At 42.5% G+C, this 70,442-nt stretch overlaps 4 protein-coding genes and 1 long non-coding RNA gene across 5 annotated transcripts in view; 3 read left to right on the top strand and 2 right to left on the bottom strand.

The window, feature by feature from the left end:
* Positions 1-576, bottom strand: part of ADI1 (acireductone dioxygenase 1) — a 4,148-nt gene extending 3,572 nt beyond the window's left edge. Inside the window, exon 1 of the mRNA XM_088530556.1 lies at positions 453-576. Within this exon, the coding sequence (XP_088386682.1) occupies positions 453-572 (120 nt within the window). The 5' untranslated portion in view covers positions 573-576. The remainder of the gene's footprint in view (positions 1-452) is intronic.
* Positions 577-2,517: 1,941 nt separating this feature from the next.
* RNASEH1 (ribonuclease H1) lies at positions 2,518-10,753 on the bottom strand. Its single transcript, XM_088530601.1, has 8 exons — positions 10,617-10,753; positions 10,420-10,541; positions 9,715-9,909; positions 9,036-9,135; positions 8,544-8,598; positions 7,324-7,408; positions 4,854-4,978; positions 2,518-2,928 (listed from the first exon to the last, which is right to left on the bottom strand). The coding sequence occupies exons 1-8, from the start codon at positions 10,724-10,726 to the stop codon at positions 2,842-2,844; spliced, it is 879 nt and encodes a 292-aa protein (XP_088386727.1). The 5' UTR covers positions 10,727-10,753; the 3' UTR covers positions 2,518-2,841.
* A 5,377-nt stretch (positions 10,754-16,130) lies between these two features.
* Positions 16,131-22,802, top strand: RPS7 (ribosomal protein S7). The gene is made up of 7 exons (XM_088530555.1): positions 16,131-16,204; positions 16,485-16,566; positions 16,842-16,913; positions 18,519-18,662; positions 20,228-20,292; positions 21,952-22,102; positions 22,685-22,802. Exons 2-7 carry the CDS (start codon positions 16,492-16,494, stop codon positions 22,760-22,762), a joined length of 585 nt encoding a protein of 194 aa, XP_088386681.1. The 5' UTR covers positions 16,131-16,204; positions 16,485-16,491; the 3' UTR covers positions 22,763-22,802.
* Positions 22,803-28,256: 5,454 nt separating this feature from the next.
* Positions 28,257-60,194, top strand: COLEC11 (collectin subfamily member 11). Its single transcript, XM_010220494.2, has 7 exons — positions 28,257-28,533; positions 42,751-42,906; positions 47,666-47,737; positions 56,801-56,872; positions 57,458-57,511; positions 58,688-58,783; positions 58,959-60,194. Exons 2-7 carry the CDS (start codon positions 42,777-42,779, stop codon positions 59,348-59,350), a joined length of 816 nt encoding a protein of 271 aa, XP_010218796.1. The 5' UTR covers positions 28,257-28,533; positions 42,751-42,776; the 3' UTR covers positions 59,351-60,194.
* Positions 60,195-60,310: 116 nt separating this feature from the next.
* Positions 60,311-65,250, top strand: LOC148593544 (uncharacterized). The gene is made up of 2 exons (XR_015913697.1): positions 60,311-61,455; positions 65,103-65,250. It is a non-coding gene; the product is annotated as an uncharacterized LOC148593544 (long non-coding RNA).
* The last annotated feature ends 5,192 nt before the right edge of the window (positions 65,251-70,442 follow it).

Here is a 70,442-nt window from a genome sequence, read left to right as displayed (position 1 = left end):
TGCGCTCAGGATTCCTACGTTGGGGGATGCCAGCAGAAACGCAGCAGTTTGCACCAGTCGCTCCACGACTTTTTCATCTGGCACGACAGGCGTCCAAGAACACACATTTATCGGGGGTGGGCACAGCAGCAGCAGCATGGCAGCAATAAACACGGTTAAATTAAGAGGTGACAGCTCTGAGGTCTTCAGCGGTTATTGCAGAACTTTCTTAAGTTGTTTTGGATGCAAGTTTTTTTGGTTGTTGTTCAAAAAAAGTACTCACGGTGCCGCGCTCCTGGAAGTGCTGCTAATAACAGGGACACACCTGAGGCTGCCATCTACCCCGCACAGCAGCTCCGTGCTCGCTGGCCGCGGCCCGCGCCCGGCTCCTCCGCGGCCCGCGCGCCTCCCCGTCGGCCGCCCCGCGCCGGGCCCAGGCCCCGCGGCCTCCCGGCGGCCTCCCCGGGCCGTACCTGGCGGTAGCGCACGCCGAGCTGGCGCAGCTGCTCCAGGCCCACGGCGCGGTGCGGGCGCAGGCGGTGCGGCGCGCGCTGGTCGCCGGGGCCCTCGTCCATGTACCAGGCCTGCACCATGGCGCCCGCGCCCGGCCCGCCCCGCGGAGAGGGGCGGAGAGGGGCCCGCGGCCCCGGGCAGCGGCGGGAGCGGCCCGCCCAGGGGCGGCCTTCCCTTCTGCCGCTCTCCCTTCAGTCTTCAGCAGGTTTGTCCCTCAGCTCTGCCCCACAGGCCCTGTTCAGCCTGCTTCGAGCTTAGTTTTACGGTCTTTGGGCCAGAAACTGTGTTTGAGCAACAGTGTTGGTGTTTAACGGTAAGGGCTCTAGAGGTTCCTTCTAACCTCAACCATTCTGTGGTTCTGGGGGCAGGGGAATGAGGAGGCAGAGTGCGAAAGAGAAAGAGAGCCGTCTAATCTTACCCCTTTCCTGGAGTCTCAGAAATATTACCAGATTACCCTAACGTATCATCTACAATGTATATGTAACACTGGTTATCAACTCCAAATAAAGCTGTGCCCCCACAGCACTACACAGCAGCTATTCTAGTGTTGGCACAGTTCACATTTGGCTTTAGAATCGCCCAAACCCAGCTCCCAGCCAGACCAGGTCCAGAGCTTTTGTTCCCTCTGAAGGAGGGCTGACAAGCCCTGAGGTTCTCAAGTTCAGTCCTGCTGAGAAACACCCTTCGCTTTCCATTCTCTAACCACTCCAAATTCAAAAACTCTCCTCTGACCTTTCTTCTACTCCAAATATCCAGAATGAAGACGGTGCATGCTTATATTAAACTAACATGAGACTGTTTCTTATTAGAGATTCCCAGTTTCCACATTAAGGAGTTCTGCAGGCAGCTGAGTTCCTTAATGAGGGATAATCATAACGTCAGTTATCCACCACATTTTTCAAAGCTGCTGCTTTCCTGAATACAGGCCCACACAGATGCCACCTTCCCACTACGCTGCTTATCACACTTTCACGCTTTAACTAGACAGGTGATGAGAGAAGACAGGATATTCTCCTTCAAATCAGAATTCTTAAAGAGTAAAGTAGATGAAAGAGCAACAAAATATAATTACCATGCTACCTCATTCCTAGATTAGTTTTATAGCGCAGTTTTGTATGGGAGAAGACAACAAAAAAAAAAAAAACAATCGCTCACCTATTAACTAGCAGCTACCCAGCTTCCTACGTCTATCAATTCGTATGGCTCAGAACACACGAGACAGCATGTACTCCCGCTTAAGTAAGAAAGCAAGAGGAATGCAAAGACAGACAACTACTAATAAATTAAGCTTCGGCTCTCCTATTAAAATAATAACAATAAATGACTTCTAGCTTTAATACCACTAAAAAATAGTATTAAATGCCTTACAAAAAGGGTAGACAAAGGTAACATACCAGACTTGTTAAAAATGTCTAAACGTATATAAAAACAAAGCTGTCAGTAGTTCAAGCTGTCTGTACTTGTTAACTATTCCATTAATCCCATTACGTAACCATTCCATTAATCCCATTACGGACAGGAAAAACTGTATCAAGGCCAGCATGAGATCTGCAGAAGCTGATGGTCTCCTGGTTCCATTTCAGGTAAAAGACAATAGGACAACAGGGAAGGACAATTCAGTAAGGCTAACAAGAACCAAGATACAGGAAACAAACAAGTTATGGGAAAGAGGAAGCAAGAAAGAGCTTGGAAATTCAAGCAGCCTTAAGAAGAGTGGTAAAAAAGGGTTTGTTTAGTTTTTTGTGACCACGCTTTTGAATTTGTTCCTGCTAGCAGCATGATCAAATCACAGATGCTAGAACTGATGATACCGTGAACCTCATGTAAATGTAACAAATCTACTTCTGAAGATACTACAGCTACTGCCACAGTGCCAAAACACATTAACAGTTATTGGGTCACTGATTTCTCCCTCGCCCATCCCATACATCCAGCCTCCCCCCATCCACACTTTTTTTGCGCTATTAATGATACCTCAGTACAAAAACTTAATTTATTTCACAAAAAGGGAAATACAGAACACAAATCAGGATAACACTTTAATATTACCTCATCAGAGGTCTCATTTATAGCGAATTCAAGTCTATATGAGACAGTTAAAAAACACAGACATCAGTAAGATGGGGAAAAAGCAAAACTCTGTATACCATTAACTAAATATTGACTTGATGGTAAAACAAACACTACAGAAAAAACCACGTTTTTCCTCATGAGTTGGTGTACGTTTAAAGTCTCAGGCTATGTAGAAATACAGTTCGAAGTTCAACTCTGAAACAGTTACAGCAGGTCAACCTGTCGTTGCGATGCTAGTTCTTTCCTCCGACTGCAACAGCCTCTAGTCCCAGTATGTCACAATTTTTGTTTACTCGCTCCTTCTCTTGCCAGTCTATCAGCTTCTTCGTTTCCTCGGAAACCAGCATGACCAGGAATATGCATCTGTTAAAACAAGAGTCTAAGAGCATCACACATGCAAGAAATCGAGACAAACAGGAAAAAAATATCCACTTCATCGTATAGTGGATAAGTGCTTCTTATTCATTCCCATTCACTCCTTAGGTGTCCTTCCCAGTAAGCCTACCTATAACTAACAAAGGAGTCTTGCCAAATTGTGAAGAACTTCACAAGGAGCGTGAACAGGGCAAGGAACCACCCAGCCCAGCCTGTAACAGAAGAGCTGTAAGACTCAGACCCTCTGGGTCAAAAGCAGATTCCCACTTTCAGAGGGTGAGAGAAAAACCCTCTGCCTTCCGTGACCCAAGAGCCAGACACCTCTGGGCCACTAAGACCAATAGCCACTCGGGATGCTACGGTTTATATATAATAATTTTTGAAACTACAGCTTAGAGATGCCAAGATGCAAACTGGAAGAAAATATACCTCACATCAAGGAAACTGCTACAGCACCCCCAAACTTATTTTTTATTAATTTTTTAATAGAAAAGAAAGCCCACCCATGTCATATGCTATAACCCAACACTATATCTATATGCTAAAACCCAACATTATATCTAACAGTACCATTTCTGGCAATTTTCACCAAACCCCCAAATAGATGCTGACCATCTGGCCCTCAGACACTGCACACACAGTTCAGGCTAATGTCTTGCTGCATGTAAGTGTTTTCTTTAATGGACAGCGTTCCATCTGCTGATCCCCCTCTGCCCATACAGCTTCCTAGAGCACAGAGAAGAACCACAGGCAGCACATAACCAAACAGAAGTGTCCAAGTGTGCTGCTCCGCCAATTCAGTTGGAATGAGTATTTAATTTTCTTTTACATGAAATATACTAAGAGCCCCTGAACTTTGGCTTTAGATTTAGATATTTACAGTTTTACTTTACAGATAATAGGAATAGCTGCATAAAATTAAGTCAGTCTTTAAGATATGGTGGCCAACTCCAAAACACAGAGCAACATACACAAAAATATTTGCAATAAATTTCTGCTGGGAAAAGTACAAGTTAAGAGGGTGGAAGGAAATAAAAAAAAAAAAAAAGAAAAGAAAGAAAGAAAAAAAGACCCATCCACTTTCCATCCACTAAAGCAGAAACCAAATAAATGTGACGTTATTAACAGTTAAGTCAGTGGTACAGAGATCTGCTTCTAGATTCAATACTTTGGCTATATTCAAATTGGGGGATGGAAGGGGAAGACATCCACCTACAATGTTTAGCAGTGAAATTAGAGGTTACAAAAACATGTTTCATCAGGAATACCAACACAGAAGTTGTTCTAGCTCTTTACCGAAGAGCTAAACAATTGAAAACTAAAACACTGGTATTTTAAAATACCTTTTATGCCCAGCTTTTTGGGGGGAGGTGGGGGGGGGGGGAGGGGGGGGAACAGCAGAGGAGTAGGTAGGAGGAGGAAAGAGGAAGGGGGAGCAAAATTACAATAGAGGAAACTGAAATTAGCTTCTTTGGGGGTTATACTCTCCAGTCATCTCCAGTTTGAAGAATTAATTTGATGAAGTTGCACTGAGGAACCAACATATAAAGAATTCTGAAATGTAAATCCAGAATTTGAGCCACAACTCAGATTATATGCTTAAAATGGAGATTTTCAGGAACAGTAATTTCTTCTATTAGCAGCTCAAGCAAACTGAAAATAATTATTACATCCATTTTCCAAGAAGTAACAAAGGACAGCAAACAAATATAAACGATTGCTTTTAATAATGCAATATTGGTTGCAAGAGACTTGCTTATATTTAACTAATAAACTTACTTGCATTGCACAAAACAGGCAACCTCATATTTAATGATGTACAACAACATTATGCTCTATAAAATTCTAAAATCTTAGAACTATGGCCATAGCAAAAAAAGAGAGTTCAAGGAGTCATTAAGGGAGGTGCTTACCCACTGGATCTCAATGTCTTTTGATAGACTATCAAGTCTTTCAAAGTCTTCTTTATTTATCACACTTCCTCCTGAGCTTGTTCTCCAGCCATTTGTTTTCCAGTTGTCAACCCAACTTGTGATACCTGCACAAAGGGAGTTTTACCATAATGATACTACCAAAGAAGCCAGCAAGAATCAAGCCTTGCAGAGTGAACAACCTTGCCGAGCAATCTTATTCAATGAAGACAATAAATGTGTACAAAATTGCAGACAAACACAAAAGAGGATTTTCTTATATGGTTTTCTACTGCAGGATTGTATTCTTCCATCATTACTTGAATATATGGCAATATTTTCCTGTACAGACATTTTAAATACCAAATTTAGGTAGACACTGCACAAAATCATCACACAAACCTCACTGAACTGAAATGAATAGTTTGCCTGATGGCATCGTTACTTAAAAGTAGAGCTATGCAGCTCCGTTTTAAGAGGCCAGAGACACATGCAAACAAACAGTAAGAGCAGATGTCCTATGGCTTCTGCATATTCAACAGGATATTTCAGAAAAGGGTTATATAAGCCTGTATCTGCAGATCAAGATTTTAACATGAAAGAGGCAGACAAATATCCACTGCTGGTCAAGAAAAATTTACTTTAAGACTCCTTAAATGAGGAAGTTTTCTAAACACACCTTTGCTGGCCTGGACAGTGTAAGACACCCTTGCTTCTTCTGCATAAAACAAACCATGAATTCACCCACCTGTATACAAAACTGACTTGCATACAAAAAAGATCATTCAGATTCTTATCTTCCTCACTTATACCAAAGGGTAATTGGAATTTTTATCCAATATAACAAGTTTTCCTCCTTTGTAACACCAGTTTCACAGAACAATAGATACAAGAGACTTTTCTCCCACAAAATAAGCAACGGCAAAGATGCTTATTGCCTTCATACTGCTTTGGACAACTTGTATTTTGGCACAAATTAAGCAAGTGGATTCCACTGATCAGCATGTGACATCCAGCCCTGAGCATGAGGTCCCCTTGAATAGGGCTTCTTCCATTGACTCCTCCCTTCTCGTACTTGCTAGAAACATTAAAACATTAAACATTCTGAAAAAACACATATCCTGCTCCTGCACGAAACGCTATACTGAAATCTTCTGGGGAAAATAAGTTACTCTTCTGGAAGATTTACGAGACAGTTTCTGAAACTCTTTCTTAACATCTACTGTCCCCTCCTCTACTATGCTCTGGCCTCCTGCTTCTAGCTTATAAATCCCTGATACTTTCCACTTAGCAGCCTTACACACACACACACACACACACACACGAGGAATTTGAAATGAGATAGCTCCAGCAAGTCTTTCTTTGGCCAGAAATTGCTTTTCCCTGTATAACAACATGGTGTCTTTTCCAAAGTGTAACTGACATCAGATTGCTTCAAAATATGTTTTGCTTTCCTACTACGCATAAGGCACCTGAATGGAGGAAAAAAATCCATTATTTCTTCCTATCCTCTATTTTCACAAATCGGGGAGTTTTTAAAAGAGCAGAATAACTTTTTGTTTGGAGAACAATAGAAGATGTACAAATTTTTAACAAAGTCATTCACTGATTTTGTAAGCAACATTCATGATTACACTCTATGTTAGCACTTGTAAGTGTAGGAACTTAATCCTAAGATTAAGGTGCTCACATTCCACAACTGAAGCAGGAAAAAAAAAATTAGTTTTAGAACAAGAGTTTCACCAAGTTTTTGATTAATAGTAATCTCAAATGCTCCAAAATGACCTATATAAACAACTAACATAGGAATATCCTTTGTCAAAGTGTGAAATACAAAGAGAAATATTTATGTTGTTTAAAAGCATCACAGAAATGAAAACTGAGGCTGTAGGGAAAAGGGAAGCAATATTCACACATTGAAAGGAGAAGCAGTTTTATTCAGACATTAAGTCTTACTACCTAGATGAAAAGGGATTTCTGGAAAATAAAAATAGGTTTTCCACATCTTTGGATGCACGTGAAACCTCAAGAACACATGGTGCATGCCACCTCCACATAGCCTGCAAGCTTGGAAGCAATTCTACACGTGAAACAGTAGAAAGACTTCAGGTTTGCATATTAAGACAACTAGGGCTACTGTGGTAACTTCTGAGTACTCTCCCGGACATCTTTAGTAGAACACAGAACAACATTTTTGTAGGCACCATCTGTTACATTGACATAAGATGGGACAATGTTACAGCAAATAATGGCAGAGGCAACTAAAGCATTTCTGTAATTATTTCATTCAGCAAAGCAACCCTAGCAATATTTTGGAAGTTCTTCCCCAAACAGTCATGGACACTGAAATAAGTTTTGCATTCTCTTCCTTACATGCCTCACTCCAGTTCCCAGCACATTCTGTGGCCCTTACGCAATGAAGCTGTGCGTGCTGTGCCATTAAAAATCAGGAAAAATAAAATCATCGACTTACCATTAATAGTGAACTTGCTATCAGTGTAGATAATTAGTTTCTTGATGTTTTGACTCTTTGCTTGCTCTATTGCTTTGCAGGCTGCCTTAAGAATATTTCAACAGAATCACAGTTCAGAACAGGTTTTTAAACGGATATAGCTAAAATAGCAACAAACACCTTATGTTAATACATACGAATGACAGAGAACACTACTGTAGTTTCTCCATCAGTGAGTACCAGCAAGCTTTAGAGCAGAGCTTCCCCAAATTAAGTGGTCATCTGCATGCCCAACACAACCGTGAAGGCACTTAAGTTTCACCAGCAAAGGCAGAAAGCCCTAATTTTAAACTCTGGAGTGCAGGAGCAGCTCTGCTCCAGAAGTTTAACTATGCAAGGGTCTAGCAACCACACAGAAGGTGTTAGCCACTTAAGCATAAGCTCTGGGGAGCAAGGGCTCATTCCAGCACCTGGCCATACCTAAAAGGTTTTTCTTTTTTGTTGCCAAGAAGTGTTTTAAGAAAAGCAAGGGAAAGCTAGGTCTGTATGGAGAGCTAAGCAGCTCTCCGGTAATAAGTTTGGCCCCATACATACCACCATCACTTTGCTTGTCCCTCAGTGAATGGAATTCCCCGCTCCGCCCTAACTTTTATTAAATAAAGCAGACCAGTTCCCATTCCATTTTACCTCCAAATATCGAGTGCAGGCTAGCAGCAGTACCAGAGCTAGGATGATAAAGGTGAGATTAAATTTGCCGATGCCAATAGCAAAAAAATGAGATTAAGTCAGCTATTGCCACCCGCAAAAACAGAAATTACTCCTCTGAGCCCACAGCAGTTCGTCATCCTTAGCTAAGAAACGCAACACTGATCACAAAAACAGTGAAATCTACTGCTAACCACTATAAACAGCTCTCACCCTAAAGCCTCACCCTAAAGACCCTAAAGTCTTTCACACTTTACGAACACAGGATTTGACAACCAGGCTTTCCTAATGCAAGGCAAAAATTTATGATTGGCCTGATGACATTCGGAAAATTCCCAAGATGAGTTGCTACTTCTTCAAATCCAGTAAGGATCAATAAAACCTGAAGACAGGTATCTGTTTCAGGCCATGACTCTTAACATTCTGCACACTCCCTCATGGCTCTGTAACTGGTTTCTGAAGACTAGAGTTGGAACAGCCGTGAGTTCACCATTCTGTTCCACAAACAGAAGCATTTCATGCTGTTTACTACTTACATGTATTTCAGCTCTTTGATTAGTCTGCCGTCCAGGAAGCCTTTCACTGGTATTTCTGAGATCATGGAACAAATATGTCAGTTATTCAAAGTGTTCCTAGTAGTGTACAGATCAATGCTCTTTAGAAAAAATAAAGCCAAGAGGTTTTTTTTAATAAGGGAAGAAGGATGGAGATTCTAGTTGTAACTTGCATCTAAACAGGTGACAAACGCTATTGCCTTCTGCTTATACCCACAATTATTTTAAAGTTTTCTGCATCTGCTGGATTATAACTTCATTCCTGAAAATGTTATTTCCAATTGATTTTTCCCATATTCTTCAATCCTAGAGAAGCTGATCTCTGTTGTTCTCAGCAACTCACTCCCACAATACTAAGAGGAGTCTTAACAGTGGGGGTTCATACTCAAAAGGAGGCTGCTGGTTTAAGTCATACATAAAACAAACAATAGTGTACATCCCTTTTTAAAATGACTAAGTCATCCATATACTTACAAAGGGTGGCCTGGTCCCCAGTAGACACCTATTCCAGCACGTGCCCTATTACGCCCATTACCTGAGCAGCAACCATCTGTATAAACAACTGCAAAGTCACCTACAAAGGATTATCAAAATCAGAAGTTCAAGCAGTTCTGCCAAGACGCAGCCCCAAAGATGCAACACAAAAAAGTCTGTAAGCAGATTAAGTCCCAAGACATCCCTCTACAAAGAGCCCTTCAAAATGTTATCTGAGAAGCCATATAGTAAAGCATGACACCAGAAACTTGACAGTAGCTTCATCCACTTGCTGCTCCCAAGCTGCAGTCCCAAACCTCAAAAATCACCTCTGCCTGGAGCTCCATATTCTCACTGCAGCTCCCACTTTCTTCAGTCAAGACTAAGCCTACCAGCTACACCTGTATTTTAATATTGGGTCTTTAATCAAGTTGTACATAAAACACATCTATACTGACCATATTAACCTACATGCTAAAACAACTGAAACCAATTAATATCCCGTTGATAAAAAAGAAGGGAAGATGGCTCAAATTTCCATTTTGAAAAGAAACACTGTGATACTGGTACTGCCAATCTCATCAAACCTCTCTGAACACCTTTTGCTATTTATTCTTGTAGTTATCAGGACTAGGAAGAACCCCAAAAAATAAAAATCACACAAATAATGAGGGCTCACCCATGTATGAAAATTGATCTTCACTGACTGTGGGCACTATATACGTTTCATCATGTTTTATGCGTTTTGTGTCATGTTCTTCAGGTGCAGACTGCTCACAGGGCCTCTTGTGCTGACTGCCACACAGAATGTTGATTTCCGGCTCTCCTCTGCGGCTGGCATTTTCCTGTGTTAGGGTTGAAGAACCCTGTGTCTCTTAGGAGGGTCAAAAAAAAAAGGGGGGGAGAGAAAGTTGAGTTATACATAAGAGTTATGTTTTATTCGGAATTACAGTATTTAAGAATAACATTTTTCTCAACTAATAGTAACCCAAACCTGCTACAGCATTTGACACTTCTCCACACTACCCAAAAGTATTGTAGGAAAAACACACACGTAAACACAAGCTCTTCCTAGTTCTAGGTGAAACCCCGGTTAAGCCACATACATGACAGGCCTTCAACAGGAAGAGACATGCCACAAGCAAGCCCCGGAAGGTGCCAAGAGGGCTGTTTTCGTTGCCCAGACAAACCCACAGCTCTGCCCGGATGCAGGGGCCACCCCTGTGCCCTGGCAGCAGCAAAGGCGTTGAAGGGGCATCAGGCAGAAGTCGCCACCCCCGCGGCAACAAATAAGGCGGAGGAAATGAGGCAGCGGCGCCGGCAGCCGCTTTCCTACCTGCCTCCCCCGTAACCGGCGGCAGGGCGGAGGCGAAGGAGGCGCTACCTGCGGGCCGCGGCTGCGGCGCCGCGGGGCCGGCGCCCACGAAGGCCCAGGCCTCCTTCTCGGTGGCGAACTTCTTGAAGCTGGCGGCGGGGAACCTGTTCACCTGCTCTTGACACTCCGCCCTGCAACACAGGCGGCGGGTGAGCGGCCGGCGGCCGCCACCCCCGCGCGGCTCTGGCGGCGGCCCGGGCCCTTACCACGTACGGTAGACGCCCGTGCGCCGGCCGCGGTGCACTGCGTAGAACATGGCGCCGCCGCGGGAGCCGAGGCACGCGCGGGCAAGCACCGCCACCAGCCACCGCAACATGGCGGGCGGCCGCCGCCATGCGCGCCCCGCCCCACGTCACGCCCCTCGCCCGCCCCGCCGCCGCTGCGCACGCGCACCCCAGCGCCCCGCCCCTCGGCGCATGCGCGCTGCGGCTTCCACCGCCGCTACGGGGCTCTGCGTCCGCTTGCGCATGCGCGGCGGCGGCTCCCGCCCGCCGGGCTCGATGCGGAGGTAACGGAATACGCGGCGAGGGTGACAGCGCTCCGCTACGGGTCGCGAGCAAGGCCAAAACGCCCCGAAAAGCGGTTTTCATCGCGGACGCTGCAGCAAAGTACTGGAAATGGGGTGTTAGGCTCGGCAAGTGCGGGAGAATGGCAGGCGGACCTCAAGGGGGTTTCCAAAAAAAAGGAAAAAAAAAAAAAAAAAAAACAGAAACCTTTTGATTTGCTTCATGGCCTATCATATTTTGGGGGGGATGGCATAAACATTAGAACTAAAAGTGCTTTTAGTGTCAAATGAGGGCCTTATGTATCAGGCGAAAGCACTGAAGATCACAAAAGTTGCAAAAAAAAGGTTTTATTATTTTAAAATACAACTAAATTTATTTTAAAATACAACTAAATTAACCTTTGCCTGGTGAGGAAATGATATGTGATATTATGGAAGTGTACATAACTTGCACATTGTGAAAGCCTGAGGACTGGTGTGATACATTTAAGGTGCAGTGCACAAACCAGTGTTCACATTTAAGAAACTTATGCAATATTAAGTATTGAATATTACATATAAATATTAAAGCCATGTATCAGATCCAAGCGAGGAAGACTGCAGAGACCAGGAAACCTGCATGATTGTAATGCTCAGCTCATGGTGGAAAGTGTCCAGCTGTGGCATTTAAGCTGCTTTTGTGGGTGCAGCTGGGGAGAATTTCACTGTCCTCCTCCTCAATTCTTCTCCAGATTGGATCCCTCATCCAAAACGAAAAGCCCTGCAGGAGCATGCTCTGGCTTGCATAATAAATAAAACCTAGTGAGTAGGGTGAAGGATCAGAGCTTTGGTAACTGAAAACTCTATGAAGTCTCACCAGTGTCCTCTGTTGAAGTTCTTTCCTGTCTATCCAAGTAATGATGTTGTTCCTGTAATGAGCTGCAAAGACTCTTGGTCCCTAATGAGTCATTAAAACGAATGGAGCATCACCCAAGAACAAACGTTCCCCTAGAACTTGCTGGAAAATCCCTCGTCCCCATTTAGCCTTCTCATCTTGAAAAACATTTGAGGAAGGATCATCATTGACAGGAGATGTAAAAGTCAATATATTTAGTACATCAAAAGGCTGAAGGTCATTGAGCTGGTTCTCTTAGCACATCGCCCTGTTTAAATCAAGGAGACCGTGTTCCAGATGAGCTCCTCATAGCAGTGGTCTCTGAAATAACGAGCGCTACCTTGTCCAAGGAGATTAAAAGTTAACACACTGATTTGTAGCGTCCGGGTGCATCCCCTGACAGTGCAATATATCAGACTTCAAAAAATCCTGTGCATCTCGGGTGGGAACAGATGTTCCGCCCCCTCTGCCGCTCCGTGACCTTCTGCGCTGGGTGTGAGACGCGGCGCGGGCCCTGCCGCGGGACACGTCCCCCGCTGCTACCTGCAGCCCCCTCTCGCCTGCGCTCCCCTGCGGACTGCCGCCTCCTGGGAGAGAAAAGGTGAGGGTTTTGGTGCCTAAAATGTTTCAGGTTGGCTTGTGAGAGCACAGGACAGGAGAGCAATGTGCCCTCGTGGCCAAGAAGGCCAATGGGATCCTGGCCTGCATCGGGAGTGTTGCCAGCAGGTCGAGGGAGGTGATCCTGCCCCTCTGATCAGCCCTGGTGAGGCCTCACCTGGAGTACTGGGTGCAGTTCTGGGCTCCACACTACAAGAGGGACATGGAGCTTCTGGAGAGGGTCCAGCATAGAGCAACAATGATGATTAAGGGACTGGATCTATCTTGTGAGGAAAGACTAAGCGAGCTGGGCCTGTTTAGTCTGGAGAAGAGAAGACTGAGAGGAGATTTGAAAGAAGAACTTCTTTCCTGTGAGGGTGACAGAGCCCTGGCACAGGCTGCCCAGAGAGGCTGTGGAGTCTCCTTCTCTGGAGATCTTCAAAAGCCGCCTGGATTTGACCCTGTGCCCCATGCTCCAGGTATCCCTGCTGGTGCAGGGGGTTTGGACTGGATGGTCTCTAGAGGCCCCTTCCAACCTCAGCCATCCTGTGATTCTGCGTTAGAGCAAAGCACGGATGCAAATGCCTTCAGCATGAGCCCAACACTGCAAGCTGCTGCGTTTTTAGCGAGTGGATTCCCTTGTAGCTGTAATTCTGGGGCACTAAAACAAAGCTAGCCTCAGGGTGACAAAGTGGTAGACCATCGTAATGGGATTTACAAGGGCAGCTTCTGAAATGCCAAGAATGTGAAACATTTCAATTTTAATTTTGCCTTCTGTTGCAAGAGCAGCCATAAGTTCAGCATTGCCAGGCTTATCAGTTGGATGACACCTCTCTTATACAAATTAAAGAGCCTATGTATTTGACAGACCTTGGTGGCACATTTTGCTGAGAGCTCTATCAGAATATAATTGCTGCATTTTCCTTGCTTCTTCCAATTAATTTGTGAACCTTTATATTACTATTACTACAAAAAATGCTTACTTCTGATTTTCTCAGATCAAGATTATTTACATTAATTATCTCAGTAAAGGTTTCCACTAAGATTCTCAGGCTTTTCACTACTTCATGCTTGTGACATTTTGTATACTACTGCCCTTGGTTAGCTTTTCTTTTAATTATGGCTTTCTATAGCAGATGGGTTTCTCATTCCTTACAGGTTTACACTTTTATATTACTCATAGTCTTCTTTCAGCAACATGTAATAAAAGAGCAACCCCCAGTAAGTGATGGGGAGCCAAAAGACCTCCTATTACACTCATTAATTCTCAGGCTGAACAGATTCACACATTCAATTTATATGCAAGGACTGAACAGTAACTCTCCTGCTGTCATGTCCAACATGTGGGCTCCAATTCAAGACAGTAAAAAATGACTGAAATACACTGAATACCATCCACATCACCTTCACTGCTTTTCCTGATAGCACCGCTGCATATAATCATTCCCGTACTTCAGCATCCCTGTCGCTGACTTTTCCATTGCCGTTGCGCCGTGCTGGTAGCACAGCGAGATCTCGAACACCGTGTGACGACTGACATTTTTGCTGCTGTGACATTTAGCACTGCTGGGCTAAGCACTACTCGTTGCTGTTTTACAATACTTGTCCACTTGTTGTTGCATCATTAGTGGATTTGTGGAATTTTCCAGGGAGATCAGGGCAAGAAGGACATTTCTGCTCCTTAGCACATACTTTTGAGTGGCAGAATTCACCAAGTGAAACATTTAGTCCCTACCTAAATGTTGAAGGGTCCACTCAGAAAAGCTTTCCTCATCTGAATGCATTTAAATGTGTATAAAGATAGGGCTCTAAGCAGGTTTCGTAACTGATTTAGCACTGATTGCCACAGGCACACCTGAGGAATAATTATGTGTAGCCATCTTAGAGCGAGCTGATCACACATATATATAAAATCCATTTTTTGCAAATCAAATCCTGCACAAATACTTGTGTTACCACAGTGTAGATATTGGGAATGAGTAGTTAGGGAAAAAGGGAGGAGAGCAAGGCCCTGGGTTTTGGAGGCAGCATGGTGGCACTATGTTGAATGGAAGTGGTCATTTTGCTGTGGCCTTAGGATAAATGTTTTTGTCAACACACTCTGCTATGAATTCATCCATGTTCTACTGAACCATTTTTAACTAAAGCGGGGCTCGCTGCATAAACTTTGAAAGCAAAATGTAACATGGCCTGTATCAAGCAAGTACCTCCTACTTCGAACTGAGCTTTTATGTAGATAAGTCACTAGGGAGTCACTTTATCTAATGTTCCCTGCATAAATTCTGTCATCATTTCATTACCTTGATTTAAAAAAAAAAAAAAAGAGGAAAAAGGAAGTATTGTATCTTCCTGCTTCTCTAACTGCCTTCACAGAGCTAAGTTCTTGTAGAACAAAACTCTTGCCAATGCTCTAGTGTAAAACAGGTATCAGTGGTAATGACATGGCTTCTTTTAAAGATCACATATCCAGAGTGATTCTTAAAAACCTGTCAGCTGCTTTTGATATGAGGCACTACCTATTCAATAAATTCAACACAGCTGTTGGTAGGCTGCATCCTTCTGCCGGGGACCGTGGGTGCTTGAATGGAAGCTTCTCTTTACACCTTGTTCTCTCATTTTTCTTATCTAGCAGCAGTCAGATCTATTCAGTAGTACTGAAATCATGGATTCACAAAGCTGCAGGTAGCCACAGCGCTTCTTTATTCTTTCATTAGTGTTTTGGCTGGTCCCATTTTGATCCCTCTGCACACTGTCTATTTCTCTTTCTTACACAGTGATGTGGGGAGTCCGCCCTGGCCACCCACGTCCCCCCACACAAGGATTTTTCTCTACATGAGATGCACAGCCGGGCACTTTTTTCACCCGAATCAATACGCAAGCGCTTTCTCTCAAAACTAGCGTGCTTGTTTTTAGCAGAATTGATGCGTTACTGCTGCTTGGTCTCTGTTGGGTAATAGCTCCATGCTCAAAGCGCCTCCGGTGAGGAGGAGACGTGGAGCCCGCGGCCCTGGCACCGTGGCAGCCCCTGCTCGCAGCCAGCGCAGCCCTTGGCCGCTGACCTTGTTCAGGTTAGCGCGGGGCAGCGCGGAGCCCTGCTCCTGGCCAGGAATGGCCCCTGGCACCAGCACGGCCCCAGAGCTCTTGACCTCTTGGAGAGCAGCTCTGCAGGGAAGGAGCTGGGGCTCCTGGTGTACAACAGGACGACCACGAGCCAGCAGCATGTCCGTGGAGACAAGGAGGCAACGACCGCATGCTGAAGTACGGGAAGTTCTGCCTGAATTTGAGGAAAAAACCCTTGACCGTGAGGGTGACAGAGCCCTGGCACAGTCTGCCCAGAGAGGTTGTGGAGTCTCCTTCTCTGGAGATCTTCCAAACCCGCCTGGATGCCACCCTGTGCCACGTGCTCTGGGTGTCCCTGCTCGGGCAAGGAGGGGGCCGGGCTGGGTGACCCCCGGGGCTCCTGTCCCGGCTCGGCCCTCCCGTCACTCCGCTACCAGCGAGGGACCCCGCTCCGCAGGGCAGGGCAGGGGATGAGCACGGCGCATCGCGCATGCGCCACTGCCGCGGGGCTCCCCCCGCTCGGCCGCGTGCCCGCCTGGGCGGCCGCTGATGACCTCATCGGTAGGCGCCGTGCCAGCAGCGCAGGTGTCCGCCCGGGCTTCACTGCGGCGCGGGCTACGGCGCTGCCAGTGGCGCGCCCTGCCCGACTTCCTGGTGCGGCTTCAGCGCCGCGCTGGGCGGGGCGAGCGCCTTCGCGGCCCGCGATCCGAGGCGCTCTCGCGAGAGCTCCCCCTTTTCCCAGGCCGGCGCGGAGAGAGGTGGGTGCCGCCGCGCGCGGGCCCGGCCGCGGCGCCGCTTTCCCGGGCGGGCGGCGGCCGGGGGGCGCGGGCTGCGGCGCGGAGCTTCCCTGCGCAGCGCCCGCCCGCGGATGCGCCCGATTAGCGCCCTCCTGGCGCCCGATGGCCGCCCGGCGGGGGGGAGGATGGGCCCCGGCTCCGCGCCGCGGCCTGGGCCTCCCCTTCCCCGCCGCGGGCTCCTGGAGAGCGCCCGGGCTGCGGGAGCGCGCGGCCCCGCCTGAGCCTTGCTTGTGGCTTGCAGGAAGGCCATGTTCAGCTCCAGCGCCAAGATCGTGAAGCCGAACGGCGAGAAGCCCGATGAGTTCGAGTCGGGGATATCCCAGGTGGGTGCGCGGCGGCGCGGAGCGGGGCGCACGGCGTCCCCGCCGGGAGCGCTGGCTGTGCGCGGGGCGCGGCCTGCAGCGAGCTGAGTGCGTTCTGGTGCACGGTGTGCTGAAAGTGTGCGGTGCTCCCTGGTGCTGATGACAGACTTCAGTTGCAAGGCTTTTTTCTGTATATGCACGCCTATACATACCCTTATATGTAAATAAGTAGTTCAGTTACATGTACGCGTGTGTATCCACATGTAATGGATTTTTCTGCCTTGCCTTTTCCCCAGGCTCTCCTGGAGCTGGAGATGAACTCGGACCTAAAGGCCCAGCTGCGGGAGTTGAACATCACAGCAGCTAAGGTAGGTTTGACCTGTGCTGTGAGAGGGGCAGTTTCCTTGGTCAGCTGCTCTGCGGTGGTGGGTGCATGCATGCTGGGTTGTTTTGTTTTGTTTTCTTTAAATTTGCACAGATGTTAATGTACTAGTTGGATAGTGTCTGTTCGGTGCTAATGTGAATCACCTATGATTTTCTTATTAAATGTTGTTGTGGTTTGTCATATGGTGTTTGCTGTTAACATGCAGCATTCTGGAAGAAGCTTTGTTTTTGTTTTGTTAAGGAGTTGCTCTGAAAAGACACTAAAAACTTATCCGATAGCTTAGTATTTTAAATACAAATAATTAAAAGTTCTACTGTGAAACTGAGTTTGAGCTTTGAAGCTGACTGTGGGTATCAGTAATTCTTTGTCAGAGACTTATTATTATTATTATTATTGTTTTGTTGTAAGCTCTATTTTGGGGAAATAGGCAACAAATAGCAGATGGGGCTTGATAATATAGCTTGGATCTTCTTGTAAATTCACTTTCAGTATAAGTATTGGTACCTGAACCCTCAAAGTGGGAACAAGATTAGCGGTAGAGTTTGTTGGCTCTGGAGTTTGGATGAGACTTCAGGTGACTCTTGCCCTTTGGTGCTTGCCCAAGACCATCAACATGTGCCCAGGCACAGCTGATCTGTTTTTTGATATATATGTATGTATGTATTTAATCTGGAAGTGCAGATGTGAGCTTGGCCCAGGAATTGAAGTAAATGAAGTTCGTGGCCCTTCACAAGAATTGTTTTGTTGCTGAAGTGCAGCAGTGCATCCTGGCACTGTCCATGAGGGTTTTTTTTTTTTTTTTTTTGAAATATCTCTGCAATCAAAGTATTTAATTAAGTCTTTAATACAGGCATCTGAAATAGGTCATGTGCGATGCAGTAATCCATTCTGTGGGAGAATGAGCAAGTGCGTGGCTAGGTTCATGAGAGAAGTGCCTTATAAATCTCTACAAATTCCTAAAGTTCTGATGAAGTGTTAGACAAACAAGCCATGGAAAACAGTACATGTTGGTGTGATTATAGACCCATTGGCTTTTGGAAGGGGATTTTATGTTGCTGGAGTGGTGATGCAGCCTTAGCAAATAGCTGATGGAGGATGAGTCTCAGGAAGGAGCTATTCAAAGAGATTGATAACAGGAGATTTACTGCTGTAAACTTTGCATCTTCTAAGACTGAGACAATTAACTTTGGGAATGAGAGAGCAACATGTCCTTATGGGGGTCAAAACAGGGATATTTTCATAAATGGTCAGTAAAATTAAAATCTCAGCATCTGAATCCCATCTCGCAGAAGGAATTTGAACTCAGCTGTGTAGAGGATGTGAATTTGAGAGAAATGGCAGAGTGGACTGCCCAGTCTCTGTTTTGCAAACGTTGCTCTGGCAGCGTGGTTGGCTTTGTTGTTTTGGGTGTTTGTTTCGTGTAAATGTTCATGCTCGCTCATAAATGTGTTAAAGCAGGTCATTTCATATGATGCTCTTTTTCAGGCTTGTAAGTAAAGTGATCACGTGCCTGTATTCTGGGGATTATTGATCAAACTGAATGTTGCTTCTTGAGCGCTGATAATTTTTTTTCTTTCTTCTGTTTCAGGAAATTGAAGTGGGTGGTGGCAGAAAAGCCATCATTATCTTTGTACCAGTTCCTCAGCTGAAATCTTTCCAGAAGATTCAGGTGCGGCTAGTGCGTGAACTGGAGAAGAAGTTCAGTGGAAAGCATGTGGTGTTTATTGCTCAGGTAAAGCACTTAGAATCATAGAAATGTTGGTTTGAATGCATTCCTGGAGGTCATTTAGTCACAGCTTGTGCTTGAAGTAGGAAGGTGTTCAGCTTTAGATCAGGTCAGCCATGCCTCTTACCTTGCTGAGTCTTCAGAACATCTAAGGATGGAGATTCTGCAACCTTTCTGGACAACCTCTTCCAGTACTGTGCTACCCTTCTTGTCTTGTCTCTTCAAGGTAACAATAATATCATGCCTATTTTTCTATTAGTATAAAATGAAACAATACTTTTCTGACAATGGTAAATGCTTTCAACTATCAACCAAGGCTGTGTACTTTTACTGGTGAGATGTGTAGAAGTTCCTTGGAAGAAACAGCTTTTTCTTGGACTCTGTTATTCCCTCAGAACTTTGAGAGCAAACCTTAAAAGTAAAAGGGAGAAAATGCAGGCTTATCAGAGGAGGAAACAATCTCCAGGAGGTGTTCTAGTACACTGACATAGTTGAAGCGCTTAAAATTAAACATAGTGAAAGGTGGAGAGAAGACTTTTAAGTAAACTTCACCTCAAACCCGAATGTATGGGAGGACTTAAGCCAGGAAAAGGTAACGGGTGGCTGTGAGGAGAGAAACACTCTGGAGGTGTGTGTGGGTGTGGGAGGGACAATTAGTTGCTAGACCGAACCTTTTTAGAGAAAACTCTTGGTAATAAGATAGTAAAACACCCAAATTACCTTACCTTGATATTTTGTTTTCCATCAAGAAGAAATGCTTCTGACTCGCTTAAACTTAGCGGATGAAAATTTGCTGTTAGTATGATGGTCCATCCACATCTTGGATGAAGATGCATGTAGGATTAGTTTTGTAAATGAAGCACTTCGGTTTTTGAATAAGACCCAAAACTGTGTCTGGATTGTAGTAACCCCCCTCTAAATGCAGTCATGGAGAAGCTGTGAAGGATTGGTGGAAAATACCACACTGGCTGCAGCTGCATGTAATGGTCAAGATTTTGGAGTGTCTGTCCTTGCAGATAAGAAAACAAAAACTTTACTGGTTCAGTCTGAAATAAATACCTGTAACCTATTCTGAAAGTAGCATCTACTTAATCAGGGTTTGATTAGGATTGTTCTGTGCATCTCATTGACACTCTTAATGCTTTAGGAAGATGTGACCAAGCTCTGTGGGACTGAGCCTTTAGCATGAAGATGGGAAATAAACTCAGTCAAAAATACCTTCTCAAATTTTGTTGAGAACTCTTTCCAAGGAAGTACAGACTCGGATTAATTACCTATCTTGGCTATGCACTGGGTGGGGAGGGGAAGAAAATAGGAACCTTTCATTCCAGTGTATTTACCACAGGATCAGTACATGAGAAATAAAGCAGCAGCTGTAGCATTTCAGCTTCTGCATGTAATACCTACTTGTAATGTTGGTGTACCTTTAGGCATACTCAAGTCTCCCTTTTTGCTGCTTCATGCCTCTGCTTCTTTTAAAGTTCATATGAGGCTTTTCCTTCTTTTTGACTTGGTTGTAAACACGAAATACTCAGAAATTACTTTTTTTTTCCCCCTCCCCTTTTTAACAGAGAAGGATTTTGCCCAAGCCAACAAGAAAAAGCCGCACAAAAAACAAGCAAAAGCGTCCGAGGAGGTAAGTAAGTTATATTGATTCAATGTGACAGCCATCCTTAGTAACGTGGTAGAAAGTAATATATAGTCAAAGTTTTGAGAAAAGTCACTGAAGTGATTGGATGGTCTTGTCCTTAGTCAACCTGATAATATTTAAATTGCATTTCTTAGAAGGAACTCCATGTGTAGTTCCAGATACAGCTGGGCTGATTTTTTGGCCAGCAAAGCTGGCTTAGGAAAGCAGCCCCAGCTGCTGTCTGTTACTACACTGTGCTGCTGTCAAGCATCTCTCTGAAGTGGTAGGACGAAGCACTTCACGTGGCAGACTCCACACAAATGGCCGGGCTGGCACATGGGCTGTAATGAAGAAGGGAGGTGCTGGGGAGGGGAGTGGGTGCACATAGTCCTGCTGGCTCCCAATCTAACAGCTACACAAGCAGTCAGTGGGGCTGAATGGCCTCCCTGCTCTCACCTAGCCTGTTAGTGAAGCTCAAGGTATTTCTAGGTGTGCAACACTGTGCTGTGTCTGTGTTGGTGCCTCTTCTATGCTGCTTGCTAGCTTACTGCCCCCTCATGAAAGTGTTAGAAGTTTGCCTTCCTTCTGAAACATAGCTTGTTCCTATAACTTTTACCAGCCCTAGTGTGACACCCATGACATACCTAAAATTTTCAAAATTTCAAGCATGGATTTTATTACTGCAGTATAATGGCACACATCTAGCTGCAGTTCTGCCTTGAGTGTGTGTGTATTCCAGCTCCCTGTGGCATTAGAGCTGGCATTGCGTGGTGCCTGGGAGGCTGGAGCTGTGCACTGAGCACCCTGTGGTGAGGAGGGAGGGTGTGCAGGGTGTCACTTTCTCAGCAGCCAAGCTTAGACTCAAAATACAACAAAACTGTGTGCACTGCAATGTGCAGTTACACAGTGTTTGTCTCCTCTAGCTATCCCTGTCTTCAGAAGGTTCAAATGATGCTGTAGGCACAGGACTTAAGTATTAGTGATACTTGTAACAATTGCAGCAGTGCAACAAGGGCAGCTGGAAACTTCAGCCATTCATCCTCGTACACTAAGAGAACTTGGTTCCGTTGTTCTAACTGCCTTGCTTTCAAACTGTTCACATTCAAGAACACAAATGTAGGCAATACCACAGTCTTTAACCATGGGCCATACTTGCCAATTAGACTTTTCATGTAATATCTTGCAGTTTTAAGCCAATTCTCTTTTAGGCAGATCAAGAAGCCAGTGTTTTCAAAACTGGGTCTCCTATGAACATACTCTGTGTAGTTGAAGATACTTGCACACTTAACTCTTCCAGTGAGTGCCTCTAGCAAAACCGCAGGTGGGAAAACTCATTTTTGACTTGAATAGTTTTCCTTAACTGTGTAGCAGTAAGGGCTGTTATAAGGCAGTATTAGCTATTATTTTGTGAATACTACAAAGCAATGTATGATCTAACAGGTGAAGAGCATGACTGTTGACTACTTACCATACAGTCATTAAACTAATACAGATAGTGTAGAACTTCGTGTGTATTTTTGCAGGACTTGTGAAAAGGTGTGATATTCTATCAGTAAAAATACTTAGGTTTTCAGGAAAAGCATTTCTGGTAGGCTTAAACCTTGCAGACTAGGAAACTCTGCAGGTGTGAGGACTTGTTTTAATGATATGAATGTGGCGTTTCAGCCGTACGCTTACCGCAGTGCACGATGCCATTCTTGAAGATCTGGTCTTCCCAAGTGAAATTGTGGGCAAGAGAATCCGCGTAAAACTGGACGGCAGCAGACTCATAAAAGTCCACTTGGACAAAGCACAACAGAACAATGTTGAACACAAGGTAAAAGAGAAAAAAAAACCTTATGCAGGATGGGGTGGCATTCTGAAATAACCTGAGAGGCTGCTTATGTGGTACAGCAAAAGACTCTTTTTTGGCTTTGGCAATGGAGAAGCCTCTATTGATGTTTGGAGTAAGATGGTAAAGATTCAGGCAAGACATTTCTTGAACTAAAGTTCAAATTCAGCTAGACTTGCCAAAACCCCTGGATTGTAAAGCAGCCAGTCTGTTCCTTCTTGGGAACAGATGGTGGCTTTTCTGGAGCAGAGCACTGAGTTTTGATCAAGGCTGACGTGCTTGCTACAGCCTGAAGTCTCCAGTCTCTTGGCCTTAGGTTTTGTGAAATATGTTTGGGATAGCTCAGCTTCTCCAAGTCTCTCTTGCTTGCATGTCAAAAGTTCTAAATATTCTAAAGAAAACATTGGCTTTCTACGTAAATATTCAGTTGTCTTGATCTAGAAGAAAATAATCAGCCCCAGAGTTCACTTCAAAGTGAAGTCACCATGGGAAATAGCGTAGTACCTAAACTGTGTTAACATATATTTTCCTTTCCCATGCAGCTTATAAATCTGTCTGTCTTCACAGGTGGAAACATTTTCTGGTGTCTACAAGAAGCTCACAGGCAAAGATGTGGTGTTTGAGTTCCCAGAATTCCAGCTGTAAAGTGCAAAAAATGGCTGAATAAACAACTGTTGATATAACAGAGTAATCTCATTTAAATTTCTACTTCTGTAACATAGGTGTGGGTTAACTGGCTCATGGGATTTACCTGCCTTCTGAATGAGTGATGTTTGTGTATCAAGGCACTAGGTCACAAGATTTGTTCCTGATAGTGGAACAAGTCTGCATAGCAGCAGTTGTAACCCTGAAACATGGAGCAGTGGCACATACAGAACTGTTCGAATAATGCATTTTTGAGAAGGTGTAGTTTGAATTTGAGGTAACTTTCTTTAGGAAGTAGAATTGAATACTCATTTGTAGCTAAAAACAGACCTTGCAACTTCCCCCTATAACAACAAAAGGGCAGATGACCATTTCTGAACCCTTGGGCATTTTGCTTGACATGAACTGTAGTTTTCCGGATATTGATCCTGCTTTCAAAACATGTATTTTTTTTTTATGTCTCCATATGTTAGCAGTACCTGTGCATGGTACCTGTATTGGGTAGCCTTCCTCAGACTGTGGGTAAAAAACAAAAGGCAGGGATAGATATGCAGGGGTGAGGAAATAGCTTCTGGAATGGTGTTTTTAGATGGTGTTTTAACATAGTTCAGTGTGTTCTTGCCTGTGTGATGGGGAGCAGGTCGGGGTGACTGGGTACATGGTAGTTGTCCAGGACTGTGCAGCAGTGCCCTGAAGGCCTTTAACCTGGGTAATGTTGAGAGGCACCTTCAGCAAGTAACCTTTTCCTTTGCTGCTCGGGGGAGTGTTTGACTTTTTGGACTGAAGCTTGTAAATGTACTGAGCAGTCTAGATGAATGTAGCGTTTCACTCTACTGAACAGGCTATTTTGTTACTTAGGATTAGCATTTAACACAGAAAAAGGTAGCTAATTACAGAGAAGACCTATTAACTGGAGTGTTAATTATGTAACAGCCAGCAGCTCTTAATAGCTTCCTTTTTTTTCCAACCTGAAAGTAGCTGGGAGACAAGGGCCGCTCTATTCAGCGCCTTTGCATATCTTCCTGTTTTCTGCAGGTTTCTTCGCTTCCTGTGTGATACTTTTCTCCTACAGCTGCGAAGAGCTGGGAAGTTGAAATAGGTTCTGCATTTCTTTTGCCTTTGAAACTTGGACTGAAGCTTGTTAGGAGATGCTCTAACTTCCCTGTAATAGCACAGGGCAGATGAGAGCAGTATGCTTTTACTTTGGGTTCAGACGACGCAAAGAGAAAGAATAAAGCAGCATATAAGCCTAGTTTTAATAACATCCTCCTACTCACTGAGATGACTGAAAGTACCTTTGAAGAAACTTGCTTACCTTAAGGCCTTTCTGTTCCTGCTTTAGACTTCTGTCTCCAGAGCATAACTTTTATTCTAACACCATTTCTTGCCTAAGGATGAATTGGTAGGAGTAATATATCAACTTCCCCTCTAAAATGAGGGGAGTGCTAGGTATCTGGTAAATTGAATGTAAAAACTGAATGTTTTCAGGCATTGCCAGCTGACTGTGTGTGTGTGTGTGTGTGTGTGTGCGCGCGCGAATGTGTGTGTGTATATATATATATATATATTTTTTTTTTCCTTGGGTCTTATTGCAAAGGCTTGTGAGGGCTCCATCTGAATTCTGAGAGTGAAAGGGTAACAAAGCCATCTATTGTTCCCATACCTACCATGCTGCACAGAAATGTAGATTTTTGTGGTATAAAGATACCAGACTGTGCTTGGTGAAAGACTTTTGTCCTAGTTTATTCACAGGCCCCTTGTGTGTTCATGTCATTGATACAGTCAGGCAACTCCCTTCATCCCTTGACAAGCAAATCAAATGAGTGTCTGCAATCTGGAAAGTCAGTTGATGCCATCTGGTCAAGTGCTAATGAGCGTGCCGGAATAACTGGTGTCAAATGTTGCCTTCACCTGAAGCAGGCTCCATAGGAGGTGATGCTAGACTTCACCTTTCATTTGCCGGCACATTTAAGCTCTGTTTGAAGGAGTGATTCCCCAGGAGTTCATCAGCTGCTCTTTGTGTTTCAAAAAGGAAAACAGTGCTGAGGTATTCTGTACCATGACCCTGTGCAGCAGCAATATGTGGGTAGCCCCAGCGTGGGGAAACATTGTATGCTAAAGGGTGTAGAAAGACCAAACCTCTCTTTTACTAGCCCAGCAAAAAAAAGTTTTCTTCACCTACTAGATGCTCCTGATTTTAAAGCTGTCATCACTCGCTCCAAATGAATGCTTTCACAGATGCCTCCTATTTTCTTTAGTTGTGCCTTGCTTTTGGCCCTTAGAACAGATGTGTGCATGTGTTTCACTCCTGGTGTGACAGAACTGGAAGTTTTTGCATGGTAAGTTACTTGACCTGTCTTCACTGCTGTGGTAATTTGATAAGGAGTAACATCGTATGCAATTTACTCCTCTGAGTATAGGTAAGAGCATCTGGCAACCTTTAATGTGGTGATCCTTATACCATATCATGGTAAATGGAAATATTATTATTTCTACAGACTGCAAGACTCTATTTCCAATGTCTGCAGTTTTCCGAGACTTTGTAAATGGGAAACCTGGGTTTTATTCTGTGAAAAGGCTACGCTCTGGTGACAAGGAGAGAAAGAAGTGACACGGGAGCATCTCTCTGCACCAGTGGGTGTTCCCTGCAGGAAGCTGTATGTCAGGAATCTCAGGACTTGTGATTGAGCAGAGATGGTTTGTTCACCCTAAGCCGGTGTTTTCTCTCACTCTCAAGCTTTGCATGAAGGAGGTGTTTAGTGGTTCACACGATTTTTCCTTTATTCTGCCTCAATTTTGTTCTGCTTCTGGAACACTAAATAAGATACAGAGCCAGGCTTTGAACACAGTATTCTTATTTTAGAGATGGGCAGTAGCAGCAAATAATGAAAAAAAAAATAGCAGTATTGCAAAAAAGTGTCAGCAAAAAAGGTTAGTGCAACAAAGTTAGATTTTAAACAGCTGTAAGCAAAACTGTCTTCGTTGCCATTTTGGTGCTGAACTTTCCATGCATTTCATGCCTCTTGCAGAAAAGAAAGAAAAAGGATCTGTTGCCTTCATGTCCATATAATTAGAGTGGTGCTGCCTACGCTATTTGGATGCGTTAATGGGATATGTGATAATATGGGAGATAGTATATGTACTGCGGTAGGTATGGAAGTCCTCACAAGTGTGGCTGTAAAAGGCTAATTTCCCTGTTATCTTGGCTAAACTCTTAGGGGAAGCCCGAGGAAAGGGGCCGTGCCATTTACATTGTTGCAGGAGCAGAAGGGTGTGTGGCTCTAGCGGCTGCCCTGTCTGCAGGGCCCGGCTGTGCCTGCTGCATCCCTGCCTCCTCGGGGGCTTCCCTTGGGAATGCTGAGCGAGACCTCCCTTATTTTCAGGAGCTGGAGCAGTGTTTGTAATGCAGCCTGTGATATGCCAAGCTCCAGCAACTGAACCCGCGTTTTAATGTATTAAAAGAGTTTGGGAGTTGGTGTTTTTTCATTTGTTGTCAAGGTGACTGGATGTTTTGCCCTTCCGAGGGGAGAATTAAGGCCTCCTCATCTTTTCCTAACAACAAAACTTTAAAATGGGTATTGTACTCTTACAAACATAGAGGTAACGTCCACTGACTGTGGAAAGAGTACAGGAATTTGCCTGAAGGCTCTTAAAAATATATTTCAAGTACTTTCTTTCCTGTTTTCTGTTAGCAGAATCATCCCTGCCTTTCCCCAACCAGCTCGCATGTTTCTACATGCCTGTTTCTGTCCGTTTTGAGCCCGCCTTGCCCGTGTCATGAACGCAGCCGTGTCGGCGTGCTGCGACCCTGCGCTTGCGGCCGGGGTGGCCGTTGGGGCGCGGATCCCGAGCAGCCGCTGCCCCCTCCGCCCCTGCTCGTGCCCCGGGCTGGGGGCGCCCGTTTCGGCCGCCATTTTAGTGTGCGCCTCGCTGCCCTGCGCCGCGCGTTGCTGCTCCGCGCGCAGGGGACGCTCGGGTCTGCCTGCGGGGACTGTCCCCCTTTTATCGCTTCTTCAGGGAACCGAAATGATCTGCTTGTTTCTTTCATTAATCCCTTTCCAACGGGGAAAAAATTCCACTGCTTCTACAACATCCAACCTTTCTTTTGGAACTTCTTCTTTGCTAAGCCACTGTTTTCTGCTACCTTTTCTGCAACCTCCCTTTGAAATAGAACTATTTCTCCCCTGAATTCCCTTTCTGGCCTCAGTTATTTGTGTGTTTATACAGGGCCAGAAGATATCTATGTAAATGTACAGTGCCTTTGCCATCGCAATGCAATCTTCAAAGGCTTGGACTGCAGTCCCTTTGCTACATTCCTTCCATCAAAGGTTCCTACTGGCAAAGGGCGCCAGCAGGACCCTCTGCAGGACCCAGTCCTGCTGCTGAGCCCCCCACATCGGCCCAAACTGCTTCTGAATTAGGTGGGGGGTCCTTTGTGGTCATCGTCCCCAGCGTGTCCTGTGCTGTCCCCTGCGCCTGCTGTGCATCTGCCCCCATCCCTGTGCTTGGGCATGTGCTAGTTGAATGAATTTTCTCCTGGAGGACGTTGCCCTCGTCAGCAGCACCTTTCCGGAGCCTGGAAGGCTCCAGCGCTGCTCTGTGTGCGGGTGGTGGGATGGAGGCTGCGGGATGCGGTGGGAGGGACGTGCGCTGGCAGCGGCTCACGGTGCAGCCCTCCAGGGAGAGGCTCTGCACCCCAGTGACAGCAGCTCAGCACGTAAATAAAGGAAACACACACCAAAAGAAAGCCCCAAGCGAACAAAAATACCCATTTAGCTCTCTGGTCCCATGATCCGAGCGCTTTTAGGTCTTGCTGCCCTGGGAGGTGAACGTGGCTCTTCCCACTGCTCTCCTGGCCGCAATGCTCCGTGCCCGCGCGTTGTTCAGGCGCCGGCTGCCCCGGTGCTCGCGCACGGGGCGACCCCTCAGCCGCTGTCCTTGGAAAGGCCGGGAGAGCGGAGCAGGGCAGGAGCAGAGGCAGGAGCAGGGGGAGGGCGCGGGGTTTGGGAACCAGCTTTGCACAGCGGGCTGGAGGCTGCAAGGGAGGGCGTCCGAATGCCCCCTCCTTTTCCCCTTCCCAGCAGTGCAGAGAGTGATATCAAAAGGTAAAAAACCAAACCCCCAAAAAAGGCAGCCTTGAAGCACCCTGTCATGTGGTTAATTTAGCACTTATTGTGGAGTGTTGGGAGCTCTGAAATAGTTGCATGTTTTACTCAGCGAGTCAAGAATGCTGCAGCCAGTTGCAAGAATGGAGAGAATTTCAGTAAGGAAAGTGTGTGTTTATTACCCACACAAGAGGCTCATATTCAGTGCTGCACTCACGGTGTTTTTGTATCGGCTGTTGCAATTAAAGCAAAGCAAGAAAAGTGCTCTCTGCGGGCAGAGTGCGTGCGCAGCTTGCAGCTGAATAGATCTAAATGGTTAAAAAGGGGTTCTCTGCTAGGGAGGAGGAGGGGAGAGCAAGAGTGCATTCCCAAAAAAGTACATTCCCAAAATAAAAAGCTTACATCATGGACCTCTTCAGCTTTCCCACACTTCTTTCCTAATTATTGTCCTGCAGGACAGCTGATCTATTTCAAACAGGAAGCTGTTTACAGATAACACTTGCAACTGTTTTGTCTGATTTGTTGAACTGTCGAAAAGCAAAAGGCAACCTCTTTTCAAATTAAAAACTGTCAGACTTCTGTAAACAGCAGCAATGAGGTTCATCTGTGCAGTGTCCCTGCAGGCTCAGTGTGTTCGGCAGTTCCCATTTTCTCAGCGACCATAAGGTAAGAGAGACTTTTTCACTTTCACTGCTCAGAAACTTGTAGAGAAGGAAATCCGGGTGTCTCTTAAGGGATTGTCTTGTAGGCGGCAAAATGTGACTGGCAATGGCTGCATTGTAAGGGGAGGCATGGAAAGCAAGAGCGCTCTGGCTCTGGGGGACGTTGGACCTTTCTGCTTGGAAGCAGCCGTGTGGGTCACACACGCGGGGGCACACGGACCCCATTCACTGCGGGGTCTGTACCCATCCTGCACAAACGCTGGTGAAAGCGCCATCCTTTGCACGAGAACGGGCGAAGCGGTATATGAATTTTAATTTTCATAACACTGAAAGCCGCTGCAGATCACTAATGGGTTGTAATTCCCGCTAACGGATAATGAGTATCTCAGCTTAATTCTGGAAACGCTCAGCGCTTCTCTGCATTCCCCTATTTCTGTTCCTGGGCTGTTTTCTGTGGTAAAGGTGGGCTTGTAATACGGCTGCAAACAGGGAGGGAAGAACTGACGTTGCAGAAGATCCAGAAAGGGTTAAGAATTATAGCAGGGAGTAATTAAGAGTAAACTCGGTGAAAGCCAAAAGAAGTTGCAAGTAGTGGCAAACAGGAATGTTTAGAGAAATTTAAAGATACGTAAATAAAAATGATAAAACCTTGATCCAAATGATCAGAAATATGCGAGTAAGCCATCCTGCACTGATGGGAAGGCCACGTGCCTGCTTCTCAGAGAGGGGATGTGAAAGAGATGGGGTTCACGAAGGGCTTGTGTGTTGCCGTTTGTCCCTCTGTGCATCCATACGTGTGAGCTGGCCTCACTCGTGGCAGTTTTCTAGCAAAACCCAAGGACTGCTGCAAACTGCAATGCACCGTTTTGTGCTGCATTTGCCACCCAGTGATGAGCTGGGCTGAAAATGCTCTGGCTTTGACACTCACCTATTGAAAGATTTTGAAAATCCAAGAATCTAGATTTCGAAATCAAGGAAACAAATTTCTTTCTACATGTTGCGCTCAGTGGATAAGACTTTCGATCTTATGTATTTGAACATTTTGCATTTACAGGCATGATTATTTAGGGAATTATAGAGATCAGAGCGTGTGAAGCAAAGTTCTCATTTATCAGAATGACATTACGATATATTCTTCTATGATGCCATGTTAGAAATATCCATGAACTCTTTTCATTAGTACTTCTGCTGATTGTAGCAGCATAAATAAGGTGTACAAATAATGTAGCCATGAAGCAGTGCTTTCACACTGATTGTTTCTTTCAAGAATGCTTGGACCATCTTTGAAAATTCCTAACTGTACTCCCTAAAACAAAATTGCTTTTTTAAACAGATGTATAATAAAGAGAACATATAAACTACATTTGTAGTTAAAATGGCACTTAGGCATGGTGTAGTCCCACAGCCAGCAGCTAACTGCATTGTGAAGGCAGTATTAATCCGTTGTGTAACTTAAAAATGGCACTTTGTGTTGAGGGCTATTATGATGACTCTGAGTTACATTTTACATTATTTCTATTGCTTCATTTCAGTTAGTTTTAGGTCTGATGCACAAATCTTGAACCAGAATTGTTTTGAGATGAGAAGGCTTTTGACCAAATATTTTTTTAAGAGAAGTGTCAGCTTTCCAGGGTAGCTTAGTTCTCTTGTCAAAATATTTTGGCTGAAAACCAGAAAAGTTTAGCCCAAAATATGATGTCTCCTGGGAACTGTAGTTTGTGCTTTGCATCACATTTCACTATTGGCTGGGCTTCACGACTGGATAGTGTTTCCTATAAGGTCCTATGGTCAGGGACTTGATTTCCCTTGATGAAAAGGACCATTACGATGTATTTTGGGACACGTAGTCCAGTGACAGAGGTAAAGAAGAAGGGCAGAAGAGTGAACTGTAACAGAAGCCCCCTGGATTACGAGTGGAAAACTAGCTGGGAGGCAGACACCTTCCTAAAGGTGAAAGAAGCATATGATCCTATTTGCTGTGTCTTGGAAGTAAGACCCTTTGAGAAGGTCAGATGTGTCAATAAAAGTCTTGCAAGCTGCTTAATGGTTTTTATCCACACAAAAACCTATTCCAGGGAGAGAAGAGCATTTTAAGAACTTAAGATGTTGCCCATGGTTCTGCCAAGCTTTGTGCTAAAAGCGCTCCATTTTCTAAATTGGGAACTGAAGCTGCAAGGGACTAACGCTGGATTTTAAGACAAAGGCAAACTCTGAAGAGGTCAGGAGGAAAACAACCTCCTGGTCACCTAAAGCTTTAAAAATCCAGTAAATTCTTAACTGATTCTCACCAGTCTCACTACTTACATATATATATATATATATATATATATATCCCTCACTGATTTGCTTATAGCTGCATAAGACATTTGTAGGGAGAAGTGACCTGAAGCTGATTTTCTCAAGTGCATCACTTGACCATTCTCTTGTGTGTTGGGATCCAAGGATCCCTGGGGATCTGGATGCTGCACCACAGCAGCTCACTGGAAATGCTCGAGAGGGAGAGGGGCTTCTCCCCCTCTGGTGCCCTCCTGGTCTTTCGGGTGGGGATACTTTGAAAACTGGGATTGAAAATACAGCTTTATGGAGGTCCTTCTGAAAAGCTGGCTGCTGCCCGTATCACTTTTTACATGATAATCTACTGGCTGGTGGACATACGGAGAAGACAGGAGACCCGCAGTCAGTTCTCTCCACAGCTTTCAAATCCACATCTCCCATGTGCTGTAAAGGTGCCCTCATGACTAAAGGATACAATAATTTGAATACAGTAATTTTTTTTTGTTGAAGTGGGGCTACTGCACATCCAAGATTGCATCCGCAGCTCTCAGAATAGGTTCTGATTTTGATATCTGGTTAGTAATAATATAAAAATCTAGCTAAGCAGAATTCTCTTCTTTTGGCATGACCATTCCTTTTCAAAATCTACCATGCAAATAAGAGGTATCTCACCACCATGTATTGGAAGTGAATGGCAATTTTTTGTGTTAATATTCATGTTTGTGAATTCTTTAGAGGATGAACTGCCTACAAGAGCGTGGACAAATCTCCTTAAAGGGCATAAATGGGCTAGGTGAGAGCCTAGTGTCTTGTTACACACTTCAAGCAAGATGTTGGTGATTTCTGGTCTGTGCAGTAGGAAAAACTTTGGCACCTACATTTTCTGACCAAATCATAGACATCTACTGCATGCTAGGATGACTGAGTTGTTAGGAGAACGTTTTGGATCTTTTGTTTGGGCTTGCAAAGAGCTACAGATGCAGATTCAGTGGGACCATTGCCAGTGCTGACTTAGGTCGCTCGTGTCTTGGGGTGCCAGGGTAGGGACTGTGGGTGAAGGAGGGAGAGGGGATGAGAGAAATTGCTTTAACTCTCACTAATTGATGGCAGTGGGGCTTGAGAATCAAGGTGCACCTGTTCCCTGTGCTTAGCTTATTGGTCTCCAGCTTTGGTCTTGGTATGGCTCACTGTGGTTTTTGAAGCTGTTGTTATGTTACACTAATGGCAGAATTTGCCTTAATAGTAACAACAAAAACCCTACAGATAGCTCTCTTAAGATTTCTGGTTTGCTTTGCTCAGTAGTTTTCAGGCTTACTTGTGCATCCTTCCGATTTCCCTGTGCTGGTGTTGATGATCTTAGCAGGTATTGAAACTTGCTGACAATAGTTTTGCTTTTATTTACTGTCTTTAGTGGGCCCCGTTGAAATAGTGTGTGAGGCTCTGAGAGACCATGGATCACAGGCTGGATAGGTCTCCATCTGGTCTGAATGCAGAGGGCACTTTTCTCCTTCCCATCTGCAGGAGGGCAGAACAGTAAAGCCTGTAGGAAGTGCAGTGCTCAGAGAAATGGAAGAGTTCATAAATCGTTCACCTGCACTGAAGAAGGCACCAAAATAACCAGCATCAGCTTTAAAAGGTTTCACAAGCATGTCTTACTTTAAATGATTTTCATACTCCAAAGACTATTGAGACTTAAGAGGAAGCAATAAAGCATGGGAGTTTTTATAAAGACATTATGTAACATAAACAGACCATTATGATTATCATCAGAGAAGGATTTACAAGAGATCATCTAATATTTGGGATCTGAAACAAACAACTTTCCCAAAATAGTAAGTAATTTCTGAAGAATCTGGCAATGTTGGATGGCATGGTCAAAATAAAAACATCAGATGACAGCATCAGAAAAGAGTGAAAGCCTCACACAAGAAGAAGCAAAAATGTCTTACTATTTAGAGAAGGAAAATGCCTTTCACCGAGTTCTCTTTTAGGAAGGGTGTTAAAGAGCAAACATGTCTCTGAAGGCCCAACTAGTTAGTGTACAAGAAATGTTAAGGAAACTGCTATGGGGATCGAATGGAAGAGCAGAGAGCAGCGCTGCTCACGTTGCAGATGCGATGAAGACTCCAGGGTGATGTATTTGCCAGCAGCTCGTGCAGACGCATTTGCAATGCTTCTCTCTAGCTGTGCAATGAACTTGCGCCTGAAAACCAATTCAAAGATGAAGCGAGTTGACACAACAGGAATCGTGTTTTGAGCTGAAGCTAAAAAACACCTTTATCAGAGGTTTACTTCCTCTGCTGTGTAAAACCTTTGTCTTAGATTTGCCTTTCTTGTAATTTTAAGTTATAAAATTATATAAGTTAAATTTAAGCTTTAAATCATGTTATATATATAAAACCATGTCCTTATGTCTGCCCCATCTAAATAATTCTGGAAATAATCTTAAAAGATTAAATCTTTAAGCAAAAAGTATAGGTTTTTCAGTTCTGCAATCTCCTTTTGTTTGAATTTTCACTGGCAATCCATGAAAGGAATTTTTTTCAGAGTTCTTACAGATAATATTTCCTTATTTTGTTGAGAAATAATGAGGATGAACGTGATTTGTCAAGAAGAGTCCTTGTGATTTGCTTCCTAGGTAAAAATGTGAAAATTTCTGCCAGTTTCTAAACACCTTCATGTCTCCAGATCATGTCTCCAGAGTGTTCAGGTTAGACTCTTTTAGTTTGAGCTGCCTGAGAGTCATAGGTGGAGACAACCTTACCACCTTGGCAAGGTCTGTGGAGATAGATAAGCAGAGATGGTGTTTGCTAATGCTCCAGAAGCGCTTTGAGTAACCATTCATTTCTACGCAGGCCGTATCACTGCTGTGTCTCCTTCTACAGCACTATGGGGATAATGAGAACTATTAGTACCCTAGGAAAAAAATGGCATTCTCTACAAGTGCTAGGGAAGTGTTATCTTGTTATCATCCTTCCTTTGCTCAAGTCAAGTGGCAGATGGTGGCATTTCAGCCAGAACAAGGTCAATGTAGTTTTTAATACCTCCCATAAACCCTCTTTTTTTCTTTGCTGGTACCTAAAGCTCTAGTAATAGTTCCTGCTCCTGTCAATAACCTAGAAATGCTGGACAAATCTGCACTGAGCCATGGGAAGGTGTAAGTGATCGCTGCTTAGCTGGCATGAGGCTCCTGGATACACTGCAACTGGCTGTGGTCACGTTCCGGCCGTGTGAAGATGCATCTGCTGCTACTGTTAGAAAAGTTGCTAAGTACAAAAACAGGTAGAGATCCTTACTTAATGTGTCTTATTATATTCTTGCCTAGAAACACACATTATTAAAAGAAAAAAGTAAAGTCTCAGGGATCTGGTTAGATGGACAAGTTTTAACAAAACATTCCCAAAGGGAGTTGTCATTCTTAGGAGTCTTTTGGTAACTGGAGGATCTCAGGGAGAAGATAAGGGAACTAATACCTCCAATTTATCTGAATTCAGGTAAATACCCCTGTTTCCAAATTATGTTGTATACATTATATCAATTTCTTTCTGAATTCTCATTTATCTGAATTCACATTTCTGTTTCATTGGTCTCAAAATGAGACTAGATTGTCAAAAGCTCCTCAGACCTGCTTGTAATCACTTGCGTGCTCTTAATTTTTTAAGTCTTTGGTGTAGACTGGTGCATCCTCTTTATAGCAAAACTCTGAATGCACGTCATGGTAAAAGAGTTGCTTTCGGAAATGTATGCCACTGAAGATACCCTTTCAACTGGCTTCCATTTGGCATACCTTGTAAGTAGGATTATGAATGTTGCTGGTAATATAGACTGATTGGCCTAACTCTGCTGTAGCATCCTGGCATAAGAATACTTTGACCTCTGTATGTATGAAGTCATCATGTGTCTTTCTCTGTGTGTGTTTTTACTAAGTTATGTCAAATCCATACAAGCTTGATTTTAACAGCCATAGCTTGGTGTTCTGTTTGTTTTTCTCCTTCATCTGGGGAACTACTCCTGGTAGGTTTCCCCTACTTTGGTTTCTTTTCCCTTACCTGTGCCAGGGAAGGTGCTGGGTCCTAAGAGTAAAAGGAATGTTGAATGACACCATTGCTGTTTAGTTCTCCCTTGCCTATTTCCTTGCCCCGTGAAGATATGTGGCTGCATTCCCTGTAGCTTGCTTCTTGCTACTGGTGCTCTGTTCTTTTTTCCTACATTGATACTTGGTCTCCTGAAGATATCGTCTCTGTATCACCTATATAATTAATTCTGTCTTTTCCCAGGCTCCTGGGAGCTTTAGCATAGGATCAAAAATAAAATGTTATTTGGTCTTTGCAGATCTGCAGCCTGGGAACAATTATAATCATCCATTGAAATTGGATTGACATTTCCCCAGGTTAAATGCAGGATTTTGATCATGCATGCTTATATATCATGTTATTTTGTTATATCCAGGATATAATTCCGAGAAGTATGTCCTTGTCATTTGAGGATAACACTCTTGGATAATTTCCATGACTCTTGGTGACTTGCATGCTATCGCAAAATGTCTCTTTTTGTGGTATCTCCTATGCTCTGTATCTTTTTTTCTGGATATTATTTTCCACTGTGGCCTGGTATTTTGCCATATCTCTCCTCCTGTTAAAAAGTTCCCACTCTTTAATTATGTGTAGTATTTTTTTTTTCTTCTAGTGAACTCAGTCCCATTACTTCTTTCACTTACACATCTTTCTGTTCTCTGTATGCTGTTAGCACATTAGGGCAGTTTTATAATGCATTAAAGGCCATTTCAGCTGCTGCAGGGAGCACTTCAATCCCTGTCTGGCAGCATTTTTCACAGCAATGGATGGTCATTTTACCTTACCAGAACCTGAGCAGCTAAATCAGCTGAGAAATAACCCGACAAAAAGAGAGAGAGAGAGCTTTTTACTGGTTTAGCAAGCTGAGCTAGCCCAGTATGGCATTAGACGACTGTTGGTGATGGTACCAAGAAGGAAGGGTCAGCAATGTGTGGCTTTGGTGGGTGAGCTGGGCTCCTGTTAGCCTTCCTACGAGTTTGGCCTAGCTAACTAGTAAGGGTGGGAATCTCCTTGCCCAACTTTATGTATCTACAAGGCTGAGCTTTCTTCATAGGCAGCCTCTAGAGATCCATTTATTTGACTTGACTTAGGATGAAGTGAGTCACTGTACATCATTCCTCTTATGTGATTATAGGAGGAACTAGGGGCAATTTTCTCAGACTTTGAACCTAAGCCAAGGGAGCTGAATCCTGCCCAGGGGTCTGCTTATAATTTTGGCTAGACTGAGATCTGCTGCTAAGCAAAGTCATTCTGATAAACAACTACCATCTCTTGGTGCCAAGGCTACTCCATCCCTTAGTAGCTTATTTTTTGTGGTCTCATCCTTGCAGTATTCAGAAGCAGGAAGCAGTAATCACTCTCTGCCTCTTGGTTCTTCAAATTGCCTTTTAAAGTAGCTTTTGCGTATGTAATGTATAAGCAGATGGGAACAAAAACTGCTTCTACTTTGCTAAGGTTTTAGGGATGTGGAGAATTGGAAAGGGGTGCCTTGAAGTTTCAGAAATAAGATAGTAAGTGATCTGTATCTATGTAAGGAAATGTACACTATTCTTCAAATCATTTGCTGATTCTTGGTGATCCCTTGATATTTTAGTTCCTACAAATGCTGGTAGGGATACTATCAGGTTCTTGCGTATATACTTTATAGGAGCCAGGCTGAACTGAGGCAATTTAGATATAGTTTAGAAGTACTAAACACCTGTATTTGAACCTGGTAGGATTTCGGAGTGGGTTTCATCCGACATGTGGCATCCGACATCCGGCACCAAAAATCACAAACTCTTCCCGTAGATTATAGCTGCAGAGGAGGAAATAGTAAAGCTCTATTCATTTAACAGAGCCATTGGATAAAACATTGTGGGAGAAATTTTGTTTAACATTTCCAGTTATCTCTAACCAATACTTTACAAAGACCAAGGTAAAATTCTAGCTGAGTGTTGCTCTATATCATCTAAAACACTCTACACAGAGTGATACATTTTGGGGCTTAGGGGCAGGACTCATGTGGGTCTCATCTCCTAGTTACAGGTTTTGAAAACATGCTTGCCCCCTTTTTGTGACATTTTCATCTCACCCTTGCCAAAGCCCATTTTTTTACACTTTCAGCCCAGAAGATAGTAAGTTATTTCTGACATAAACTCATTGACTTCAGCAGAACCCCATCAGAAAAAGTTGTCTCACAGTTTTTAAAAACACGATTCTTGCTGAAAAGTGAAGCTAATATTCCTGTCCATGGCAAGGGCACCTATGTTATGCAGGCAGAACTAATAGTCGCTTAAATCTCACAAACACTGATTGAGGAAATAGCTCTGCTGAGCCAGGCTCAGAGCACTTTTAGGAGTAACCCTGAGCTAGGCTTAGCTCCCAGGCAGCTCGGATTCACTCCTGTGCCCTCTGCAGGAAACGTCCCTGCTCTTCAGCATCAACAGCACATGAGGTGTGTTGCTGCTCTGCTTTGAGCTGCTGTACACTCCATAGGTTTTGCAGAGACTTCCTAACCACAGCAGTTAGGGTCCCCATTTGCAGAATCCTACAGCCTTAACATTTAGGTATTTTCTCTCTTTCAAGCCCATTGCTTTAACCTTTAAAAAAACACTTAACATTTAAGTTTCAAGCACAGCACTGTTATGAAAATGATTACCTGTGGTTTAAGTAGCTTTATCATTGAATCACGTTTGTATTCTGGCTAAATGACCAACACTTGATTACACAAGGTAACGGGTGGGGGAGCTGGGAGGCGAAACATGAGAGAGCTAAGATGAAGTAAGAACCTATAGCTACACAAAACATCCATAGGCTAGGCTATCAGCAAAGCTGCAACAGAGAAAGGCCAGTGACATAGGATTCATGCACAGTGTGAGAGGCATCCTCTCCGGGGGTGATCCGTAGCCCCTGGACAAGTGATGGGAAGCGACTTGTACACAGAGCGCTGGAGGGTCGTCCACTCTCACTCTCCCTCCTGGTCCCAAGAGCTTATCAGCCTGGATTTCCACTCAGCCTTGGTGTTACCCAGGGCAAAATTAGTGTTTTTTTTTTCTTTTTTTCTTTTTCTAATTCTTTGCTTGAAGTCTGTGACACAGCCAGCCAGTCTGGCATTTCAATGGCACGATTTACCAGGCATGTGTTGTATCCATTCAGATGTGGTGTAGAGCCCGTTGAGACATTTCAGGACAAAGTGTCTGCTGCTGGGATGTTCTCGGAGGTGCTGGGATGTGGACGAAGGACCTGAAAAGTCATGGGATTGAAAGCTGTTGAATGTGGGAGACGTTTCCATCCCATTCATCCATATTATGGATATATCCATATAGTGCTGACTCAAACTCAAATGTGAGTCCACATTTTGTCTAGACATGGGCTGGCACTGCAGACATTTGTGTGTGACAGTTAATCCAGAAAGTAAATCAGATTATTTAGAATGAAGTGCACTTGTTTTCAAGAGGAGAGAAAACCATACCTCATTAAGAGTGAAAACAACTCAGAAATAATAAAATAAAAATACCTCAAAGAAATGCTAGAACCCCAAACAAGAATTAATTAGGATTATAGAGAGAGCTGTAGCTATAGCTATTGGCTGTCTTGAGCATTAACACCGTCAGGCAGCATTTTCCTGCTGCTTTTTTTTTTTAAGCCATTTGGATTCACCGGGGCAGATTGTGGTGCCGCTTCTAGCATGAGAAGCAGATTGCGATAAGGCATCGGCCCTTGCAGCACGGCCCCGGGCTGCTGCAGGGTCGTCACACGTTTGCTGGCTGATCTGACCTCCAAGCTTCCCACCTGAAGTGTGGAGGGTTTAGCAAGGAAGCTCAGGGTCACTCGCTTGGCAGCGGCAGGACTGGTCTCAGGGAGATTTTGAGTGATGCCTGCGGTGCTCTGAGCTTCGGTGCTTCCCTGACGACCTCTCAGGGACTTGTCCTTTGGAATATGGCCTAGGAAAGCTCCCCTCTCAGCAAGGGAGGCCCGTACCCTAACACTCACAGGTCTCAAAAGCTGTTTTAAAATTACTGTGCTATTTGCATTGCTATGAAAACAGAGACATTTCACTATTTTTTTGTCCATATAAATGCTGTGTTTTACTCTTTCCATTTCTCCAAAACACTCCACTTGGGACTTCGCTTCAGTAATGGGTCACCATTATCAGTGCCTCTAGTTTGGCTCTTAACCCCTAGCTAGATACTGGAAGCATTTCAACTTTTACAAGTGCTGAACATCTTTGGGTTTTTCTCTAGCATTGCTTTTTCTGATGTTGATGATACTCCAGAGTCAAAGATAAAGACTATATTTGAAAAAGATGAGCTGCCATCTCTGTCTGAGGACTAATTTCAGTGGGATTTAGTCTTCTAAATAGCCTTTGCGACTCAGAGTCCAGAAGGATTTGTAGACAGGTCAGAAAGGCAAAGAATTCTCCATGGTTTTAAAATGAAGGACACTGCTGCAACACATACCTGGAGGTCAAACTCTTGTTTCAATTATCTAAAGCAATTTTAATTGCAAAGGGAACGTTTCCTTTTTAAAGCAGGAAAAGAAAGGGTGGATAAAGTGATATCCAAGGTGTTTCTGTTTGGATGTCTTCTACTAATTTGTCCCTTTACTGCAGTTACAGACACTATGAATCTGCCCCCTCTTCAGAGATTTCCACAGTTATTTTTTTTTCTCAGGCTGAGCTGTTTTGCCAAGAATCCATGTGGGGCCCAGGTGCTGGAATCTGGCTGCTGCTCAAAAGTGCTGTTTTCTAGCAGAGTTCCCTCAACGTCCTGGTGCGACAGCCTGTTTTCTGTGCAAGCTCGGCTCTCCCCAGCTCACGGGGTGCCTCCACTGCGACCCTGAGGCCCCAGGTTCTGCAGCAGGCCGTGCTTTCCACCATCTTCAGAATGACGGTGCCTTCTCCGTGGCTTAGGCCCCCCTGAGAAACCCTTCGTTTCTGCCTAACAGCCCTGACAGCTCTGCTGCTGCGTGCCTGCCTCACGCTTGAGCTGTGTAGGAGTCTGCAAAGAGAGATGAATATTTAACATACCTGGAGGCTTTGATCTTTCAGTTGTAGTCTGGCTACATCTAGCACCTCTAAAATGCAAAAGGAGGAGGCAATTTTTTTATCCAATAGTGCAGAAGTGGTGCACCCTCCTAATTGCAATTTCTTCTTCTGTCTCGGCTCATTTCATCCACATCTTCTGCTTCTCTATAGAGAATCCCTATTGCCACACTACTGGAGGAATGTCTCCTCCATCATTTCTAGGTTTCCAGGCTTTTAGCTGAATATCTTCACCACTAAGCTTGCAAGCTTTTTTGTCTGCCCTTCTTCTGGGTGAGGTGCTCTCCTGGACTATAGGACTGTGTTTGTAGGCTAAGGCAGGAACCACATCTCTGCTTTCCTGGGCAGCAGAGCGTGGGCATGATTGCTGTCCAGGACAACCCAATTCTCCATCCCTCGAAGGTATCTGACTCTCTTCTAAGAGTTAAATGCTTATTCTTAGATGTCCAAATGAGACTTTTGGGCACAAACCTCTGTCAGGTCTTCTTGGCTGGCTGTGACAGTGACGGATCCCTGATTTCCCATGTGTGGAGCGTTGGTCCCCACCTGGACACTGCAAAGCCTGTTCCTGACATGGAACCCATCACTTTCAATGTATCAGCACTGACTAGTTCAAAATCCTCCTTGGACCTACAAGACTTTGAAGGGAAGATGTGGGGAAACTCCCTTATTCTCAGCATTTCTTTTTGACTAGTCTCCCTTGCTCCCTCTTTCACTTGCTGACTGTTGTAAATCATGTTCATTGAATCCCAACACTTTTGTATATTGTAGAAAGAGCCAAGACTGTCTACTGTGGGTACTGCAAGCTCCTCTAGAGCACTTCCAGAGTGGCATGTACCCTGCAGAATCTCCTTTCGGGGAAATGTGTCCAAATCCAAGCTTAACGTATCTGAGGTAGTTTGTCTGGTTTGTGCATTAGGCTATTTGGGAGAAGAACATTATCAAGGATATCTGATACTTCACAGTTATGCCAAGATTGTGTTCAAGTAGTTTATAAGCCTTAGAAAAAAGGCCCTGGATAACTGGTTTGGTTTCTGCTCCTGCTGAGGTGTTGTGCAGGGAATAGAGCAGATATTTCTGTCCGTGGCAGTAGAAGCTTTAAGACAAATGCTCACAACTCTTCTTCTTTTTTTCTTTCATTCTTTTTTTCTCTCCCTGCCTTCTGCAATTTTACTTTTCTAGGTCCGCCTTTATGTTAAGCTCTCTCTTCCAGGCCCAGTCCCTCATCTCTGAGGTGGCAAAATTCAGTTTTACCTGTCTTGAGAAGCTCTGGGTGGTCTTGCTACAATTGGGACAAAACATTATGTGGTCTAAATATACGAGCATCCTAGCTGAAGTCTGTGCTTCTGGGGGTATGTGCACTCCTAGCAATACATGAGCTAGCTAATTTAAAGATGGTCCAGGCACATACATATGGGTGGCAGTCTTAGTAATTTTTATTATATATCATATTGCATAGTATACTGTGAAAATGTGCATATAAACATACACCGAAATTTAGAGAAAAGACAGAGGCCTTGAAAACAAAATCATTACATTACAACTTAGTATAAACTTCCTTTTTTTCATCCACACTCTTTTGGGTCTTTTTGAGATTGATGAATCTCATGTATGAAGTAGTTCAAAGCTGTCCTATACCAGGCAAGTTGTGGTTGTGACGAATACGTGACATTAGTCACTCTTCCTTATTCAATGGGAGGATTACTCAGCACCAAAGATTTTCACCAGGGCTCATGTCCTGCTGTAGCCCCTTAGACTTAGAGATGCCCAGACCTGCGCACTGACTCCATGTCTGTGCTGGATCTACTTTGCTTATTTTTGTAAAGACTCAGGGGGATGGGGAGTAGTGTAGTCCAGCATTTTTGCTCTAGTTGTTTGCTCTAGATGCACATAGCTATATTGTGGCTATAAAAATGATATACAGATACTTTCTGCTGAAACTCTGATATGACTTTCAGCTTCTTTGGTGTAGTACAGAGCCTTGGTGAAAGAATGACTGGAAAAAACACATCAGAAGTACATAAATAAAACTTTTTGTCAACAATATTTCTAGTGACCTCCTGGAGACCAGCTTTTGACAATCCTATCACACCAATTCCATTTCTGCACCATTGCTCTCCAAGATGTTTCTTCACAACCTGGTATCAGGCAAACCATTTCATGGGTAGGCTTAGAAAAGGATATATTTAAGAGGTTTTTTTTTTTTTTTTTTTTTTTTTTTTTTTAGGATTTATTGGAGACTGTGGTGTATCTTCATTGCATAAGATGGTGAAATATTATCTCTCCCCCTCCCCACAGATGAGTCAGGTGAGGGCTCTTGTGCCAAACAATTTACTGGGCACAATTTCATTGCTCAGGTAGATGGAGAGTGAAATTACAGGCTTTAAGGTTGGTCTCATCACCTACCAAATTGCCTCTTTAGAACAGTTTCTATTCTGTCTAAGTGTCAATTTAGTACTTACGTCTTTAAATGCAAGCCCATATACTAGATTTTCTTCTTTAACCTTACAAGATATCCGCTTACTATTGAGAGACAGTAAACACAAAATTACCTGTTTCTAGCTTTACTTAGTATTTTTATTAAGAGCAAAGAATTTTATTCAGAATCTTATCCTAACTAAATTTAATCTTACCCAGGCTAGTGCCAAAACAAATAAGTGCTACTATGTATTTCATGTATGTTTGAGGAATGTACAACCTGCTTGGAGGACCTGCACACATTCTTTCCATGCTGCATGGGTTATGGCATGCAAAAATATATTGCCTTCATAACAGGGTGCTGTATTTGTTCAGAAACTGTTGAAAGTCTTTGGAATTCTTATAACTGTTTGTTCATTCTTCTGTTTAGGAGTCAGTGACCTGTAAGAGCTCATTATGAAGAAAGATCTGGTTTTCTTGGTGACTCTAATTAGCCTTGCCTTCCTGTCACTGCTAAGATCTGGATATCCTCAACATATAGCAGAAGAGTCCTGCTCTGTTCAAATTCTTGTTCCAGGCCTCAAAGGTAATGTGGAAGTCTACTCCATCATCCAAATACTTTCTTTTTAGCAGGCTAATTTGCACCATTAACAGTTACTAACCGAGGCAAAGGAGGTGCCTTTCAGTGGTCCTCTCATTTGTCCAGTTCATAGCCTTCCTATAAACAGAGTTTTAAGGTCATAAGATGAATTAATGCCTGTTATTAAAAAAGAAAGTATGGTTTAAAGAATGCATGCCGAGGTTTCCAAAACCTGCTCCTGGGGAACAGTGCTTGCTACTCTGATGGGTTGCTTGGTTGGTTTCTTTGTGCTTCTTACCCTCCAGAGTACTACACATGCACAGGGGCTGAAAAATCAGGCTCCCCATTACCCTTGGAGAGGTTTTCACTGCCGTCTTGAGATGCACTACAAGGAATTATTTTTTATTTTCTAGCCTTCTGTATGCTGCCCTTTGGGACTAATCTCCATTGGTTTTAAAAGCCCTAGTGCCTTTCCAAAGAAATAAGAAAATAGAGGGCTTTCTTTTGGCATTTTTACAGATTCTACAGATTATTTGGGCAAAAGCAACATTTCTACCAAATATGGCCTCAAAACATTGCCCAACAAAGATGGCATAGTAAGTACTGGTCTTTTATAATAAAGAAGATATTAATACTGATATCTTAGAAAGGAAATAATCATCTGGAAAGAATTAGCATTTTAAAGCAATAATGTTTATTGCCACTGTGGTGTGAAATCCCATCTCCATTATTATAGTTAATAACAATAATTCCTCTCATGAAGGCTATGATATTTCTATCAGACTGTAATACCCATGAGTATGGAGAAATGCCTATTGACTAGGAAAGAGACCTAAACATTCAAGCCACTGCTTTGTCAGTAAACATAAAAAAAAAAAGCAAAAAAAAAAAAAAAAAAAAAAAGCACAGCTAACCGCAGAGGTTTTCTGGCAGTTATGCATTTGAGTATCTCAAAATGACACCTGAAACCTGCTGCTAACATTACATAAACCTTGATTTTAACCAATTGCCTGAGGTCTAAAGCATGGATCTAAAGTATGCCAGATCTGTGCTGGTGAATCATTCAGAGAGACAGCAAGACTCAGGTGCTGTCACACAGTTGCAAAGCCCAGCCATGGTTTTGGCTATGAAGTAAATTGCCCTTTCCAGACACTGCCTAGTTTGGATGTGGCTGCCCTGCTTTGAGGGCCTGAACTGGGAGGGTGTGGGTTCTGCTTGGCCAGCTGGCTATTATTTCACATATATCAATCATATATTTATATATATCATATGTTTATAATGATTATCTACGTAAGAGATTTACAGCTGCCTGAATTGAAACAGAAAAAAAATAATTAAAAATTTACTTCCGTATGTGGTCTTTTAAATCTGAATAACAGTTTTACTTTCTATACATTACAATCAGAAAAACCAACCAAACAAAAAAAAACAAAACCAGCATTAGTTTGATATGTCCAGATCTTCTGAGGTTTGATGAAACCTTGAATAAAACTGTTTCCTGTATTTATCTGTTGTATATGATGTGCAATAGGCACAAGATACTGCTGTTTATGTGACCCATATAGCATGACACTCTCATGTTTAATATGTCTTGTCTAAAGGCACACAAATCAATCAAATCATCGGACCACAGTGCTGCAAACCAAAGCTTTCATATGAAAAGTTGTCTTTGTTGACAATGCAATGACCATTTTTGTGACATGAAGGACCATTGTTGTTACTACTACTACTATTATTATTATTATATATAACTGAGTTTTAAAAACATATAAGGAGTGTAATAATAATCCTGGCCTTTTATCAGGAGGTAACTCTGAGCCAGGAAACAACAAAGGAGCCTGAAACATTAATGATTTTCATTCCACTTCATGAGACACCAGCACTGCACAAGTGATAGAGATTGATGCGCAAATGCAGTGAAGCACAAAATGGCCTGATGCAGCCTAGCTGGTTAATGCGAAATCTCTACAACCCCGTCAGTGCTTCAGCTACACTGTCAGAGGGGCTGGTAATGAGATACTGCTGTCACCTCCTGGCACAGCTCCAACCCCCTTCAGCGGCCAAGGTTTCCTCTCCACAGAGGATCCATGTGGCTGTGTGCCCAAACTGCGGCTGTCACGCAGCGTGAGCTGCTCACCACCTCTTAGACTTGCCCCTGCTCCTCCTCTGCTGGCAAAATCCCAGAGGATGGAGGGCTGAGCCTCTACGGGGCTCTGGCACCACCACCATGGCTGCTCGCTGGTGGCACGAGTCTGCTGGGAGGTAGTGAGGGAAAGGTGGGAGACCATGGGATGCACAGAAGAGAAAAAGAAGGAGGGTTCCTTCAGCCTAAGAGGTGGTGCAGAGCCCAAATGAGGCGGTGAAGGAGAAAGAAATAGGGAATATATACCCAAAAGTGGGGGAGCATAATGGAGGAATTTTAGAACAGGGAGAGATAAGAGAAAAGGAGGGCTCAAAGAATGAATGGAGAGACTGGAAACCATTAGAAAATAAACTAGAAAACACAAAGCCAATTAGGACCCCATTAAAAAAAAGGATTTTGGAAGTGAGGATGAGAGGAGAATGGAGGTGGAATGGAAGACAGTCAGTAAAGACATTGAGAATAGAAAAAAGGCACAAATGAGTTTAAGGTCAGCAGGTAGTAGGGACAGATTATATACAAATATATATATATATATAAAACAAACAATATAAAAGGGTAAGATGAAGGAAGGAAGGGGAAGTACTGAGGTACAGAAAATCCAGACAGCAGAATGATCTGTGCTTTAAAAAGTCAGTAACATTAATAAAGGGAAAAATGTATTGCATGTGGAGAAGGTGAAGTCTTACTGTATCACTCACTCACATTCTTCCCAAAGTGCTGTTCCCTCTGAAAGGCCCATCAGAATGAAGTTACTCCTATTGTAGAGAAAAAATAACAGAAAATAACATGTGTGCAGGTTTGGGCAAACCTCCTGCTGTTGCTGCCCTTCCTCTGCCTTTCCCCTGCCGAGCAGGGGATTTCATCCTGCACAAGCTTTGCATCCCCAGCTTGCATACTGCTCTGAGTGCATGCAGCAAAGCAGGGACTTGGGCACTGCAAAGCTGAATTAGACCGTGCTCAAGTCCTCATGGCCGAGGCTTGCTGCTTAAGACAGCTGAAAACAAAAACTGCAAGGTAGAGCCTGCAATAGCGTAACCTGCTCTGAGGGAAGGTTTCTGACAGACCCCCACTAAGGAATGCAGTGTCATCTTATTACAGGAAAAAATGCAGGCGAGCGTAACGGCCTGAAGCAAGAGTGATCTATTTTATTGATCCCTCCTGCACAGCATTCACTCTGAGGAACGAGTAAAGCAATAGGCTGTAATAGCCTGCTCTGAGCCTCCAGAGAGATGGAAAAGTCATTGACAGGATTTATCTTGGGGAAGCAGAGAACTCATAACCAGCCCGGGGTGGGGAACGACATTAATGCAAAGCCTATTAGTTACCTGATAATAAAAAAGTTGCATTCACGAAAGCGGCAAATAAGAGCCTGCTTCTTGCTAACAATATTATTCACAGGGGATTATGTGAAGTTTGTCCTCATTAAGGTCAGGGAATGCCCTATTTTTGCATGTCTGAAGGCACGGTAGCTCTTCGGGAGCTGCCTGGCAGCCTGGCGAAGGGGAAAACAACGTGCAAGGGGCTGAGCTCAGCTCACAGACACCTGTATCTGCAGCAAGGAGAGAGAGTGAGGCTGTGTATTTGAACTTGGCCATGTCTCACTTATTTCCACCTCATCTCCACGACCTCTCTCTGCACCAGAGAGCTCTAGGAGCCCATTTGCCTTTCTTGCTACGATGCTTCCCTTGGGAGAGCAGCTCACGCTCACCCTCCAGTGTGTACAGCGCGTGCTGGTCTGGCTTTGGATTCCCCCCTTGCAGTGGCTCGCAACACTTTATTTTCTACAGAAACTATAGCACTTCTCCTTGTGTATTTCTTAAATAGTAGGTGGTAAATAATTCTTTGACCTTCAGTTTTGTTTATAATATATTTTATATTGATGGCCAACTACAACAGCAGGGGGCAAAGCAAGGTAAGCTTTCCCAAACAGGGGGAAGGCAAGCATTCTCAGAAATTGGCATTATAACATGAAGAAAAATCTATCAGATGCCATGAGCTATGCAAATGCAAGTACAATGCAGTGCTTCATACCACACAGATTAAGAGGCACAGCATGTATCTAAAAATAAAGATGAAGGAATTCTGTCTATAGGCCTGATCCACCCCTACTCAGTGAATGCCATAAACTTTTTTTTCAATAGGAGATTATGGTTAAACTTTTCTCACTTGAGACTTCAGTATGTCCTTAAGACGCTTTGCTGAAAAGGGACAGAGTTTGACAGATCCTCAGAAAGTGGTGAATGTGAAGCCAGGAGTCAATGTTTTAAGTTGAGGCCTAATTCTGCAGCTCCTACTTAAATGAGTTATGCTGTTATGCCACTGAATTCTTATATAATGGTTCTACTTCTGTGGACTGTTTTTATGACAAATTCCAAAAAGCCTGAGAATTCAGCAATTGATTAACTTTGGCTTTATTACTGTCGTGGTAGCAGGTCAATTGCAAGTAACTGCTCTTTATGCATCAAATAAAGCTAGTAAGGCAGACTCCATCCGCTATTATTTTTTTCTGTCTTTCTTGAAATAGGCTTTTCAGTGGGGAAAATGGTATTTTTATCATTGCCACCATGGAAAATAGTTATGGCTTAATATGATTCTTCCTTTTATTTCCGTTTGTGTTAATAGGGGAGACTGGAGAAAAGGGTGAAAAAGGTGCTCCAGGTCGCCCGGGAAGAGTTGGGCCTCCAGGAGAAAAAGGTAATTGTTAAAGAAGATGATTTGAAAGTAATTCCTGAGCAAATGGGGCCTTTTCTTTTGAGATGATGATAATGGGACTCCTCTATCCCTTTTCTGGAAGAGTATGTTTTATACACCCTATATACACATTTGCAGACTAAATATTGCTTTCTGTTCAAAAAGGTTCATTTTGGAAAAGCTTAAGGCTATTTCTTTTTTTTTCTTTTTCTTTTCCTTTTTTTTTTTTTAATGTTATCTGTAAAGAAAGATATCATAATGCCTTCTGCAAATAGTACCTTCACAGTAAAGCATAAGATATAAATCACAGGGCTCAGTTTCCTTGTTGCCTTTTGTTTCTAGGAACAAAGACTCACAGTTACCTCACAGTAAAACCACCATGAGAGGGCATTAGGCCATAACAGGCAGAGATGGTCTAGAGTGTCTCCACATTTTTGGATCCCACTTACATAACAATTATGGCAAAATGGTTGATAAAGCCATTGCATTGCAGCTCAAAGAGAACTTGCAGATCTTCAGAGGCATGGTGCTCTACAATATTCAGTTGTCAAAGCTGAGAGAAACATGGCATTTTTTTCCTGAAGGAAATTCTGTCTTTTTATGTTGGTTGTTGTTCTGAAACAGAGGGAAAGTTGACCTTCATAAGTTTTCCAGCAGATGCACAATCTGAAAAATTCACATTTGGAGTAGTCAAAACATTTATTTCAGTACTGGAACAAAACATTTGACATTCCTTGCACCACAATATTTGACTTATCTTTTACAAAGCTGAATTCTGAAACTTCATTTCAAAGCAATTGCTGTGGTTGCTTACACTTCCTTATGATGACGCATGATCCATCATGCTCTTCTTTTGGTCAGCTCTGGGTTTACCCTGGGATCCAAGATCCGTGACTAAAGTTCATCCCTTGTGATGTACTCAAAACCTTTAAATTTCCTTGAGGTCTGACTGTTCAGTCAGAGTAAGAACAGTGTATTTTCTGTATGGTGATGTAGCCTTCAATGGAAACTGTCACGCAAAATATTGCAAACTGAAATTTTGACTACTGTAAAGTAAAACAACATGATGAGAAGTTATAGTACCATAGAATATTTAGGCTAAAAGATCATGCAGAAGTCATTTGGTTTGAGCCTCCAGCTTGAAGCAGGACTGACTTTAAATTTAGAGTAGGTTGTTCAGGGTCTTGGCCATCAGACTTCTGAAAATCTCCAAGGACAGACATTCCTCTTTTGCTAACCTGTTCATCATTATCATTGTGAAGAACCTTTTCCTTATGGCCAATTGAATTTTCCCTTGCTGTAATTTGTCACTGTCGGCCCTTGTCCTTTCATTGTGTATCTCTGAGAGGAAAAGGCTGTGTCTTCTCTGCAAGACTCCTCTGGGTAATGGAAGTATCCAATTGGGTCCCCTCTTACATTTCTCCAGGCTAAATAAAACCATTTTCCTCACTTAAACTCTCTCCAGTTTGTTTCTGTCTTGTATGAGAGCCCCCAAATCTCAGTGTCTTTATCTGCCAAGGGGTTTTCCAGACAGCCATTGGCTAGCCTATATCACTGCATCCCAGATATAGGATTTTGCATATGTTTTTACTGTCTTTACTTTATCTTCATGAAACTCCTGTCAGTAAATAACATCTGCTTATGCACAAGGCCAGTCATTTTATCACAGAAAGCAATGAGGTTGGTCAGGCACTTGGAAAATCGGTGTTGGCTTTTCCCTTGCCTTGTTCTTCTTGTATCTGGAATAGCTTTCATATGAACTTGATCTGTAATTTTGCTGAGAGTTGGGCTGACTGTCTGGTAGGGTTTTCTTTGAAAGGTGATATAACATTTGTGTTTTCCAGTTACCAGGGACCTTGTCTGCTTACCACAGTCTTTCAAAAATGACAAAGAGCAACAGCATCATCTGGCTCTTTCAGCACTATTGGATGTATTCTGACCAGTGCTGTGGACTTGTGCATGGCTGGCTTAGGTAGCCCCTAACTCACTCTTCCTCTAACTTGGGTTGCATCATCTCCCTGGTCTTTTCTACAGTAGGATCCTACCTACCACTTCCCGGAACAAGCCTACGTGTGCTCTCCAGAAATCCAGGGCTGTTACTCTCCTATTTGTCTTCCCCACTTCCATTAAGAAGTTCTCTTAAGAAGAATATTCATATCATGGTCCTGTAGCCACGCTTGCCCTTGACTCTCATATCCACAACTACGAGGAATGTGATTCCTCCTCCAAATATTCCTTCTCTGTCAACAGCAGACCCAAGAGATCACAGTTCCTGGTTTGCCATCTAGTACCTGCAATAGTTGAACATTCATGTGAAAATTCATAAGAAATGAAAGAAATGACCTGTTACTGTGTTTTTTTTTTTTCCCTCTGTTCTTCATCTCTTCATGGGACCACTGATGTCCTTTAAAATTCTGAGAGAACTCCTTAAAATCTAAATTAACATAAGGCCTAGACCCATAACTAAATGTGTAGCTCAGTGAAAAATGAAAGAGGGATAAAATTGCTGCCTCACCTTGCATTTGCCCCTTCTAAGCGCACATAGGGATGCTCGCTGTGGTTCAGCTTTTGGGCAGTAGGTTGTTGAACTGCAGTGTGTTAACAGCTATTTTCACTCTTGTAGTTTTTAAACGTATTTTTACTGAAGTCTGGTAATTACTTACTATCATGTCAGGAAGAGGCTAATATTTTGCTCTTTCTACTGGAAGAAACTGCCAGCGTTGGTTGTATTTTGCTGCTATTTAAGTAAATGATGGTTTACATGAGGAAGAAACCTTAGTTCTCCAACATCTGCAGAGTGTTCTATTTTATGTTGTCACTTTATGTTATCAGAATCACAAAAATCTTTTTTTTTCTTCTTTCTTTTCTTTTGCTTCTTGGGCAAATTCAATGTGCTCCATATCTTTGGACTACTTAGAAGTGTCATAATCAGTGAATAAATAACATACATAAGAAATGTTTTTCTCATAGTAAATTTGATCTGAAAGACAAATTTCAAAGTGAGCAAGTGCTACAAATGTTTTTGGCATATCCCTTCCTCATGATATTTTCAAATTTTCATAGTTCGGAAGCTGATGTACACTTTTGTACTTACCTGAAATAAATCTAGTTATGAACATCCTGATGTTTCAGGGTGACCTCAGACATCCTGATATCTTTGGGCACTGATTAAGGTTAAATTCCACTTACTTTCCTCATTGATTTTAATTAACTGTATGGGTCAATTATGATGCATGGCATGTCAGCAGAATATAAAACTATGTGCTGACTGTATGCAAAGCATAGAGTACTGGATCAATTAAAACGGTTGATTTGGATGAATGAAGTGTGCACTGCAGTGCAGATTTTAGGGTGGGAGGTGTATCAGGCCTTGCTGTCCCCACTTGCACTGATTGTTGTGCGTTCCCACGTTGGGAATTATCTCAGTTTTTGACTGAGTCATGATCTTATCTGTGAGGTAGAATCTTCCATGAATGCAAACTCCTTCCACGTATTTCAGTAACAATATCATATTGTGAATTTTCACAGATTAGCATGGATTCTGTTTACGGCAATCAAAATAGAGGGTGAAGTAAAATGTTGGAATGCATTATAAAGGAACAGCACTTAAAAAGCATTTAAGACATTTTATTTTACTTTTAGCCTTAAACATTTGAAAATACATTATTTTAATGCTTTGATTTCAGTCTTTACACATCATGCTCCTTCTTAACTAGTATGTTAAACAATCTTTTAACAGTGTAGCATGGTTTAGCTTGTGCTAGCTAAATCTTTTCCATGCAATTCTTTGGCACATTTTGGGAGCTAGCACAATGAGCAGCTGACAAGGGACTGTCCTGTATTGAAAATCTAAGACAGTATCATAGATTGTACCATTCTTGTCACCTAGTTCCCACCATCAGGGCACAGTCCCTGGCAACTTAGTCTACTAGTATAGACATAGCCTTTAGGTATAAGAAAACTGTCATTAATATAACTGGATTTGTAGCCAGAGCATTCAGCAACAGTATACAGTACCTGAATTCATATTTTAGTATTACTGATGGCTCATTATTATGTAATCAATCAATCATTACATTTCAGAGTTAACTTTTACGTGAATGTATTGTTCAATAAGGAGTGCTGCAGGCAGGATTCCATATAAAAATCCAGATGTTGGCAGTCTTGGATTCAAAAATTGGATTTCTGATTCAAAACTATCTTCAGTTCCACTGGAACACAATAGGATCTTGAATGTAATTAAGTGTGAGGTATAGGGACTTTAGGGATCCATGATTTAATCGATTCCAAGCCACCAAGTTCCCATTGCCTAGGGTTGCATGCTCTCCCTAATAGGAGCTCTTGCTGTCACTGTGAGTGCTGGGATAGAAAGACCACTGGTCTGAATAGGCTGGGTTATGTGGCCTTAACCTAATTCTGGAAAGATATATAAGTGCAGTTATGTGTGTACATGCATTTGAATGTAAAAAAAAACACTTGTGAGGAATGGACCATACTGTCCCCTCTTACTTTGTTATGAATCTACTTTAAAATCCTTTAAACCTTTCCTTTACCTTACTAGATCTGATTTTTCTTAATGTCTTTAGTTTTCCCTACAAATTTTCTAGCCTTTGTGATTTCCCATTGGTATGGATTCATAATCATTCTTTTTTTTCCTATTTTTTTATACAAAGCTTTTAAAAATTCACTTTGTCATTTAGATGGCTGTCCAACGTGAATGGGATGAATGACTGCTGAGGGGTAGTATTTTTGCATTGTCCACAAAGGGAGCTTAGTTAAATAGCTTGGACTATCTAAGCTTCAGGTGCCTAATGCTGGGTGAAATGAATCTACCCCAGCTACATAAAATACCACCTGGGATTATCCACGGTTTATTCATAAAAGATGTAACTCGGTTGTAATCACTGTTCCCTAGACAATCACCAGCCTTCAGTGGTGTGTATAATTTGGATTTATTTAGGGTAAAGTGGTAACATAGTGCACTGATTCAGTCATATTTTTTCAACTTGCAGTTGTCAATAGAGTTCTAAAAGGTGTCTTGAATATAAATTGAATATGTTATACCACAACATCGTTATAAGCTTGTAAAATAGTGTTCTCATTCAAGTCAGGTTAAATATTTCCATTGGGAAAGTTAATTGCTGGATGACTAAGGAGATATGTTGGGGAATGACACTTTAAGTTTGGACTGTGTATTACCTTCTTTTTTTCTAAATATCCTTTGCTGATTGCTTTCAATTTCAATGATGGCCTTGGTCTTGACAGACTTTTGGTCTGGTTTGATACACTTCTATTTATGTTGTTAGGTAGGTCTCTATGCTGTCCGCTATGTCAAATTCCATCTCATAAGTAGGAATTTTCATTTGATTTTTTAAAAATCCCATACATTTGGGATGTAAACAACAGTTCTCCTCCTTCACACACTCAGTTCAATTTGTCAGTTACATAGTAAATTTGAATTTCTGCTGGATTTATTTATTTGGCCCTTTTCCTTTTCTTGCCTTCTTGTCTGTTCCAGTTAATGCTGTCTGAAAAGATGGGTCATGCTGTATGAATAACTCCAGTTACACGATTCCACAGAGCCAAAGCTCTCATCTTTCCACTGGTTATGCAGTCTGCCATTCATCTCTGGTATTTTCTTTCTTCTTTTGTTTGTGGACCTGAAAGGACCACCCAAAAGGTCATTTAGACTTCAGTTCCTTCCAAAACCCTTTAAGTCCTCTATAATTGGTTGCACTGTATGTCATCTTCATCTGAGAGATGACAGATGACTTGCTTCATATCCTCCATTCACTTTCAGTTAAATTTCCTACCCTTGGTCTTTTGGGACTTAATTTCTTTCACTGTCCCCATTTCTTTTCAGCAGTTGCCTCCTGATTTCATTATGACTTTTTAGACTGCATTTTTGGCAAGTACAAGTCCACTGAAAAGGGCTTTGTAAAACTTTTTTTAAAACTTTTGAAACCCTCAAGGCAGATGAGTCTCTCTTGGAATCCTGTGATTTGTTCTGCAGAATAAGCAGAATAAGCAAACCCCTGGAGTAGAAGCAGGGGTTAGTCACTATTGGAAAAAAACGAAATCCAAACAGTTCTTTAAATGAGTGCAGGAGACATATAAGTCTTTATTATTTGAGATCTCACACCTTTGCTTCTGAGATCACATAGCTTTTACTGGCTGTTACTGAAAAGTAGTCCTCTTCTGGGAGGTGTTTACAAGAAAGAAAGTGAAGTCCCATTTTTATATTATATTTTGTTTATTCAATATATATGTGTCTGTTTAATTTCAGATAAAGCTGCTTGAAAAGAGTTAATATGGAACAGCAAGTAAATATCTGATATAATCTGATATTGCAATCCCAATTCCAATCTAAAGTGAGAAAGCTCACTTTCAGAACAACCCGATGAAGTCATTGCAGGCTAATATTTCTGAAGACTTTCAAGAAAATACATCCTTATTATGTTGTCTATATTGGGTGAATATCTGATAGTAGCATAAGTATTTTTCTAAGTTGCACAACCCCATGGATTGAGTCTCCAAAACAAACGTGGAATCTATTCTACAAGGGAAGGTATAGTCCAAAAAAGAAAAAAAAAAAGTCTTCAGCTGATTGAATTCATTCTTTCTGTTCTTCCAGTAGGAATGCACAGAATAAGGGAAAAATATTTTTGTCAAATTTCTTAACTGACTGCATATCCAGGAAGTGACTAAGCCTGATTCTTGCTGGAAACAAGGAAATTCATTGATTATTGGACTTGCTGGTAGGGAATTAGATCAACACATTTGCCTTTTGGAAGTTCAGAGGAAATCATCTTTTCGTGACCATCCCATCAACTGATAGCTACATGAAACTTGTTGGAGTAATGTGGAGGACATCTCCTCTTAGCCTAGTGATGATCAATTTATGTCCTGAAACATATCACTAATTAGGCCTTTAAGTTAAGGTTAATGATTAAATCAGGCAGAAAATTATGCAGCTTTTTAAAACATATACTGGAAGTATGTGAATTCCACAATGAATCTCGCACTGTAACAGCAGATCTTTAGTTGTCACAGATCCACAACTGGGCCTGAGCCATAACAATTCACATGGGTTCTATTGCTTGATCCCTGTAGTGGATTTTCCACTGAACTTGCCTCATTGATTTCTTATTTAGCTAAACAATGTGTAACAGAGGTGTCTTTGAGCAAAGAAACAATTTTGGGTGAGACAATCATCAAATAAATTGTACCAATGTTTCTCAGAGCAATCTCAGTCTTATGTTTCTGTAGGATGGGAGCCTGAGGAGGCATTTGACTTCTCTTCCACATTGTCTCTCCATACCTTCTGTCTTCTAATGATGTGTGGACAGTCAAAACCCTATCTTATATAAGGTAGTTCCACAGCTGTGCAGTAGCGAGACCATGTTCCTCCCAAGGTTAAGGTACAGAGAGGACTAAATCTGATGGTAGGTCTACTCAGGCCCTGCACTGAGGAAAGGGTACGGCCAGCATATACAGAGCTGTGATATTACTTCCTGAAGCTTCTCAGGGCCATAGTTAGCCCCACAATATGACAAACAAAGCAAAACACATTGCATTGTAAGGACTACTTCCATAGGTCTCAGAAAATATATTTAAAACAAAGCAGGTAATCCTTTCTAAAGCAATGCCAGAACCAAACAGCATTAAAGATAATGATGTGTGATAAGGAGCTAGTTGCACCTGAGAGAAGCTTGGACTATGTGGAGTTTATTGACTACAACTGGCCTTGTTTAAGCCAAAATCTGAGTAATTAGTAAACCTGCTATACTCACCTATTAAATGGCTTGTGTTTGTTTATTTCTAACAGTTGGTGATCTCCTAAATTTGTACACAGGTACTGCAGATACAGGGTAGGATGAGGCTTTTAGAGGCTAAAGTACTACTCACAGCATTCACACCAGTAAGATAATTTTTTTTCATAATGTTTGGGAAATGCCATCCAAAAGAGCTGCATGACATAACAGACAGGTTTTGTGTGTTCTTTTATTTGAGCTCTGGAGGAGCACAGATCACTAGCTTCAAAACCTGGACTGTAGTAAACATTTTATTAATAACAATAAGTGCTATGCTTCAGTCTGCTTTTGAAGAGGGTGACAACAAAGAACCTGCCAGTGCAAATTCTGTTCCCCCTAAAGCCATTGCAATATTCACTTTGCCTGCCACTGGAAAATACAGTAGATAGAAAAGAGGTCAAAGTCAGAAAAAGTAGGCAAATCAAACTGTCTCACCTTAGATTTCTGGGAATATGTCACGGACAAATACCAATAGGTGACTATGCCCGTCTCATGTAAATTTGCTGACAATTTCTCCTCACAATGAGTTGGATATGTTTTTTATTTGTAAAAAAAGGATCAAAGAATATGATTTTCAAGGGGCATCTTTGCTACAACTGCACTTTGAAGCATTCCCCAGAATCATCTAATCCACAGAATCATTCAACATTATTTTTTTTTACTCAAACTTTGTGTGTTTTAGTATGAACATACGTGTGTTTTTCATTCATTTTTATTTCTCAGTAGTTTAATTTTCAAATGTTCAGTGTGTAAGGCTGCCATTCCTTTGTTTAGATTGTTTAAATAAGTCACAACAGCCAAATCCAGACTTTGGTTATAGTGGAGCCACTTCATTAGTGTAAACTGTCAATTGTGCTTGGGTTCTTTAGGTCTTTAAATCTGTTATGGAGTTGGAAAGACCATTGACCTACATGTTCTAATGGAATTTCCCCTCATTTTCACCCTAATTCTGGCATCACTGTCTGACAACACTTTGCAAAAGCTTTTCCAGTGGCTCTCAGCCAAGCTCAGTTTTAATTTACACCTATATGCCTCATTAAAGTCAATTGCTTTGTAAAGATTAAATCAGTATCCAGGTTGTTACACATCAGACCTTGACAAGGAATGAGCTGGACCCCTGGAGTTCAGCAAATATTGGGGATATATAGCATGCTTTTGCTCACTGCAAAAACTGAACTTGCAAAGGTGCTGGAATCCGAATGTATCAGCCTACCTTCTTACCTTTTCTCTTTTGTCTTTTTGTTATGTATAGGAGAAATGGGGGACAAAGGACAGAAAGGCAGCATGGGACGACATGGAAAAATTGGTCCAATTGGTTCAAAAGGTAAGCTTAGTTCAATCCTTTCTTCATTTTTGTCTCAGATGAAAAGCTGTGATTATTTATCTTTGAGAAAAGTCTAGTGGCCTGAAAAATGGTTAACTACTTTCAGAGGTTATCACAATAGGGAGTTTCTCACACTGCAGTCAAGCAGGTGATTAAGCTCTTTCAGCGAGTTCCCTTTTGCTCTGACAGCTAGAGCTGGGAATCCTGATTTGGGGCTAAATGAAGAACTTTGTGCACTAACATGCAAGTGTAGACAGGATAGGAGGGTGTACTGTATTCTGATATAGTTTCAAAAGCCTAAGACTTGAATTCTAAACTTGCCTTCCCCACAGGCTTTCTACATGACTTTGGTTAAATCATTTGAGCCAGTATTTACTTAAGCATCTGGATTGCAGACTAAGATTTGGGCTGCAAAACATAATATACAGCCCTTTTCTCTCTACAACATTGGAAGTTATTGGTTCTATGAAGTTCTTTTTTTCACTTAGGCCTATTTCTACTTGCCACTTTGAATGTTATTAGAGACAAACTGAACTGTTACCCCAAAAAGCTGCCTTTAAATTCTATTCCTTTTCATGTTTTTAGGTGAAAAAGGAGATAATGGTGATATAGGACCACCAGGTCCTAATGGTGACCCAGGTAAGCCATGGCGAGTCTTGTCTATGTGAAGAATTTTAAAGAACTCACGCATCACCAAAGCTATGTCTCTTAAAACACTGAGAGAAACCATGACAAATAAGTATTTGTCTATTATTTATTGTAATATATTCAAATTACTTAAGGAAAAAATATTGAAGCCATAGAAGTTGATGGACTTGTAATATTTTTTTTAAAACAATGTCTCAGAACTCCTCAGAGGTCAGATCACTGCGGAGGCATAGCAGGAGCTTAAATACAGCTGCCTGCATCATTCCTGATGGAGCAAAAGGACCTCTCTGCTTACGCTGTTCTGGCTTCCAGCCAACACAAAGGAGTGGGTGCAGGAAGGCCCTGTCCCAGCATGGTTTATGAGCAGGATTTAGATCCTCCAGAGGAAAAGGTAGAAGTTTGGCCTGAAAATTGAAAGTTGTTCATAAAGGCTTTTATACTGCTTTTCATGAAAGAGCCCAGCAAGCCAGTAGGCCTGGGCAGTAGGCCTCAAGCTTGCTACTTACAAAAGGGACAGGCTGATGGCAAAAGCCCAGTTTGTTCCTTCCTTCCTGGTACACTAAAAGTCCCTCCAGAGAGTTTTCGCTGGAGTCAAATGCAGACTTGAAAAATTGCAGGCAGAACTGGAAGCTATAATTGATCCTAGTTTTGAAACTTGGGTTCACAGAAGTAACAATTATTCTTTTAGTATTCTCATTGAGACTATCTTTTTCAAACCAATATCAATTTGGCATAATAGATAATAGATAATAGTTTTCTATTGTCTTCTTTTATCATGAGAGCTACAGTAAATTCAACACTGAGAAGTGCAGAACTATGTTTTGCAGCTAATTATGTGCATTATGTGGTTGGAACATTTGCCTTTTTGATCTGCTGCATTAGATTGCTTGTGAGAAACAGAGGAACAATATGCTGTGTAGATTTTTGCTGGAAAAAAAAACTCTTTGGGGAAGACTGAAAAGAAGAATTTTATCCACTGCTTGGGTGCAAACACCTGTGAGAATCTTATGACAGTTCGGTGTAGCACAGGCCACAGGTTCTCACCCACTATTTGGGTGGAAATTGTCTCTTCCAGGGAAGCCAGGCCGGGCCTTTCCATAAAGCTCTTTAGCTAACAATTAGGATTACACAGTTTATTGATTCTGGTGCATTCGTACCATTTTGCAGGCATCCCCTGTGAGTGTAGCCAGCTAAGGAAGGCTATTGGTGAAATGGATATCCAAGTGGCACAGCTCACAACGGAACTAAAATTCATAAAAAATGGTAGGTCTATTTTTCATAAATAAATCTCCCTGTTTGTGGTCACACTGGACCGCTGAGATTGCTCGTAGCGAGCATCACCACTTCGCGTCTGATTTGTGCAGCTCTTTTGGGGTGTGCAGTAAGTTGGTTTATAGAAACGCGAGTGCTCACTTTTCAGCACTGCCCTCCCCCGCAGCTGTTGCTGGTGTGCGTGAGACAGATAATAAGATCTATCTGCTGGTGAAGGAGGAGAAGCGGTACGTGGAAGCTCAGCTCTACTGCCACGGGAGAGGAGGAACGCTGAGCATGCCCAAGGACGAGCACGCCAACAACCTCATCGCCTCCTACATCAACCAGGCGGGGCTCACCCGGGTGTTCATAGGCATCAACGACCTGGAGAAGGAGGGGAATTTCGTCTACTCCGACCGGTCCCCCATGCAGACCTTCAACAAGTGGCGCAGCGGGGAGCCCAACAACGCCTACGACGAGGAGGACTGTGTGGAGATGGTGGCGTCCGGAGGCTGGAACGATGTGGCGTGTCACATTACCATGTATTTTGTTTGTGAGTTTGACAAAGAAAATGTGTAAGCTCATCTGCTTTTTCTTTATTTTAAGAAAAGTGATTTTTAAGCAGATTGTGTAAGTTACCCCATGTTCATAGAGCACAAGAGATATTTTGCAAGTATGTGACATCAGTGTTGTACAGCTGTAAATACAATTTAGGTATTTCAAATATCAATATTTACCCTTCAGAAGGGAAGAGCAATGATAAGTAAGACATGGCTTGTTTTTCTTTAGGAAAATATGTGTATTTAGATAAAAATGAGGCTCGAGGCTAAATTCTGCCCTCATGACAGTTAACAAATTTGATTGCATGACTGTGAGGGAAGGCAGGATTTGCTCTTTAGTTGCTGGAATGATATTTCTGAAGAAGTAGATTCTTGATATTCTTTTATCTTAGCAAAATTTGTAGTTACAAACATTAATTGCTTGTAGTGCTGCAGGGATAATTCAGTCACAAGGCAAATATTTTGTATACTGCAGTTAATTAGTACAAACATTGCTGTAAGTTTTTTTGGATGTGAAGGTATTGCAACTTTGCTTTTGAAACATAGCCAAAGCAACCGACTAATCAGGAGTGCTACCAATTTTGTAACGTTTTCTTACGAAACTGTTCATAGACAACACCACAGGGAGGCCCTTCAATGAACTAACTGATCTTCAGGGCTGGGGAAGGACCAAGCTCTTGTAATTCACAACTGACAGAGGGATTCAGACCAAACGGGTGTTTTGGGGTTTGCTAAAGGTAAAAGCAAGATTTTGCCTTCTGCATTCTTTAGTTGAGAATTATTCAGTGCATAAACTGTTTAAGTCCCAGATAATTACTTAAAGTAAACGCTTCATATTTGCATAAGATGCTCTTAGCACAAAATAAACCAAAGCTAATACCAATCCTCCACACTTCACACAAGTTTTCTCATAAATAGACCATTGTCACAAAAATGGTTTAGCCAACAGTTCTTTTTGGCAGGAAGAAAAGCTACCACCTTTAGTCAGATTTCAGTGTTGACCCCCTAAAAAGCAGCAACAAGTTTTAAATATCTTTCCAGGTCATGTATATAGCAGCAATAAGTCACTTTGCACAAATAATTTATGTACCCAACTTACAATTGCATGTAATTGAAAATGTGATATATATTTTAAAATACCCGTAATTTCACAAAGGAAATGATGGATTACTTTGAAGCTTTCTAAGAGCTGGTGGCACATCATTTTATTCTGATTTTAGGCATAGACTGCAAAATCCATGACTGATTGGTTTTCAGGACTACTCTGCACAGTGTTTTAATGTGATATTTAAGGAGGAACGATCCTTTGGATGAACTAGCAATCAAACTATGTGTAAGATCAGTATGGAAAGTAAGTCCACAATATGCAGAGTGGATCTGGTATGTGCTTCCAGATGTTTCCTTTCAAAAGGGCAGGACCAACACATATCTACTGTGTAGTGTCATAGTATATGAATAATCAGTGACCATACAATTTCATACATATCCACAAAGCCTAACAATATGTGACATTTAGTATATTATTATATACTACAAAAGGTAAATTGTTTTGCTTGATATATTTACTCCGTGAATTTGAACCCAGTACATATATATTTACTATGAATTTTGAAGATGAGTAGCACATTCCTATAAAATTGAATATCAGCCTAGGACTAGAATAATCACTATAAGAAATAGATGGTCCATAGATTGCTTTACCTTTTTTTTTTTTTTAATGAAGGTGGATATGATTTATGTATGTAGGCTTTCTTCGAATTGTGTATTGATGTCTATTAATAATGTGGATATGGTTCTACACTAATATTCAAAGATGCTTTACAGAATTTGTGGGGGCTGACTGTTCTGGTAGAGCAGTTTGTATATATCATGGTTGTTCCTTGCCTCTTCTCTGCTACGGAAATCCTCAGAAACCCTTTAAATCTTTGACAGACTTTTGTCAAATCACTGCAGGTATATTAGAATAGTCCAAACTTGAGTTACAGATATCTGGATCTCCCTCATTATGTAAACGCCTAAGTTGTTAACTGTTTTTTTTTCATCCATTTTTTGGAAGTCTTGGATACGATAGGCTGATGTCTCCAGAAACATGAAAAGAGACCTTTTCAGATTCCTTTTAAGAAGGTGGATGTTGCACCTTGTGAAGAAACGGACTCAGTCTGGGGTGCAGAGTGAGACAACTTTATTTCCAAACCGACTTCTTTTTATACTTTCTTAACACAAGTGTTGCAAAGCGCACAACCAATCAGCATCTGGCCACCTGCGCGGTTGTCTGGCTTTGTTTCTTTTCTTCTGGCAAGACACGTCGCACACGGGGCAGGGGGAGGTGTTCCTCAGTCCTCGTCTTTCTCGGCTCTGTCCCCCATCTGCTGCAAAGACTGACACCCTTGTGGTTAACTATCTGCTAACAAGGTACTATTGTCTTTGAACAAGCCTCCACATCTCACCCTTCTTTATTTGTTTTTGTTTGAACAGCCATGACTTAATTAAATGATCTATCCTTAAACACATAACAAGAAACAAAGCAGGCACACTAACAATAAACAAAATATGCCAAACATCAACAGGCTGTCCTACTAGACAGGTTACAAACGGATTTACTGGACTAGATAGTATAACATGTCCTGTCAAATTTGATTGGCCAGAATTACCCATATGTAGGTTTTAGCTTGGGACAGCATCCACTGCTGTGTGGATGATGTCACGGTGGTGTGGATGATGGTGAAAGAGAGTTGAAAGACTGTATGATTTTATGTCCTGGAAAGTGAATACTTATCTGTCCTGGATAATCTGCCAAGGCACACTGAAAAACAAAAGACTGGTGAGTCAAAAAGGTTAATTGTTTTGTATCAAGTGGTAAATAAATAATATTAGGCTCTGTGCCATCTAGAAACATCAAACGCTCTCTTCCTTTTTGAATAACCATTGCAATCATATCAATAGCGGTGGTGACAGTTTTGCCAAAATTATGAGGCAGAAACACCCACTCTAAGATTATTAATGGACATGCGTCCTGTGGTATCCATTGTGCTAATAGGCCATAAGGTTGGAAGCTAGAATAAAAAACAAAAAGACTGACAGGATAATTCTGCTTTCGTCTGTGAACAGTCTGAGTGGTTAATTTGTCCACAACTTTACCAAGCGCAGCTCGCGCGGGAGGAGTGAGCTTTCTTGAGGATGTCAAACTCGTGTCTCCTTCTAAGAGCTTAAATAGAGGATGTAATTCTTCTGTGGAAATTCCTAAGGAGGGACGGATCCAATTAATAGTTCCCAAAAGTTTTTGAAGATCATTCAAAGTCCTTATGTCTGTCTTTAGGGTCAATGATTGTGGTCGAATTTGATGATCAGAAATTCTCCATCCTAAATATCGCCAAGGCGGACTTTCCTGTACTTTATCTTCCGCAATTCTTAATCCTGCAGCTGATGCTGCTCGCGTAATCTGATGCAGAGCCTCTTCTGCTGTTTCCTTTTGCTCTGCAGCAATCAATATATCGTCCATATCTTCCCATTGGCACAGTACAGGGTGGTATCGGAGTCCATACCATTATCTTAATTTCTCCTATGAAATCTGCGTTGATAACTGCAGGTAACACAAACAGCCCTTGTCTCGTTGTTGAAAATCGCCCAATCAATAGTGCTGCCATTCCTCGCCCCAGGGGGCCGTGGACACCAGTTGGAATTAGCACAACTGATGTATCAGTAATTAGCACTTCTATTGTGGTGGCCAGGTCCACCCCGGCGCTGCCGCCTGTGCTGGCGCACAAGCGGCGGCTGCTTCCCGGTGGGAGCCACTCCGAGGGGTGATTTGCCGTCATGGCGCGACCCCTTGCCGCGCTCCGCTTGAAGTTTCCCGAAGGGGCTTGCGGTCGACCTTCCTTATCAAATTTTGATCGACACTGATTAGCATAGTGTTGTCCTTTGTGACAGCGCGGACATAGTCCAGGCGCTCCTTTGTTTGCTTGTGTTTTCGGACAGTATTTACGAATATGCCCAAATTGGCCACAAGCAAAACATGGCCTTTTCATAGACATTGTTGCAAATGTTTCGGCCATCAGTGAATATTCATACTGTTTGGTACCGACATTAATACATGCTTTTAGCATGTCATCAATAGTAGGATCCTTTAGTGGCCGCAAAACTCTCTGGCAATCAGGGTTAGCATTCTCAACTGCTAGTTGCTTAAAAATGTAGCTTCGTGCTTGTTCATTATCAATTTGTTTCTCCAGAGCCTCATTAAGCCGATCCAAAAACTTCATATATGGCTCATTCGCATCTTGTCTTATGCTAACAAAAGGTTGTCTTTGTTTACCACTCTCCGGAACGGCCTTAAGGGCGCGGAGAGCAAGTGCCTTAACTTGTTGCAAGCCCTCAGGGGGGATTTCTGCTTGTGCTGTTGTAGCACTGTGATCGCCCTCCCCCATTAGCACGTCCACAGTAACAGCCCGTAAAGGACCCTTTTTCGACAGCCGCTGGTTTTCCTCCCCCTGAGCTCGAGCAAGCTCTCTCATTTTCGATTCCCACATCGTGTATTGCATATCAGTCATAATGAGGCGAAACAAAGTTTTAAAATCATGGGGAGTAAAAACCGAAGAATCACAAAGAGATTGTATAAGGTGGGTGGTATATGGTGCGCCAAGGCCATGATCTGTCACCGTACGTCGCACGTCCTTAATAAGATTATACGACAAACCTTCCCAACGCGGATTCTGGTCTGGTGCACAGATAACGGGAAAGGCTTTCAGCATGCCCACATCCCCCGCCTGTTTTGCTCCTCGTTTTACTGAGGCCCATTTATCGTGAGGATCCGGGGGGTATAGGTCTGGCTCCTTTCCAGGGTCAATAGGACCCGGACCAAAAGGATCATCGTCCTGTTCATCAGGTGGCAGTACCGCAAAGGCTTTTGCAGCACGTTTTCTTTTCTGATTCTCATCAGGACACGATTGAGGTAAAGGAGGCGCGGAGGGGATGGCAGGGGCCCCGATCCCGTCATTTATGTTCGACTGCAACCCACTATGAGATTTCAATATTTCGAGTACAACTCGCCATTGTGGCAACAGGTTAGCAGCAGCCTTATCACCGCGCGTGGCACTATCCCACAGTCGGACCCCAATTTGGTCCCATCTTTCCAGATTAAAAACATTCTTACTATTCACTGAAGGATCGTCTTTAGAAGCCCATGCAAGAACCTTTTGCAGCTCTTCTTCACCTAATTTTTTTCTTTGCGGTTTCAAGTTTTTAGGAGAAGCTTCTAAATCGTCCTTTTGTTCCTTCATTAGGTATGAACCCATAGTTCCCAGCCGCTTACCTCTTTCCTTTCAAGAGGCTTTTAGTGTGCACACAAAGTAAGCTTCCTTTCAGCTTGATCCTTACGCTTCCTTTCAGCGTGATTCCCGGGAGTTCAGCTGGGCGGTGCAACCGGAGAGACAGCTAGTCTTCGTGCCCCACGTTGGGCGCCATTTGTTGCACCTTGTGAAGAAACGGACTCAGTCTGGGGTGCAGAGTGAGACAACTTTATTTCCAAACCGACTTCTTTTTATACTTTCTTAACACAAGTGTTGCAAAGCGCACAACCAATCAGCATCTGGCCACCTGCGCGGTTGTCTGGCTTTGTTTCTTTTCTTCTGGCAAGACACGTCGCACACGGGGCAGGGGGAGGTGTTCCTCAGTCCTCGTCTTTCTCGGCTCTGTCCCCCATCTGCTGCAAAGACTGACACCCTTGTGGTTAACTATCTGCTAACAAGGTACTATTGTCTTTGAACAAGCCTCCACAGGTGGAAAGCTTTTTTAGATACCAAATGCTCCTATTTTAGCCGTATGGAAGTCACTCCACATTTATAAAAATTGCCATAATGTGTACAGCTTTTATGCAGTCTGAATTTCTATTAAAATTTATGATGAAAAATAAAGGCGATGGAAAAATCCACTTCCTTCCTCCAGGTTTCATGGTCTCCAGGATATGTTTTTGCAACTCTTGAAGTACGAGATAGTAAAGAAGCTAGCTGTGCTGTCAGAGCCCTTTAAGTAGTTGGTTGCCACAGTCCTTATTTCACCATTTGGGCAGGCCTGTGGGTGATGTCTGTAAGGTTTCCACTGCTTTCACAGGAATTTCGTTCTGCTGCTTTCGCGCTGCTCCCTAACTGGGAAGAGCCCAGACATCTCCCTGCTGACTCCAAGAAAATGGAGTGCTTCTAAAAAGAATAAACTCGGGAAATACTAGTTCAACTATGCATAAAAAAAAAAAAAAGCCGGTTGGATTTTTAGTTACAGTTTCTGATGAAAAATGAAACAAGATGATAAGATGAATAAAAACAATTTTATAGTTTCAAAAGCGGTGAATGTTTACAATGGGCCAAAAGTTCTGAAGTGTACATTTTCCAAGGTGTTTCCTTTTGGAATGTTTCAGAATTTCATTTCTGAGTTCTGAAACTTCATTTTGACCTATAAAGGTTCACTAATCTTGTCAGTAATAGCATTCAATATAATGCTTGAATTTTTTACTTTATTCTTTATGTCTTTCTTTTCAAGTGAAACAAATTATCTTTCTGAGGGTTCTCTTGTTTACAGTAATGAAGGAGTTTGGCACTTGAATCAGTTTCTTCTTTTGGGACTGCTATGACACTATAAACTGGAGACACTGAATACAAAGCTCTAAAAATGCAAATATTCAGAATACAAAGCAATAACAATGTTGATATTTTAATCAACATTATGTAGAAGATATTCTTCCTGATTACATAAATGACTCATTTAACAATTATGCCTTGTAACAAGCAGTTTATGCACTATTAAATATCCAATTATTAAATAATATAGAACTAATAGAAGTACTTAAAATATGCAAATCTTAAAAACATATTTTCATCCTGAATTGAAACAAAAAGTCCAAGCAGCCAAATCTTCAGTAAAATATAAATACCAAGTTTCCACAAAATCTAAATCCAGGTCCAGTTTGGATGGAAGACTCAGTGCCCTGTAGTTCTGGTGGCTGAATTAAATCCTGTACTAGGGGAGTTAGCCTTAACAACCCAATGTTTGATTATGCATAACTCTCTCCTTTATTTGGACAACCTCGTCATAAGCCTTTATTTTCAAGTGTCCTGCTGCTTGCTTAGCTGTGTATATATGTGGGTGAGTTTGTGCAAAAAGTCAGTCTCTTAGCTGGGGCTCTGTTTTTCAATCTTTGGCTTACCTCGGTGCACCAATCAATCCATGTACACAACCACAGGTTGTGAACCAAGAGATTTTGTTTCCACTCAGCGAGATGGAAATGCCCGTATCTCTGAAACCACCTGAAGTGAAAGGTGCTGTGCAGGGCTGGAGCCAGCCTCCCGCCAAACCTGGGCAGCACCGCGCTGGCTGGGGAGAGGCAGGTAAAGAGAAACCCGAGTCTTAAGATTTACTTAAGAAAAAAGAAGACATGAAGCATCAGATTTTGACTATTTGCAGAAAAGCTTAGAGAAAGAACAGTTTGTTTTTAATTTTGCTCTGTTGGGTAAGCACAAGCTTTGTGAATTGGGGGAGAAAGGGTTTGTAGAGGGAATGGTAGTTCTGTGCTCAAGATGTTTTTCTGGATGCATGTCTCCTTCTAGCCGGGAGCTGTTCAACTGAATGAGGAAGGAAGGGAGTCCTCTCAAGAGGGAGAGCGTGAAATGGAAAGGGTGAGAGAAGCAAAAAGCAGATGGGCAGAACTAATAGCGAGTGGGATGCCCCTGAGGTGGAGTGTAAATGTTACCTCGAGCCATTCGTGGTCTTCTTCAGAGGGAAACAAAATTATCCTGCCCTTTGCAACGAAATGTCTCACTACAGCCGTGGATGGGCGTCTACAAAGGCAGAGGGAGGAGACCGATCTAGCACTACGTCTGTGTCTAAATAAAGCCCCATTTGGGTCCATGGCCAAATAACAGCATCCACTATTCATTAATGTATGGAAGACACTGGGGATATAATTAAACGCTTCTATTCAAAGGCTAGCTATGCAGCATTGATGCCTTTCTCTATATTCTTTACATATAAAAATGTGAATACTGCCAAGAATTCAGAAAGGGAAGGTCTGGCGTGCAGCTGAGTAATATGTGTGTTACCATACTATCATCTAGCGGCAGCAAGAGGCAACTGAATATAAAATGATGGAGCGGAGCAATAATTCGCTTCTGCTTGTATCAGAGTTACCATGATCTTCACTGCAACTGCTGAGGTAGCGAACATCTGATTTCCCAGCTCTGATGTCTTCAGTCGGCTGCTTCCCTATTTCGTGAAAAGATCATTTGGATTTGTGACAAAGAGCCACGCACTGGTTTTAAGTCTAATACCAATGCGCAAAGGGGAGTTTTGATGAAGAAGTGAGAAGCTTGCTCGAAATAGTTCAATTATTGTGCCTTGGAATTAAGAAAAGAAAACAAGCCAAGCTGTGCTCTGCAGGCCAGCATCTAAATTGCAGGTGCAGATCTTCACCTGGCATCAATTAACTTCAGCGATGCTAAATGCATTTATACCTGCTGAGGATCTGTCACAGTATGTAAATTCTAGATTTATGCTCATTTCAGAGTAGTTGAAGTACATGTTTGTGGTGATGTGAGACTTCACCCTTCAAAGTACACAAGGAGTGTAATGTGCAGGGTGAAGAAGCAAGAAAAGCATTCAACATAAAGAAAAAATGTATGTTCTTCTCTGAAAAGGAAGCTTTTGTTTTTTGCCACGCCGAACACTGATTCACGGGAGTGGACGGGTGCCATCTAGTGAAGAAACGGTTTATTACATAGGGCAAGAGCCACAAATGGAGCTTTGTTCTCGCTTCATCCTTCAGTGTGATTGTAGAGAGAAGAGTGATACATCCAGTTCACTGTGTTTTTGGTACACCTTGAGATGCAAGAAGATCTGAAAATGCAAAATGCTAACTTTCTTACTACAAAATACCTTCCCTATTTATGTATTAGCTTGTTCGATTTATCTAATGCAATTCCCTGCCACTCCACCAGCATTGCTTCTCTTCTCTAGATAAAAAAATCTAATGTAGCAATTTGTACATTATTTAGATAAAGTCTCTTCTAAACATCCACAACTGAACAAGCAGAGAAGATCGTTATTGACCTTGACGTAGGCGATCGCCTTAGTATGTTGGTTTTGTGGTTATGTCTTACTTTTCAGAAACAGGAAGAAAAATCCTGGATTTCTCAGACTTTCATGGCAAAGCCATAAATGCATGTGTTGACTATGCAACCTATATGCATATAGCAACGATGCTATATTGACTTTGTAGCTTAACTCTTAGTGATAAAATCTCTTTTTGATTTACTCTTTGGGACAGAGATGCCTACAGTTTCCTCACTTTTCTTCTTCTTAAAGCTTTTCTTTAAGAAAGATGGAATTGTATTATAAACTTTTATTATATGTCCCACACTGATCCCATGCCTGTTTTTTACGTATCAAGCTCACTTACCAGTGATGGAGACAAAGTTTTCAAAAATGTCAGCCATGTCCTAACTACCCTATAACGTCCATGGGAGCAAGGATGAGCATCACCAGTTGTGCTGGGTGCATGCTGCTTGCTTTATATTTGTACTTATATAACATTTCTTTTGTCTTTTCCTATTGTCTGTTTTTTGCTTCCCATTCTCCTTACCTTTTTGCTTCTTCTTTATGTACCTCTTTATGATCAGATGGGATAGAGACAAAAGAAACAACCCTCTCTATGTTTCAAACAAGTAATGTGTACATGTGACTGAAGCTTACAAATAAAAGCTTTCACAGGAATTCCTTTCTAATAGGGAGCAGACAGGGAGAAATTATTTGTCATAAGATTGCAGATAGGAAAAATATGAAAATTTTGAAGCTGTTGAGAACTTTTAAAAGATCTTAAAAAGTATGATAATGATTAAGCAAACTAGGTTTATTGCTAGGATTATTATGAAAATGAAAGGAAATCAAAGTTCAACACACAGTAGTAATCAATATTAACGAAGACATTAGCCTAAAAAAGGAGAAAGTACTAGTTCAAGTAAGAAGTATGGAGGGGAAGCGATCAAAGGGCATATTGAACTGGACAGTTCCTTGCATTTGCAGATTTGGTGATTTGTTTTTACCCTTAGTTATCTTGAACTGATTTTTAAAGCTTTGAATTAGGTACTGATTTGTGGTTTATTCTTACAGCTTGTTTTCCACCTTGACAAATCCTGACTTCATTGCCAGCCTCTGAACAGGAGATGGTTCTACCTGCTTTAAGTGACTGCCTGTGCAGTTTACTGGAAGCACCACTGCCCGATCGCTGTTTTGCCTACTTGAGGTCAAAACATACATATTTGGGCAAGAGATGAATAGAGGACTATGTGATAAAATTGCTAGAGGTTTTGAAAGTCCTAGGGTGCCTCAAAGGGCACTAGGTGCCCCTGTGTGAGCTCCTGGGCTCGGCTGGTTTGACCTCCCACTAACTGCTAACTTCGGCACATCTCTGCTGGCTGCAATGAGGACACGTACGTCAGCACTGGCGTGGAGACTTCTCAATGGAGGTGTGACAGGCTCACACGCAGACATCTATAGTCACACTAGCTCTCTTTACAGTCTGTGGAGAAAAATAAGTGCATTCCGGGTGTGAGTCATCTGTGCTATTTCAGATGTCTAAATTTGGATGGGAATGTTCTCTGCTCTGACTGCTAGTTTCTTTCCATCTCCTTAAGGTGAAACCAAGGTGACAGCAGATATTTCCATCTGATGCAGATATTTCTGTCTGATAGGATAAGCTCCATCCATCAAGTCCCAGGAGGTGGTACATAGAGCCTCCACTCACACATTTCCTGTGCCGACTACCTGCGTGTGCTGTGTGACGTTATGGAAAGAGGCTATGTGAGGTTGTGAAGGAGGTGTGAGCTTCACTATAAGCAGGTGACATGACACAGGTGCTTTTTCTGTCTCATGGCAGATCTAGATGCATCTTCTGTGCGTGCAGCCCAGTGTGATACTGGGCCATGAAGTAAGTAGAGAAAAAAACAAGTGCTTTGCTGGAGAAAATAGCTCTTCCTTCTTCCCATCTTAAACTGGCAGTTATGATCACTGTTACAGGCAAGTTGAATTTCTTCATATCTCTCCTTTTTGGAGGACAGAGAAAATAATGGTCATTT

The sequence above is a fragment of the Tinamus guttatus genome, unplaced genomic scaffold, assembly GCF_059628265.1.
Source record: "Tinamus guttatus ecotype Peru unplaced genomic scaffold, ASM5962826v1 Tinamus_guttatus_pri_ptg000383l, whole genome shotgun sequence".
Classification (NCBI taxonomy): Eukaryota; Metazoa; Chordata; class Aves; order Tinamiformes; family Tinamidae; genus Tinamus; species Tinamus guttatus.
Note: the sequence above shows the minus strand (reverse complement) of the source record. Positions and strands in the feature narration are given on the sequence as shown.

Coding starts and splice junctions, on each gene's coding strand:
- RPS7 (XM_088530555.1), top strand. CDS start 16,492: ATGTTCAGCTCCAGCGCCAAGATCGTGAAGCCGAACGGCGAGAAGCCC. Junction 16,914..18,518: donor TGAACATCACAGCAGCTAAG/GTAGGTTTGACC, acceptor CTTCTGTTTCAG/GAAATTGAAGTGGGTGGTGG. Junction 22,103..22,684: donor AGAACAATGTTGAACACAAG/GTAAAAGAGAAA, acceptor CTGTCTTCACAG/GTGGAAACATTTTCTGGTGT.
- RNASEH1 (XM_088530601.1), bottom strand. CDS start 10,726: ATGTTGCGGTGGCTGGTGGCGGTGCTTGCCCGCGCGTGCCTCGGCTCC. Junction 10,542..10,616: donor ACGGGCGTCTACCGTACGTG/GTAAGGGCCCGG, acceptor CCTGTGTTGCAG/GGCGGAGTGTCAAGAGCAGG. Junction 7,409..8,543: donor ATCAAAGAGCTGAAATACAT/GTAAGTAGTAAA, acceptor AATATTCTTAAG/GCAGCCTGCAAAGCAATAGA.
- COLEC11 (XM_010220494.2), top strand. CDS start 42,777: ATGAAGAAAGATCTGGTTTTCTTGGTGACTCTAATTAGCCTTGCCTTC. Junction 42,907..47,665: donor TCTTGTTCCAGGCCTCAAAG/GTAATGTGGAAG, acceptor TTGTGTTAATAG/GGGAGACTGGAGAAAAGGGT. Junction 47,738..56,800: donor TGGGCCTCCAGGAGAAAAAG/GTAATTGTTAAA, acceptor TGTTATGTATAG/GAGAAATGGGGGACAAAGGA.